This window comes from Mytilus californianus, unplaced genomic scaffold (assembly GCF_021869535.1).
Source record: "Mytilus californianus isolate M0D057914Y unplaced genomic scaffold, xbMytCali1.0.p SCAF_2, whole genome shotgun sequence".
In the NCBI taxonomy this organism is placed as follows: domain Eukaryota; kingdom Metazoa; phylum Mollusca; class Bivalvia; order Mytilida; family Mytilidae; genus Mytilus; species Mytilus californianus.
The window spans coordinates 84546595-84618683 of NW_026262668.1; the positions used below are offsets into that span (position 1 = coordinate 84546595).

At 32.2% G+C, this 72089-nt stretch overlaps 2 protein-coding genes across 2 annotated transcripts; both read right to left on the reverse strand.

Annotated features, from left to right (window-relative positions):
- Nucleotides 1-315: 315 nt before the first annotated feature.
- On the reverse strand, nucleotides 316-55406 carry LOC127730316 (uncharacterized). Its single transcript, XM_052238648.1, has 22 exons — nucleotides 55338-55406; nucleotides 49343-49411; nucleotides 43638-43726; nucleotides 35417-35512; nucleotides 34569-34670; nucleotides 33647-33943; nucleotides 32217-32346; nucleotides 27113-27323; nucleotides 21565-22421; nucleotides 21048-21162; nucleotides 18664-18858; nucleotides 18349-18385; nucleotides 16391-16681; nucleotides 11536-11577; nucleotides 10695-10843; nucleotides 10270-10471; nucleotides 8872-8988; nucleotides 7882-8036; nucleotides 6405-6521; nucleotides 5218-5332; nucleotides 4599-4692; nucleotides 316-774 (listed from the first exon to the last, which is right to left on the reverse strand). The coding sequence occupies exons 1-22, from the start codon at nucleotides 55403-55405 to the stop codon at nucleotides 636-638; spliced, it is 3687 nt and encodes a 1228-aa protein (XP_052094608.1). The 5' UTR covers nucleotide 55406; the 3' UTR covers nucleotides 316-635.
- Nucleotides 55407-63305: 7899 nt separating this feature from the next.
- Nucleotides 63306-68140, reverse strand: LOC127727703 (retinoid isomerohydrolase-like). Its single transcript, XM_052234819.1, has 4 exons — nucleotides 67961-68140; nucleotides 64390-64685; nucleotides 64013-64203; nucleotides 63306-63739 (listed from the first exon to the last, which is right to left on the reverse strand). Exons 1-4 carry the CDS (start codon nucleotides 68138-68140, stop codon nucleotides 63306-63308), a joined length of 1101 nt encoding a protein of 366 aa, XP_052090779.1.
- Nucleotides 68141-72089: the final 3949 nt, after the last annotated feature.

The following is a 72089-nucleotide window of genomic DNA, read 5'->3' on the forward strand; positions in this document are numbered from 1 at the left end:
TATAACGGTATAAAGAGTTAAAGGTACTATTCAACACAATCAAAGGGGTGTTTAAATATTTTACAATTCAAAGAAAGTCATAATTGAATTTCATATCTTTCTAACGATTATTCTTAAAAAAATAACTTTTATGCAAAAAGCTTAATATGGGAGTATATACAAAGTTGAAGATCATCGTTTGTCCTATTTCAACACGACTTGACTCATGCAATGGAAACATCTAAATAACAACAGTCAATTAAAAAAAAAACGAGTACAATGATGTACACGGAAACAAATTTCATAAAATGGTCTTTTCTCTAACAAATACTACACTAAAGTAGAAAATATTTTATTTAAGCAATTATACTTCAAGCAAAACAATACTATTTAAATTCAGTTTTTTGGACACTGAAAAAAGAAAATTATAAAAGCTATTGAATAAAGAAATAATATCGCAGTCCATGGTCAAAATGGGGAAAGGTAAATCCTCAGTAAGATTACTAGTTACGGACTTTCACCTTGCATAAGCAATACAAAAATGGGAAAATAATATGTAAAATTTTTGTTTTTGTTAATAAGGGTCATATCTTGTCTACTAATTTAAAGTTTGGATTTAAAGCTATATAGTGTATTAAACGCAAAGCAACATCAAATCATAATTCATTTGTTCTGTAGTAGTAGTCATCACCAGGCGCTTCTGTAAATAGGTTATTCAATTCCTCCTTGATCTGAGAAAATCCAGCTCGCTTACGAGGATCATAGTGCCAACACTTCAGCATGATTTTGTAGAACCTATTTATAAATAAATAAATTATATATTTTATTATTAAAGACTACTTGGTTTTACAGCAACTGCAACACTTATTATAAACGATAGAAGCCTGATAAGTTATTTCTGGATCACAGGTGTATCAATTCGAAACAACCATATCATTGCATCAACTGGATGGTAAATATTGAGTATACTCAAAAAGACGTAAATTATTGATCCTACTTTTAAAACATAGGTGCTACCAAATGTGTTCAAAGAATGTTTTAGTTGTAGTTTTGGATCCTGCGTTACCATTCGAATACATAGTTGAATATGTTTTTGTACTTAGAAAAATGGATAATAATTTGATTTCAAAATAACATAAACAGTACCAATCTTTTGCACTATATGTGCATTTAGACAATTAATGTCTCTTCAGTGTTGTTTAAAAGCCAAATTTTAAGTACTTCATAAATGATAATATAGTTTACATATAGTGGTATAAACCTAACCTCAGACCACTAGTGAATAAAGGATTTTCGAGCTAATTTTTTATCAACATTTATATGGAAAATGGTATGTAATAGTATGTTCATATTCTATATTAAGTGGTAATAGTACGCTCTGTAAGAAAACTTACGTGTTAAAAGAATTATCAATTTCACGTCGTGATACATAGTGATTACCGAGCTTTATAATACGTAGAAATAATTTAATTTTGGATGTAACGCGTATTCTGATTGGCTGACGTTGTTTTGTTTATCAGCTAATAGACCTAATTTTGTCACGTAACCGTGACGTCATCAACGTTTTTTCATGGTTTACAACGGTTTGAAATGGAGTTTAGAATTAAATTAAAAGAAATGACTGTAATATTTTTTTCTGTCTATTCGAAATAACATAAAAAATGTGGTGCACACTTTAAAATAACCCGCTACGCTGTTTATTCAGTGTGCACCACTTTTTTGATGTTATTTATTCATAGACAGAAAAATTATTACAGTCATTCCTTAAATAATTAAAATATGAAAAGTTAAAACAAAATGTAGATTCGAAGTACAGACACCACCTTCGGCAGTATATAAGTACGACTAAATGAGAACCAATAGCAAACGAATCACTATATTTCGCTCCTGTACGGTACAATTAAGTATACTAACAGTCGGTTTTAAGTTTCTGTTCTAATTTCAATTGATGTTGTTTACAGTGAGTACAAATTCGACAATACGTCTCATTTGGTGTCGTCACATTCGAGAAAAAGAGGACGGATTTGTGGTTGTGACAATTGTAAATATGAGTTGTCATTTAAGACTAAGATATTCGATAATAGTCAAACAAATCGTGTTTGCGAGGGCGTTCGTAGCGTCTTTGATAGGAAAACTTCAAAATTACCAATTGGAATAATGGATCAATAGCTTCCTTGAAAGCAGAACCATCATGCAAGGAAATTCAAGATAGAAACATCAAGCGTTTGAATACCGTATCATATTGGATATATAAACTCAATATGCAGGCGGTGTTGTAATAAGTTTTACAGTTGATATTTTCTTCATTAGAATTATTTATTTAACGATTGTTGATTGCTTACCGTTCAGTGACAATCGTTTCATGCAAGTTTAGAACAAGAACAAATAAACAATTAAGACCAATAGCTAGCTCCTGTAAGAGAGGCAGTTCTGGAATGGGTTAAGGTAATTTGGACTGCCACTTAAAAATGAGGATGTATTTGAGAGGTTCCGCAATTTTACTTTGCAACAGGCAATCTACGAACAACTCAAAGATGCAAAGGTTCATTATCTGCAGAGACCGTGACACTCTCCCTACAGAAGGCATCGGATTTAACCTCCCCATTTTGACCGAAAGTGGCTACGTACTTGTACATACCTCACAGCTAAAGTAAAATATCAAAAATACCAAACTCCAAGGAAAATTCAAAAGGGAAAGACTCTTATCAAATGGCAAAATTAAAAGCTCAAACACATCAAAGGAATGGAAAACAGCTGTCATATTCCTGACTTGGTACAGGCATGTCCTTATGTCGAAAACAGACGCCCACTTTGGCAAAGGTTTTACTGCCTGTCGGAAGAAAACAAAAGTGAACATATTTCTATTCTCAAGTCATCCATGGGGTGTCATGAAAATTAACAATTGGTTGAAAGGTCACTGATAAAATGTTATATCTAAAAAAAACAATAATTTATATCTCCTAAAATTCGATATTTTTTTATCTGTGTATATAATTATATTAAAGGACAATAAAAATCATTGTAAAACAAACAACACCACACCAGACCGAAAGAAGATAGACACTGAAAGAGGGACGAAAGATACCAGAGGGACAGTCAAACTCATAGATCGGAAACAAACTGACAACGCCATGGCCAAAAATAAAAAGACAAACAGACAAATAATAGTACAGATGACACAACATAGAAAACTAAAGACTAATCAAAAACTGGGGGTGATCTCAGGTGCTCCGGAAGGGTAAGCAGATCCTGCACCACATGTGACACCCTTCGTGTTGCTGTGTTATTACAAAGCCGGTAAATAGTCTAATTCGCTAGGTCACATTGGTGAAAAGGGAACGGGATTGTAGTTACGACATAAGGAACATATCCGATATCATCTGTGAAACGGATATTCCATAACGGTCAACCAACTCGTGATGGCGTCCGTAAAATTTACAAAGTGATGATTTCAACTGCACCATTTGGAAATCTTGGTTAAAAAAATGAAAAGGTCACAATTGGGAAGCTGAAATCATCTTTTGTCGTAAAGTTTTGTTTTCATCCGATCCTCATAGTCAATTTCTAGATATAAATCCTAATCAAATGGCAAACTCAAAAGCTCAAACACATCAAACGAATGGATAACAACTGTCATATTCCTGACTTGGTACAGGCATTTTCTTATGTAGAAAATGGTGGATCAAACCTGATTTTAAAGCTAGCTAAACCTCTCACTTTGTATGATAGTCGCATCAAATTCCATTATATCGACAACGATGTGTGAACAAAACAGACACAGTAGATAAAAATTTCACAAATAGGGGTACAACAGCAACATGAACCCCACCAAAAACTGGGAGTGATCTCAGGTGCTCCAGAAGGGTAAGCAGATCCTGCTCCTCATGTGGCACCCGTCGTGTTGCTCATGTTATTATAAAGCCGGTAAATAGTGTAATTCGGTAGGTCACATTCGTGAACAGGGAACGGGATTGTAGTTACGACATAAGGAACATACCCGATATCATCTGTGAAACGGATATTCCATAACGGTCAACCAACTCATGATGGCGTCCGTAAAATTTACGAAGTGATGACTTCAACTGCACCATTTGGAACTTTTGGTTTAAAAATGAAAAGGTCACATTTGGGAAGCTGAAATAATTCCTTTTGTCGTAAAGTAATGAGCTGCAAGCTCAGCCTGTTGTAGCAAACGGTTTCACTCCGTTTGATTTGTATACACTTTCAGTTCTAAATCCTTTATTCGCCAAATTTGGAAATATTACAAGCGTTCCATTCTGACTTATTGTGAAAGCTACAGTCATATTTAACTTAATACTATTTATGATGCAAAACAATCGTCATTTTAGAAATGCGTGTAATATGTTAACGTCAATAAAGGTTCTATGTGAATGGTTACACTTTTGAAATGATGTAAAACAAAATGTCTGGAAAAAAAGTGATAAGATAACAAGATGTCAACATTTGTACCAAAGATTCCAAGAAATAAATTCAAAAGGGTAAATCCATATCTAAATGATATGATAAAATTTGTTCACGTGTACTTAGTCATTTATTTTATTAACGTAACTATGAAACATTTGTTTTACAACTTAAAGTAACTTAAGGCTGATACATACACATCATCGCAATGCTCTGGTTTCTTCATTTTATAGCCACGTTTGACCATACCCGGAACATCTCTACTTTGCACACCTGGATACGGAGTCTCACCTATAAAAATATTCTATATTGATTCTTTTTTTTTTCAAAAGAGTTGCAAGTCGGTGATAGGGCAATCTTGATTTTGCTGTAATAGTTATACACCGTAGACCAATAAAAATATATCAATACGTTTGTGAAATAGATAAACGATAAACATCACTTTTCCTCTCATTTATTTTGTAATTTGCGGGTATTTCCAGAACTTGTTGTCTTATGTCACTCAAAACGTTTGATTTTTCTTCAAAGTCAGTTAAACTACGTACTAGTATATGAATCAATATGGAGTGTTTGTAAGTTTATTGTCTACCGTAAACAGTATCAGTATCAAAACTAAGGGTGAGATTTCAAGACATCGATTACAAGACAAAAATACTTCTAAAGCAGAATACATTTAACAAATATCATCACATATTGGTATGCCAGAAATGGTAAAATAAAACATTTCGCTGAAGAATTAATGTTAGTCGTAGCAGAGGTTTAGAACCACTAATTTACAGTCTGTAAATAAATTACCAAAGACCGTTGAATACGTACCGAGAGAAAATATTTCCCACATAACGATGCCAAAGGACCAAACATCACTCAATTCATTTGCGTATGCTGTGGTTTTCATACACTCTGGGGCCATCCATTTGACCGGTACTCTTTCCTGCAAACAATTGATAATAGAAAATAACATTATATACTCAGCCAAACATAAGAAATTATTTGTGCAAGTGACAATGGAGCTTTTGATAAGACGTGGTGTCTTTTTTAAGTCCAATACGGGACTCCTTTTTCAGCGTTGTTTGTGCTGTAGTGAAAACTAACATCTCTAAATGTTTTCAAAATATATAATGGTTTTGAATAATTATTATAACAATTATGCCCTAGCAATAATTCAAATTTACACAGTCATAAATATCCAATATTTTAAAAATAAGATAAAAAAAGGATATTCCATATTTAATAAAAAATAACAAGTGAATATTCGATATAATCTGAAATGTTTTAAAAGACGTATTATTTTGAAAATTATTTTGATGATTGATAACATTACAATTTATTTTTAAACTACATCACTGAATGTAAAATACATACGTAAAACATAATTGGTCACATTTCTTTCGCATTATCAATTAAGTTCTTTATATATAAATGCAGACAAAACCTTCAAACGTTGTGGCGTTAAAAGTCTTTGCAATTCACCTTTTATGATGAATACAGTCTAATATACGACGACGATTCCACAATGTAATAATAGGAGTCATATCTCATTTTCAAGGGTTTTTTTTTAAATAGAAAGTAATTACTCACTATGCGATATAATGATTGAGACTACGTTCAAGCTTTGATATTAGGTTGCATTGTTGTTTGCTGCATAAATGAAAGGATTCACCTAAGTGAAATAAGCAATCGATGATTGACTTAAGATTTGTATTAGGTACAGCTATTAACTATTTTCGGCGAAACAGGAGAGTAACCCACGTATCTGTTCTCATTTTTCAAACCAAACTTTAAGTCGCAGTCATACATTCTATGACATAGTGTGCTGGTCGCACCTGTGTCTTTAGTTGTTATTTGTTTTTATTAATACTATTATTATGTAAGAAGGTTACTGTTGAATCCTAATTTATTTCGTGTAATCAAATAAATTATTCTTCTTTTTAGATAGAACCGTTTCGAAAATTATATAGTGAACAATATCAGGTATTTAAATGTTATATCAATTGTAAATTTACAGTGTTTTTCGCATCTTCCTCTAGATTTGCTTCTGGATCAGGACCAAATCCAGTAAGTTTCGGTTCATGCAGATCATTGAGTAACACATTACGTACAGCAAGTCGTCTGTGTACTACCTATAATAACATTCAGATTAAAATTGTAGTCACAACCCTTTTTGAAATAATGACGATTGAACAAAATATATCAAACTATATCATTAAACATTTTTAACTTCAACAATAAACAAGGAACAGACGTTTTGTAAGTATTACTAACATAACATATAAAGCTTCATTTAAATTATATTATATGAATTATGATGAAAATTTCATTAAATCTACGATATATAAATTGAATTTGAACATCCTTGAGCTCTGATGTTTATTAAGTATAAAACCTTTTGAATAACTGGATAATGTTAGGTTTTTGTAATGAGTTAACGCATTTGAAACATAGATCAAGATAACGACAAAACAGACTATCGGGTTTACATAACTGAGACAGTACCTCAAGAGAGAACCAGCAAAAGATAAAAAATAAAAATACTAATACGCCCCGACAAAGTAAATCATTTTTAAATGAGAAAAAAAATACCGAGAAGCAATCACGACCAAAACGTACAATAAGCAACAACATAAAATTATACTTTGAAAACGAAAAGCAATCTTTAGAACACAACATACTACACAGAACATAAAAATAATCAGCTGAAAATAAAACCCATTAAAACCCAGGGAGAACTAAAATGCTGCGGAGGGATCAACAGTTCATTCACTACTGACAGCCGCTTTTTACTTCTGAATACGTTGATGATCATATGGCATCGTACAAAAAAGGCTCATTAATAGTCTCCTGTCTCAACATTGGACATCATCAAATAAATGAATCATTGGTAACTTGATTTCTCAGTCCTTTCGATGGTTGATAGAGTCGAGCATTGAGTATGTCAAATTTTGCGGGTTCTTGAGTTTGAAATAAAAACATTGTCTTGTAGGACAAAAATGGAACAAGAAGACTGCTTTCGCGAAAATCGACAGACACACTGAGAAATAAAATATCAAAATACACACCGCTTAAAACTGATGTAAGGTAACAAGAGGAATCAAGATAACAGGACCTAATTGTTGCAACAAGTGTAAAACAACACGGTCAACCTAAGCATGATGGCGTCACTAAACAGTTAAATGGGATGACCTGACCTATAAGTTTTGATTGTCCCACTGATATATCATGACTCATGACTTTCACTTATTTGACAGAGACTAAAATCTTTTAATTCCCGAATGTGTTGTTTTCCTCCACTGTAGTTTAACATAATTATTTTTGTTGAAACACATATAGTTTCGTTTGTTTGTTTTTAAATATCATATTGTTAGATTTTATATTATACACTGAATTAAACACTAGCATTTCTATTTTTTTTATGATAGCCTCAATCTGATTGTACTGTCTTACAATGAAAAATTCGTAATAAATCATAAAATTTATACATACTTTGTTAGAGGCCAAATAATCCATTCCGTTACAAATACCAAACGCCATTCGGAACAATCTCTCCTCTAATTCTACCGTAACATTTAATCTAGCAGACTCAAGAAATTCTTTCAACACTCCTTTCGAACAATATTCTAGAATCATCATTGGACCACCTACAAATTATATAATACAACTTTATTGTTTGTCCTTTTAGTGATGCATTCACGAAAACTCAGTCGCTGTCAAATTGCACAGCTGATGACTTGCACAAATTAAATAAAATACCAACTGATTCATTGTTAATGTGTATTATAAATTCGGTGGTATTTTGCTTCGTTAATGGCATGTTTTACTATATATTAAGTCTTTCGGAATTATTCATTCTTGGCTTTTGAATGATTTAGTTTGAAAAGTTTCTGATGAAAGTTAACTCAAAAAAGTTTTTCGGAGGCACGAAATAATCAAGTGTTATTTTCATTTACTGCACTACTTGGTTGATACCACTCCTGGTGCTTTGGAACTGACATGATTTTTAACAAACCTTTTCGTAAATATCCGATGATGAATTAAGAAATTATTAAGAAACTTAGTTTCCAACTTCACCTTCAGTTAATTTGGTTATTTGTTTGTTTGTTTGTTGTTGTTGTTAGAATTCGTCTGGTCATATAGATCTTCTGATGTTTTTTGTGTAATATATAATTCACTTTCAATGTTTGGATTTGAGAGTAAGGAAGCCTGATGAATAAATCAAGAAAAGCGCTTCAAGTGTTCCATATTGTTTTGTGTAGTGTTTTTCGTCGTTTTGTGGTAATTTTGTTTTACAATGGCGTTGTCTGTTCATTTTCATCGTATTAGTTTGAATGTCTATCTAGCATATTTTGCCTCACTTTTACAGAATATTGTCAGTCTTTGATTGACAGATTACAATTCAATGCCCTTTATCACTTATAAATCTTATGATTGCTATACCAGTTATTTGTATAAAATAATTTAATTATATTTACTCACGGACATCATCTTCAACTGATCCGATGAAATCCAAGATATTTTTGTGATGTCCCACTTTTGTCGCATAAAAATTTATCTTCGCTCTCATTTTTACCACATTTTCCTCATTCTGGTCATCTTGAATTATAATATATGATTGCATTTAGTAACAAATTTAAAATAACTTTACTCAATGCAAACCACAGGTAAGTACTGACTTTCTAGTTCTGATATTTCAAGCAATTAGTAATAAACAATGCTTACAATAATTTCATTCTAGACACACTGCTTTGTTTTATTTGAATGGAAGATGATATATGATTTAGGCCTTGTAATCGCCTTGATACATGTAATAAGATGCACTATTCGGATTATTGGTCATTCATTAAAATTCGATGTAACTATGGCGTATCATATTTTAATGATTATAACCACGTGAAGTCAGAACACTTCCCTGCCCCCTGACTGTCCCTCTGGTATCTTTCGTCCCTCTTTTCTGAATAATTTTTTGAATTTTCTAATATTTCTAACAGATAGCCAAACCTTATACATGTTTACTGAAGTAGTTAACAAAGAGACAAAAGGAGCATATCAATACTTTTTCTATGCCAATATTAGAAATTAAGTTCACACTACAGAACTATTAGTTATTATGTTTTGATCTAAATGAGAGCCGTTTGTTAGTTTATATAACATACATTATGACATGAAATGACAGCGGAATCTAGTATTGATTTCAAAGTTTCTAGTGTAATTGTTTCACATTTTTCATGTCGGGGCATTGAAAAGCCGACTTTACGGTATGGGATTTTCTCATTGTCGAAGGCCGTTGGTTGTCTGTAATTGCTTACCTCCACTTTGTTTGAACTTTGTTGGAGTGCTGTCTCATTGTCAATCATACCACATCTACCTGTTATTAAATCATGTCTTTATTTCAAATAACATTGAAACGATATCATTTTGTCTAAATATGCAATAATGCTGATTTGCTTTTACAGTCTATGACCATGAATATAATTTATGTTTAGGCACAGATGAATTGCGATTATCATCGCCAATGTATATATGTATTAGGTCAAATTAATACAGATAGATACCAGAAAACAAGTTGAACGTATATGTTGATACAAAGTTTCAGGAAGCCCATATCATTAGTTTGCTAAAACAATGCGGCGAAATTTCCATTCATGGCCATAATGTAAGAATATATAGGTATTTGGTAAACAGAATGTTGTTGAGTGATGCATCTGGAAACGTATCACAAGTATAGGATAAAGGCTAACACATCAATTCATGTATTCATTTGCAACATTAAAGCATTTGTAATGATCAAAAATTATTTGCAGAGAAATAATAATAATTTAACCTTTAGCATTTAGTTTTAATTCTGGAGTATGCGATAAGTTGATTCTACAATACCTTTCAGGGTTTTAGCAACAACTGTTTTAGCTTCTTGATGTGTATAGTATTGTGCTAAATATATGATTGCAAATCGTCCCTGTGTAAGCTCTGATTCTAAAGAAACATCCTTTCTAGACAAAACCCAAGATTTCTCTCCTTTGGTATCCATACCACCGTAGAAATATATGTCATCATCTTCTTTTGAAATAAAAGCACGGTTCTACATAATAAAATGATTTATACTTTTAAAGCTGAAATGCTATAAAAATATGAAATGACATATTAAATAACAAAATCGACGATTAAGTTCTTCATTTAATATGGATGCAATTTACGATTAACTTATAACTCGTTTTGCTTCAGTTCACAGTAGGTTTATATCTATCAAATGGAATTATAATTTAGTATGTATATACTTCAATTGAAGTAATAAGAATACTTACATTCAGCCCACTACTTGTACCACGTACTCTTATGGTATTTCGAATTGTGCGTATACCTGCAGTAACTTGTTGTTTAGCAGGCTGTAATCTACCTGTTCTTCCAAGAAAGACTAGCACGGCAATAACAGCAATCAGGATTATAAGAAAGCCTAACAAAAGACAATAGTGTTATAGAAAATCTAGCATTGCTTGTGAAAAATGAAATTAACTCTCTATTATTGTATTCCGTTCAAAACGAATTGCTTTCGAATTAGATTTCGTAATACGAAAAACATTGAAGCCGAGAAAAATAATTCATTGCTGAGCTATATTATAATAATTACTTAAATATAATTACCAGGTCAATTTGGCCCGAGGGAGCTTGGATTTGTTTTTATAAGACCTGTGATTTTTGAGAGTTTGAACATTTTTATTAGATTTATGATTTCGGATTGTCCCTTAGTACTAGTATCTGTTCTCTTTCTCTTTGTTGTTTCTTGAAGATTTTTAAATTAAACTTTTCAAATTTGTTGCCTTCAGAGCGTTTTTCTTGAATTTTTTTCCAGAAAATGTCAGATCCAAAAATGGAAAGCCGAAGATTAATTTGCCTTCTTGAAATGGAACCATAGATTCTGAATAATTCTTGTAAAAAAAGTCTACAATTTATAGGTACCTTTACATGGATTTAGTGTTAAAACACAAAGGAATTAAAAATCAAATCTATTCATTCACGTTTGTTTAAGATAAAGAAAGAAACATTCGATTTAAATGTATAATGCTGTATTGTATTTGTTTGGTTCATTTGTTTTGTGGTGAACTTAACTTTTTGCAATATATAGCTAAAACTCATTTCAAAAATTACCTGTTACTAGTCCACCAACTCCACCGCCCGATAGTCCAAGATCTAAAAACATAACAAGTCAAATTACACTACAAATTTCGATTATCAGCTAGCCAGGCCCCTATCCAGAGCATCTTGTCGAGTTTTACTATAAGAACAATGTTTTTGTTCGATCATTTCTTTTTATTTGCCTTTGATTTATTTACTAAACGCACAAAAGGAAAGGAATGCGGTAAACTGGAAAAATTTTGTTACATCAAAACAAATTAATTTCAGATTTATTGAATATTGAAAATAAATATAAGAAGATATGGTATGAGTGCCAATGAGACAACTCTCCAAATCACAATTTGTAAAAAGTAAACCATTATAGGTCAAAGTACGGTTTTTAATACGGAGCATTGGCTCACACCGAACAGCAAGCTATAAAGGGCCCCGAAATGACTAGTGTAAAACAATTCCAACAGAAAAAACCAACGGTCTAATCTATATTGATTGATTGATTGGTGATTGCTTCACGCCGTATCAGCACAAAAAGGCTATATCTAATCTATATAAAAAACTAGAAACGAGAAACACTTATGAACCACATAAAAAAACGACAACCACTGAACAACAGGTTCCTGACTAGGAGAGGTGCAAACAAATGCAGCGGGTTTAACGTTTTTTTTTTTCAGGCGCCAACCTTCACCCTAACCTGAAACAGTAGTATAGCATTTCAATATAGAAAGACACACTATAAAATATCAATTGAAATGGTCTAAATCGAATAAAAAAAAATATTAACAAAAACAAGTAAACATACAGAGAACGAATAGATTGGATCTATGAGACAATATAAATACAATATATAAAACAATGTCAAAAAGACAACTATAACAACAAAAAGGCGTTAAATAAAATAACGTACATAGGTAACCTTAAATATAAAAATTTTGTTGTTAGGAGTACGGAAATTTTTTTTTGAAAAAGCATATTTGAGATAGCGGTAGCCTTATAAGGCTTGACCAAACATAATTATAAGGGATAAAAGAAAAAGAAAAAAAAATATCCTAGAACCACCTCCCAGAATTACCAAACTTAACAGGAGCAGAACAAAAACAGTTTTATCGATAGGGCTTTCATATGTAATAGCCAACTTATTTGTTTATTTGTCTACGTGATAACAATCATAATTTCACACGGATTTTGAGTGCATATTTAATATTATTCAAACAATATATCAACTATTAAACAACGACCTCTAAAAGTTTTTGCGTCAATCGTTTGCTTATCGTTTTTCTGTCTAAGTGTAACCTATAAAATTGAGAATTGAAATGGGGAATGTGTCAAAGAGACAACAACCCGACCATAGAGCAGACAACAGCCGAAGGCCACCAATGGGTCTTCAATGCAGCGAGAAACTCCCGCACCCGGAGGCGTCCTTCAACTGGCCCCTAAACAAATATGTATACTAGTTCAGTGATAATGGACGACATACTAAACTCCAAATTATACACAAGAAACTAAAATTAAAAATGATACAAGACTAACAAAGGCCAGTGGCTCCTGACTTGGGACAGGCGCAAAAATGCGGCGTGGTTAAACATGTTTTTTGAGATCTCAACCCTCCCCCTATACCTCTAGCCAATGTAGAAAAAACAAACATACAACAGTACGCACAGTAAAATTCAGTTTAAGAGAAGTCCGAGTCCGATGTCAGAATAGGAAACAAAAGAAAATAAACAAAATGACATTAATACATGAATAACAACAGACTACTAGCAGTTACTGACATGCCAGCTCCAGACCTCAATTAAACTGATTGAAAGATTATGTCTTCATCATATGACTACCAGGCACAATCCCTCCTGTTAGGGGTTTAGTATTATACCATCATAAAATATATGAGAAGAACATAACCCGTGTCATGCAAACAACTGGTTTTAAAACAAAATATGTTTAATTCCGATGCAAAGACCCTATAAGTGAATCAATATTAAAGCCAAAATATGCAATCTTTAATGACCTGACAACAGTATCGTAACTATATCCCTTCTTAAAAGTGTTTAAAGGTTTTGTTAGCTTTTGAGGTGAATACTGACATTTTTGTGCTTTGTAAAGAATATTACCATAAAAGATTGGATGTGAAATACCCGAACGTATAAGATGTCTGCATGTTGAGTTATATTTACGAATGATGTCCTTAGACCGATGATAAAATTTAGTAAATGTTTTGACTAGTTTATGATATCGAAAACCCTGGTGTAATAATTTTTCAGTAATACATAAATTTCTCTTGCTAAAATCTAATACGTTGTTACATACACGGGCGAATCGTACAAGTTGAGATATATAAACACCATAAGATGGTGACAAGGGAACGTCACCATCTAAAAATGGATAATAAACGATAGGAAATAAAAAATCATCTCTTTTATCATAAATTTTTGTATTAAGCTTCCCGTTAATGATATAGATATCAAGATCGAGTAAAGGACAGTGGTCATTGTTAGTATTAGCTTTATTTAAAGTAAGTTCAACAGGATAAATTTCTTTAGTATGCATACTGAAGTCGTCATTATTGAGAGCCAATATATCATCCAAATATCTAAAAGTATTGTTAAATTTTTGTATCAGATGTTGTTTCGATGGGTCTTTGCTGATTTTAGTCATAAATTGTAACTCATAACAATACAAAAACAGGTCCGCAATAAGTGGTGCACAGTTAGTTCCCATTGGAATTCCGATAACTTGACGATATACGGAATCTCAAAAGCGAACAAAAATGTTATCCAGTAAAAATTCAAGGGCAGATATAGTATCATAGCATGTCCAATTGACATAGCTCTTGTTTGTTGCTACTAAAAAATGACCTAAAAGAGTTTGAACATATGTATTCGCATTCCGACTTTTTAAATGCCCATTTAATTAGGTCTGTGAATTTTTTCTTAATAAGAATATGAGGCAAAGTGGTATATAGAGTAGACAACTTTGAACAGATTCAAAATCACCAATATATGCATGCAATTTATCAAGTACTTCCAACGAGTTTTTGACACTCCAAAAGTAGTGAATTCCACTATTTTCAAAGTCCTTATTTGAACAATTTTTTATCAGGTTTTTTATTGTACCAAGTGTACTAGTAAGTAGAATAGACAATTTAGTTGTGGAACAATGATTTTTACACGAAATAAATCTATATTTGTAAGGTGATTTGTGTAGCTTCGGAAGCCAGTACATAGTTGGGACTTTCATTGTATTTGGTTCTGCTTGTAAAGAAGTAGCTAATAGTTTATGTTTGTTACAGATATCGTTTTCTGAAAATGAAGTTATTTTACCGGTAAAAGGTATAATCGTCAAGCTTTAATGCTTTGTCTGTATTGATTCGACTTCTTTAGTTCACATTTTGGTCTTCATGTCTGAATTTTAAATCAGCGGGTTTTTCTCCCTATCTAAATCTGCATCACTAGCAAGATGAACAACAAAATATAACTTAGGGTTACGATATTTAACTCAAGGTTAAAATTTAACCAAGAGATGAAAACAACCGGGTCGTGGTGTCAAACGAATATGTAAGCAGCTTCAATGTTAATAGAAAATTTCGATATTTTGTCGAGTTTAATTTTTTGGCGATTATTGTATTGTGCTCTAACTTTTAAAATAAAAAGTGTTTTGACACACTATTTTTTTTTGGCAAATTAATACTGCTTACACCATCTCCATTGCTATGAAATTCTTGCTTTTGAAATCATGCCAACAGAAAATTATATAAGAAAATTACAAAGGCTTATATGAAGTGAAGAAATAATTACACATACATTTGCAGATTAATGTGTCTGGAGCATTTACCTCTTCCACTTTAGTCTGCATGAAGGTGAAGTTTTCTTCATCTTGTAATAAGACTTGTTTTTATAAGACGAAATCTTGACAATTTAGATAATATTTTATTAAATCTGACTCGGCAGAAATCGAGCATACAACCCCTTCATAAAGTTTTTGTTGTGGTTATGATTAATTCTTACTAATAAAGTAATGTTTGTCTATTTAATTTTATACCCAATGAATCTCATAAATATGATTTAATAACACTGTTGACACAGAGATATGTCTCCCCTGTCAGCAGAAAATTCGTAAACAATCTTATGAACAGTAACATTGCTAATCAATACAAAGTCGCCGGACATTGATCTAGGGGGCAGGGACACGAAATAGTTGTTTTACCGATATGTATTGAAAATAATGCAACTTTGTACAAAATCTAGTTGATCTATCACAAGTTGTTCCAATAATACTGACCTAAGCAGACAACTTAACAATAAAAATTGCTAATTAATTCAATGTGACTGGACCATCACCTCAGGGCAGATCCTAGAAATATTTGTCAAACTGATATGTACTGAAAGCAATGCAATGTTATAGAAATATGATTGATCTATCACAAGTAGTTCCTAAGTGAAGATTTGGAAATTGCTAATCAATTCAAAGTCACTGGACCATGACAAAGGGGATAAGGCCTTGGAAACGTTGTCAAACTGATATGTACTGATAGTAATGCAACTTTAAAGAGAATATCATTGATCTTTGACAAGTAGTTCCTATCAAATTAACTTAAGCAGAAAACTAAACATTGAAAATTGCTTATCAATTGAAAGTCGACAGACAATGACCTAGGGGGCAGTACCTCGAAATAGTCATCAAACTGATATGTACTGAATGTAATGCAACTTTTAACAAAATATCATTGATCTATCACAAGTAGTTCCTATCAAACTGATAAAACTTAACAAATGTTGACTCACCGTTGCTGCCGTCTTGGCCGCCGGACAAGAAACTCCTATATCTCGTTTTACGCGACTTTCGTCGCTGGCTAGACATAAAATATAATGCGAAATACCTTCTTCGGTAGTAACAAATGAAAATTTTGTCGGAACAGAACTGCTGACAAAGTGAGTATCATTTCCGTAATTGGTTGTCATGTTAAACCAGTATGACGTTGTTGCTGATAAGCCTGTTAGGTCAAATGTTGTTGCCTCTTTATGAACCTTAAAAACCTTTGTCGAATTATCTGGACGCACAAGAATAATCGATATCCCTGCCCTTTCATAACATGTTGGGGCTTGAATCCATTGAATGCTGACACTGGTACCTGTTGCTTTTAAAACGGTTATATTCGAAGGACTGAAATCTAAATAGAATTGTTATATTGCAGCTTGTCGAATAAGAACATGTTATCTGCGTATGTTATAACATCTTGACTAACAAAACACTTTATTATATACTAAGTAGTAAATACAGATAAATTGTATGTGTAATACGGTCAACGGGAATCGTGCTGTATCAGCCATCCGTGATGATATCGGTATCCGTCACGGTTGCAAAAGCTTTATCACACCTTTAATCTGTTTGACGTCACGTCATCGATATCAGTCACTGTCGCAAAGGCTTTATTAAACGGCATGTCACATAAAAAAAACATATTCTTGAGGTATATAATAAAGTGTATATGATGGCTTTTTCAATATCTCACACCGTATCAACCCTCAACCAATACAATCCCTCGAGCAGTTGATACGAATGTGATATTGAAAAAGCCATATGATATTCTCTATTAATCGCACATGTATGACTCCAAATACAGAATCTATCAGTCTAATAAAAAATAAAACGAACAAATAAAAACATTACAGGTAATATTTTCTGCTGGTTTGATAATTTTGATCAATTCAAAAAACAAGACGTAGAGTAGATAACTGATTTTGTTTTAAGTTAGGACAGTATCAGGATGTTATATTTGAACGCAAATGCAAAATGTAAGACAATATGACATCATTCATCCCAGAAATTGCAAATCGTGTATTTTATTGTGATTAGAAATATAAAAAGAAGATGTGCTAGGATTGCCAGTGAGACCACTCTCCACAATAGACCAAATAACACAGAAATTAACAACAAAAGAGTTCATTTGACATTTACCGGTTGGATTTTGTTATTACTTCGTTTTAACACAAATTGTTTGCGTATGTCAATTGTAAATCAAAGGTTCATTATTGGACACTATGAATTTCTTACCACCCAAAGCATAATAAATTGAAAATGATATTTTAACTTATTTTAGTGAAAAAGGTCTTAAAAGTAAAATAACAAAAATACCGAACGAGGAAAATTCTTAACGGAAAGTCCCTAAGCAAATGGCAAAATCAAAAGCTCAAACACATCAAACGAATGGATAACAACTGTCATATTCCTGACTTGGTACAGGCATTTTCTTACGAGAACTTTTTTCAAATCAAAGGTGTCAACCATTGCTTTATTCCTAAGTAGCTCTGGTCAATTTCAAACTGTTTTTATCAGTCACTGCAACACATATATAAGGGCACCTATACCAATATCTCATAAAATGGAATTGGATATCAAGTTTTCCCTTAATATAAGGTTAAATAACTGACAGACCACATCATCAATTATTTAAATCAGTTATTTTGCATTAACCATAATATCTTTCGCCCTCATGTGTGTATCTCATACTAACATTCAAGCAATACGTGTATTAATGACACACAATAATACATTTGAGTCTTATAGTTATGCTAATTTGAATGACGACTACTAGACATATTTTTCAGATTTGTCTTGCCCATCGGTAGATTATATTTGGGCAAATATAACAGGTGATTTCAGTTTATGTTCAACATGCTGTATTCAATTGTTAAACGTAGACGAGATTTTGCTCGTTTACATATCCTTCACATATACAGATCAGATGTTATAAAAATGTGTGAATGTTATCATCATTTCATGAATATTATATTTTGCTAGGAAAAGTTTATGGCAGAATAATGGAAACTAACTTACAGTCTTGAACACCATTAATGTTTTTAACCATTCCAATCTATTGAAGAGAAAGATAAATGTTTGGTTATCTTTGATACTTATGCAATAGGATACTTTCTACGTTTTTCATGTATGTACTATGGGGCATAATGTCAAAATTTCAACAGAGTTCATTAATTTGAAGATGGGTGAAAATGAAATAAAAATAATCAATCTTAATCAAACAGTTTTTGTTTACGTAATATAATCTTGATAAAAGATTAGAAAAAAAACTGATTTCCATCAGCTTATCTGATTTGACTTTATCTATCGCGTAAAAAGATTAACTACACGTACCTTTTTTGTAATGCTTGATTGAAGCATTGCAGAGTTAAACACCGAAACTTCAAGTAAATAAACATCATTTGCAATGTCACCAATTGGAACTTTCATCCAACAATTGTTAATTTCAAGTTGTGTGTCTATCATGAAACAATCATCCATCCGAACACAGTAACACTCTTTTGGTAGTTTTTCGCAGTATTCTCGTGTCTAAGGTAGGGGAAAAAACAAAGGACGATGTACGATAAGTGCAGTATTTGGCCCCTTTATTTGTAAAAAAATTGAATATCAATATCTGGGGAAAAATTTACCTTAATAACATATTGAAGTTTTGTATTTTATGAAAATAAAACAAGTATTCAAGTTCATTCAGGAAATCGATTATGAAGGAAACTAAAAATAAACCATAAATTGATGTCTATACGGAAAATCCTACTTTTCCTACTCTTCTTTGAATAATTAGAATATGAACGCAAATGAGAACATGTAAGATATTTTACATACGGTATGTATGATAAAGTATCAACATTATATACATAGTTGTTCTGAACTGCGCTCATGTCAAAATATTAAAAAATTATCATGTACAGTCGTTGATTTTTGGGTGTGTTTTATTTTTGTTTGACAACTTCCGGATTTTAGTTGCCAGGGAAGCTGTATATCATCAAAAACAACATATGATACTGCTCTAATAATATATAATTATAGAATGGTAAATGTGATACTTTTGTATCCAAAAACTAGACTAGTTCCAAACAAAAGAAATCATCAATACACGAAACCACCACTCATGTTCAGAGCAGACGTCATATGTAACTTAGCTCTCCATCTCAAAGCATAAATTATAATACAATGGTAAATGTGATACTTATTTGTCCAAAAATGTGATATATTATAGGGGGATAAGGCATGGGTTCCATAAAAAGTTCCAAACCAAAGAAGTCTTTGGATAAAATACAAAAATACAAAGATGTGTTAAAGTATGAGGAAGATGAATGCGTTGTTGTACAAGGTGTTAAATTATACTAAAAGCCTATAGGTGTAGTATATTTCCAAAACAATACAATTCATACTTTAGCGTTCGCTGTCTTGATCGTATTGTTATTTTGCAATAAGACTTCCTACAAAAAGTTGCACTTCTTTAAAAATAGAAAATGCAATTTCCCATGGACACTCCTTTTACTGCTAAAACTGTGCCACTTTTACTATTAAGTTTCGAAATAAAAAAATATCCTAGAATGGAAATATTTTTTTTCAAAGGTCAAATCATAGGGCTGAGCTGCATATGTTCAACATTTATATGGCTCGAACTTCTATGAGTTTAAACCTATACTAAAACACTGTACTGACCCTCCCTTCACTTTTGGTCTTTCTCAGAATTCAATTTGGCCGCTATCCATATGTATTTATGCTAGTAACATTCCTACGTTGTTTCTCTAGGAGATGAAGCATAGAGATCATATATGGGAACCAGTAGGTAAACAAAAGTATAAATATCTATGAAAATTATATATCTTCCCCAAAAAAGGTGTGGTTTGTGAAACACTTACATTTGTTATGGCAATCACAATTGCAATAATAAAAAGAACCAATGAAAAAGAAAAATACAAGGTAAATAATACCAAATGAATCCAAGACATGGGCACATGCAAACAGCAGATCATTCGTTAAACTCTGACTTTGTATAAGTTAAATAATGTGCTCTGGAAATGGAAGCATATATTGCTGCGCATAAAAAAATAATAGCCTAAGTCTTATATTATTGATTTCTATAGCTTCATTGATTGATGTGATCGATTGATTGATACATGTTTAAATTCCAGTGACAAATTTTTAATGAATTCCAAAAAAGAAAAAATCTGCATTGAAATCCTAATCCTTGCATCAAAGGTAAAGGTTCAACCATTCATTGAACTTCTTATCGTAGACACTTCGCAAAAACCTATTTCATTGTGTAAGAATCAAAGGATATACGTGGTCGAAGTCAATGTGATAGCAACGTTACGACAATAAAAAACATACTTAGGGGTCAACGTTAGACATGTTTCTTTGCATGGTTTCCAGCTACAAATTGACATAATTCTTAAATAATTTTTCATGTATTGTACATAGACTATCAACTATCTATTTCAACAACAAAATGTTTAAATAATAAATAAAAACATTACGATATACCAAAGGACAACAACTGACGAGATTTCCGAAAAGCACATGGACACGAGGCGGGCTAGTCTCAATCAGTTTAAATTTACAGGATAGCATAAAAGAATAATGTTTTTTTTATGATGTTGATGTATAAAATATTCTCCGCCGATATGAGAATGTATAGAACAGCATGTTTTTAAATATGTAGATAAGTTATTTTAATCTTGCTTTTATCGATTTTTATGTTTTATTACCTTTGTTTGTATGTCAAACGTATGCTCGCTTCTGACCTCCTCTGTTTTGTTTACTTTGAATTTAAATGACACTTTCTTTATACCACTGTGTTCATCCTTGGCAGACACAACAACACTGAAAGAAATGTTACTTTTAATGAAAACTTCAAACACGATTAATAAGTTTAGTCATTATAATAGTAACTAGTTTATCATATTAATCAAAAAAGTAAAAGAAGACGGTTGAAAAAAAGGAATAACATTTTTTCATAACAATTACAAGTTGGTCGGTTTAGGGTGTGGGGAGTTAATTCATGTTCTTAACAGCAACTTGATGGTCTTAAGTCGGTATGAAACAACTACAGTATACACAGTTAAGAGTATTACGAAGATTAAACTCGAAAATTTGACAATAGAACTTTACAAATTACACTTTGTTTATTGGTAAAAAACTGTTGTCTCATATATTTCGCCTTTCTTATCAATTTTTAAGTCACAATTATTAAACAAAGAAAGTAGTGAAATAAAAAAAGTTTACCTGCTAGAGAAAGGATACTTTCCATCTTTTATGTTAAGATCTATCATTGGTTCGTATACAAAAGGTTCACTGCTATCAAAATGAATAACGGTAGAGTCCACTTTTGTATTACCCATGATATCAAATGCTCGAACCCAAAATTGGTGAGAATCTCCATCTTCTATATCAATTCCATCTAGCTTAAAGGTAAAATTTTCCCGAAGAGGAATAACGGGAACCCATCCGTTTTGTGGTATATCTGTGCTGACTTTTCCATGCCTGGTTTCAAATCGTACAATGGAGTTTATGTTTTTAATAGCCGTTTTATTTCTGACGCCCTCAGTGTCATCAAATATCGGTAGGATTTTCTTGTAATCGACTCTACTTATATTATCACTCAGTCTTGGTGTATAGTCTAAAATCTTGGTCAGAAAATGACCCTTTTCGTGCACGTTGTTTAAAAAATGATTAGTCCATGACACATCAATGTGTGGACTAAACTTCGTCATCCAAAAGAAATGCGTTTCATTGGATGCAGAAGTTGCATACAAGCGATGAATTTCACTGGTAATTATTTTTGACGTGTTGTCATAAATGACAAATCTTCTGGCATATTTAGAATTATTCGCTCTATCATTAACTTCTATAATAACAGAATAAACACCTGGATCTATTGGTTTGTACGTAGGAAACTTTATGGGGTTCTCAGGAAGTATTTCCTTTATATAATCCGGAACTGGATTGAAGTTTGTTGTTATATCTGGTTCTCTTAAACCTGTATAATCGATGCTATACTCCATTTTCCAAATTTCTATGACATATTTTCCTATCCCCGATAGCTTGTCAAACCATCCAGACCATTTTGGTGAAATTGGTGACTTCAAATTATAAGAAATTCAATTAAGCATATTTTATTCAATAATAAACGGTTTATTCAAATGTCACATTTGATTAATATGAGAATAATTTGAACTGTTGAAATATTACTTGCTGTCATTTACTAAGAAAAATCTCGTTCATACCTGTATAAAACAAATCGATAAAATGGTGTAACTACTATGACTATAAGCCAGATTTTCCTCTTAGTTGACATATTAGATATACTGGTATGGGATACTTCAATTATTTTGTTATTTTTGTATTTATTTACTTCTTTTTTAATGTGATGCTATTACACATTCATCTATATATATATATATACACAAGTCTAAATTAAAAACAACGTTCAACTCTATGATTGCGTTGGATAAAAACCGCAATTTTTATAAGTGTGCATGTAAAATAAATTTCTTGGTAGAGGGGTCAAAATACAGCACAGACAACATTTTCCAAAAGACCAGTAAAGTGAAAAAGTATATTTTAACAAAACGCATTTGACTAACAGGTCGAACAACAAATGTTCTTAAACCCTGCTGACTACCATTGGTGATTGCCAAATAAACGGATCATCGATCTAATAAATGGATCTTTATTATAAATTTAATACTAAATAAAAAACAATAAATTTGTGAAAAAGATGGTATACCGCAAACAAAAGGTGCAAAGGTTTTTGTACACCATATCCGGATTTCGACAATTAATGTCTATTCAGTGATGTTAGGAATAGGAACGGTATTTAGAAAGCCATACAATTTACCTCAATTTAGGATAGACTCTTGAATTTTGAGGAGTCAAAATAGGATGAACGGATCATATAAACCCGAAAGCAAATATAATACAAGCCCAAACGAAAAAATATAAACAAGTCTAAATTGAAAACAACGTTCAAACCTATGATTGCGTTGGATAAAAACCGCAATTTTTATACGTGTGCATGCAAAACAAATTTCTTGTTAGAGGGGTCTAAATACAGCACAAACAACATTTTCCAAAAGACCAAAAAAGTGAAAAAGTATATTTTAACAAAACGCATTTGACTAACAGGTCGAACAACAAATGTTCTTAAACCCTGCTGACTGCCATTGGCGATTGCATAATAAACGGATCACCGATGTAATAACAGGATCTTAATCATAAATTTAGTACTGAACAGAAAACAATCAACTTGCGGAAAAGATGGTATACTGCAATCAAAAGGTGCAAAGATTTTTGTACGCCATATCCGGATTTCGACAATTAATGTCTCTTCGGTGATGTTAGGAATCGAAACGGTATTTGGAAAGCCATACAATTTACCTCAATTTAGGATAGAGTCTTGAATTTTGAGGAGTCAAAATATAATGAACGGATTATATAAACCCGAAGGCAAATATATAATACAAGCCCAAACGAAAAAATATAAACAAGTCTAAATTGAAAACAACGTTCAATCCTATGATTGTGTTTGATAAAAAAACTGCAATTTTTATACGTGTGCATGCAAAACAAATTTCTTGTTAGAGGGGTCTAAATACAGCACAAACAACATTTTCCAAAAGACCAAAAAAGTGAAAAAGTATATTTTAACAAAACGCATTTGACTAACAGGTCGAATAACAAATGTTCTTAAACCCTGCTGACTGCCATTGACGATTGCCAAATAAACGGATCACCGATGTAATAAATGGATCTAAATTATAAATTTAATACTAAACAGAAAACAATAAACTTGCGGAAAAGATGGTATACTGTAAACAAAAGGTGCAAAGGTTTTTGTACAACATATCCGGATTTCGACAATTAATGTCTCTTCAGTGATGTTAGGAATCGAAACGGTATTTGGAAAGCCATACCATTTACCTCAATTTAGGATAGACTCTTGAATATTTTGAGGAGTCAAAATAGGATGAACGGATCATATAAACCCGAAAGCAAATATAATACAAGCCCAAACGAAAAAATATAAACAAGTCTAAATTGAAAACAACGTTCAAACCTATAATTGCGTTGGATAAAAAACCGCAATTTTTATACGTGTGCATGCAACAAAAATTTCTTGTTAGAGGGGTTTAAATACAGCACAATTAACATTTTCCAAAGGACCAAAAAAGTGAAAAAGTATATTTTTACAAAACTCATTTGACTAATAGGTCGAACAACAAATGTTCTTAAACCCTGCTGACTGCCATTGGTGATTGCCAAATAAACGGATCACCGATGAAATAAATGGATTTTAATTATAAATTTAATACGAGACAGAAAACAATAAACTTGCGGAAAAGATGGTATACTGCAAACAAAAGGTGCAAAGGTTTTTGTACATCATATCGGATTTCGACAATTAATGTCTCTTCAGTGATGTCAGGAATCGAAACGGTATTTGGAAAGCCATACAATTTACCTCAATTTAGGATAGACTCTTGAATTTTGAGAGAGTCGAACTAGGATGAACGGATCATATGAACCCGAAGGCAAATATAATACAAGCCCAAATGAAAAAATATAAACAAGTCTAAATTGAAAACAACGTTCAAACCTATGATTGCGTTGGATAAAAGAAACCGCAATTTTTATACGTGTGCATACAAAACAAATTTCTTGTTAGAGGGGTCTAAATACAGCACAAACAACATTTTCCAAAAGACCAAAAAAGTGAAAAAGTAAATTTTAACAAAACGCATTTTACCAACAGGTCGAACAACAAATGATCTTAAACCCTGCTGACTGCCTTTGGCGATTGCCAAATAAACGGATCACCGATGTAATAAATGGATCTTTATTATTAATTTGATACCAAACATAAAACAATAAACTTGCGGCAAAGATGGTATACCGCAAACGTGAGACGTTTATTTGGCAATCGCCAATGGCAGTCAGCAGGGTTTAAGGACGTCCGTTGTTCGACCTGTTAGTCAAATGCGTTTTGTTTAAATAAACTTTTTCACTTTTGTGGTCTTTTTGAAAATGTTGTTTGTGCTGTATTTAGACCCCTCTAACAAGAAATTTGTTTTGCATGCACACGTATAAAAATTGCGGTTTTTATCCAACGCAATGATAGGTTTGAGCGTTGTTTTCAATTTAGATTTGTATATATATATATATCCGAAAACAGTTTAAAGAAGCGATATTCCATGTTTTGAAATTTTTAAATGTATCAAAAACTCATTTTTAATAGAGTAAATTAATACAAACTCCTACGCACTGTTTGTTGGGGTTTCTTTTTTAAAGCATCAACTGCAAGTTATAATTTCAAAATGTGAACCTCAATGGTTGCGGATCATTTAACGGCATGTTGAATGTCAATTATCTTTTTTTAATATTTTTCGGCGACTTCTGATTTTTTATTTATTTATACTGGCAGGTAAAAGTATAAGTGTGTTCATTAATTTGACACCATTTTCCGGTGCTGGGGGATAGTCTTGCCCCTTCCCTTTTTCTTTCGCAAGTAGTCAAACCATAGAATCACACTAAAATTAACAATACAACCGTCTTAATCAATTGATTCATCTAAATTATTCTTGACGAAGAATAGCACTAGGGAAAAATATTCCTGAATATAAGAGTTAATTATGATTATATGAAGTAAAATAATACATTCGTAGAAATATTAATAAAAATCTGCCATTCACTTATTTTTGTTTTCCATAACATGAATGACCCTTTTGTATCTTACGCCTCTCGACTCAATTGGTAAACCTTCTAAACCAATATATCTTGATCGCTGGTGTGCAATGATGCAACTTTCAAATTTTACATTTAAGTCGTCTTTATATTTTGATATTTTTCTAAATATAAACACAGATGGACGACTAAAAACTAGAATATATGATAAACGTGATGAAATTAAATTTTTTATAGTCAACCTCTTGTTTTATTACCACTGGGTTGATACCTGTACTGGTGGACTGTTAGTCCCCAGGGGTATTACCAGCACAGTAGCCGGTACTTTAGTACTGGTATTGTTTGATTTAAATTTGCTGTAATAAAATTTTGAACATCATTTTAAATTAGGGAATATATCTCCCTCATAAAAAGCTATGTTTCCTTGTTAGGATTTGGCCATAATTAATGTCCTTTTTGGTTTGATAAGTTCTTTGACGTTTGTTTATATTTTGGTTTTTCAAATATTTGGCATCGAGCCCAACTGAAGATACATTTATTGTCGAAATGCGCAATGTGTGCAGTAAAATTGATACCGTTAATGTTATTCTCATTTCTCAGCAGTAACAGAGTATTACCCCCTGCATCCAATTGAAACGGTACGCTCTTGCATCTTAACACTGTATGGATTTCATAAGCAGGGGTATGGTAGTTACACAAAACTGTTCCAACATAGTAATGTGAAGGGCAACTGAAATCGACAATAAGATTAACATTGGCCATCAAGAATTGGTTGAAAGATAAGATATGTTTGAGTCACAACTCACTCGCGACGATTGCATTCTTAGATCTTTAGTTTCTATAATACTGAGTCTTCTAATCCATTGTTTTATCGATTGTTTCTAATTCCCGATTGTGACATTTTGACCGAGTGTAGATTTGCATGGCGGGTAATACATGCATAGCAGTAGACGCTTCCTAGTCGAAGAACCCGATATCAACCATTTTGGAGTTCATATGCTCCCATCAGTTTTTGTTTCTCATCTTGATTTGTCTTCTTAATCAATTTATGACATTTATAAATCGATAATCTACTGTTGGCCTAATTTACCTTAGTTATATCTTGCAACTGCAATGGAATTTCATTTGAAGTACAATTGTCCTTTTCTATGCAATGGTTTGGTTCATCATAGTCAAACCAGAATTCCATGGAGTTTTCTTCGCTTATACCAGAGTACGTTTCCGTTCTCAAATAACTCCCATAATTGGTGTTTCTAAGCTTCCTATATCCACCAGTTGTTATTGAATATTTTAATTTATACCTGCAATAATATGACAAACAACGATGAATCATATATCGCAACCACAGCGCAAACACCATCCTTTGTTTTAGCAATGGCACAATTCTGATTTAAAATATCAGTTCATTATTTCGAATTCATTAGAATTATTGGATATGTGTCATTTTTCAAAAATCAATTCAAAAGGTCTCAATGTTATTTAGATCTGCGCACATTTTAAAACCAAATGAATATTTCCGAACGAATACCCCAGGCCCGCTTTTCTTTTAGTATATTGAAGTAAATTAATTCGGTTATCTTCATTTTTGAGTGTTAAGTTACACGCATATTCCTCAATTTACACCATCGGTTAGTGTTCTATAACTGCATAAAGTCTCATAAATATCCGCCTAGATGTTTAGGAGGAGATTCGTGTACAAGGAAACTGGACAAACAGACGACAGCAGACAAACGAACAGATAGAAAGACGGACGGATAGACAGGGTCATCCATAAGTTCTTCGGAAATTGTTTGCTGTGGTATAATAAAAGAAGATATGGTGCATAAGTTCAAAATGCAGAAATCAAATAATGAATTAAAACCAAGTAAACTAGTAGTGTACCAGCAGCGTAACCTACCTAGTGGTTATAACAAATACATCCCAACCAGAAGTAAAGCAGATAACTTGTGTTTCTATTTGAAGTATTTGATAGATTAAAACGATTATTCATGCTAAATGTACAAAACGGAGTTAACTACGAAAGTCAAACTTTTAATTTAAATACTTTATACCACTTGGTTGATGAGAAAATTATGAAGTACCTTGTTCAAATTCCCTGTACAATTGAAAGGATAAAAATAATTACTTAAATCATAGCAGAACACCCTGATGAAAACTATTTCAGTTATATGGACTGTTAAACTTAAATCAGTGCACTTATTAATTAAATGTCAACTCTTTTTTTTTTTTATGTATAAAGTGATTCTGACCAAACTATAAACAAGAGTTAGATTCTCTTGGTGATATATACGCTGACCAATTACTGCAGGACTATTATTTCTGGTTAATTTTATTTCATTTGAATGTATAAACAAACATTTACTGGATACAAACACGATGAAATCAAAAGAGATGCAATAATTTATGAATAAACACCTTATTTGTCATCCATTTGCTGACACTTTCCACCCAAAAAGAGTAAACATTACGGATGAAAACAATATATTGATAGACATTGCTATAGTCACACAATTAAGACGGTATAAAATCCTAAACAAATGATCGTTCAGCTCAACGTCATATTTATAACGGTGATCCGGAAAAAAACCTCTCATGTTGAATTGAAAATTCTTTCTTTTTTATTATACAGTTAAAATATTACCTATCAAGATAAATTGCGGGATCCTTTACATAAATTGATACATGAGATGCAAAAGTATGACATTGACATAAAGTTTTTTATTCTGCCTGACGATTACTTTAATAAATGCTACAAGAGTGACAATTTTAGTAAAGTATTGGAAAGAACAGGCCAAGAGGAACATCATTACTTTTATCAAGTAAAACGCAACATTACGGTTCGGGTTTTGCGTATTATTTCGAAGATGGTTCTAACCAACCGACACTTAAACGTTTATGATACGACATTTAAAGAAGCGAAGCTAACAACAAATTAAAACGAGTCTAGAAGTTCAATAGTATTGACAATTCTCTACCAGTTTGTGCTATCTCTGAAGATGGTTGCAGTTTTTGCTCTTCAAAAGAGGAAAGGCTTGTCGAAGTGATGATTCAAAACGAGCATTTAATATACGATTGTTTTAAAGTTGTTAAATGTCTTCTTTTGTTTAATTTTTCATAGATAAACAGCAAGTTTCTTGTAAGGAAGATGCTTTATGTTCCCTTGTTAAAATTGGTTATTACCTGAATTATATCCTGCCAGTGATCGGCCTGTAGGATAAAAAATATTTGAACAGACATTGTGTACACGACTCCAACCATTTTTACTCAAAACAATTTTCCTTACCATTGAGCCTGGTCACTTATTAAGTTATTGTAATTCACAATGTGCAGTTATTATTAAATAGCGTAAATCGAACAACTACTTTGAGGTTAATATAGGTGAACGACAGGGAAGGATATTTTCTGCTTATTGTATATTAAGTGTTAATTAATCAACGAACTGGTTAATTAATTGAAAAGATGCAATAAAACTTCTATTAAAGCACAATGACTTGAGTGTGTAGGTAAAGGTAATATCTTTGGGTGGCTTGCTTGCTAGTTGAACAATGAAATCATTATCATACTACCTTCCTTTTAGCGGAGTCAATTATTATAGTTAAGCAGAGAACCAATCAAAATTAAGGACAGTGCTTAAACATTGTGAAACCAGTTTAGAAATATGTTATCAATCTAAATTTATAGTGGAGTCACTTTAACCATAAAATCAAATTTTCAATATACTCACGTAACACACGGCTAAATAATTTATCACTCGACAGCTCAACATCTGTATTTTCTGTTTTGCCCGGTCGTAAAAAAATTGTACGGTGCAATTTCCGTCAAATCATGATCAAAGGTCATGGACGAACAGGTGCAAAAATTCCAAGATGTGAGCTTTATTGCATATTCTGTCTTCTTTGTGATAAAATTATTATCGAAAATAAACTGACAACGCCATGGTTAAAAAAGAAAAAGACAAATAGACAAACAATAGTACACAAAACACTACATAGAAAACCAAAGACTAAGCAACACGAACCCTACCAAAAACTGGGGGTGATCTCAGGTGCTAAAAGAACTAGAAAATGGCATTCTGTTTAATGATTGCAAACATTTGAAATGTTTATTCTTGACATTTGACCTTGATTTTACTATAATTGCACCGTACGTTTTTTTTCGACCGGGCAAAACAGAAAAAACAGATAATTAGCTTTCGAATGATATAAAATACAGCTGTGTGTTAGGTTGGTGCATTTAAGTCCTTAACTAAGCGTCTTTTTTGAAAAATGTCACTCGACTATTAGAATATAGTGGCAATAATTAGCTAATTCACAAGCATGTGGTATTGTCCATTTGACTTCTATATATTTGCAGAAAATAGTTCCTAAAAATCCATTTTTTCAAATATTTTTTTTTTTCGCTTGATGTATGTTAATATATGATATATATGACTATTAATTAAATAACTTTTGGTTTATAATATAAAAAGTTTCTCATTAGGTCTCTATGTTAATTTTATTTTTTGAAGTGTTGATCACCTGATGGAGTAAGTATAAATAGTGCAAGGGCCTTTCAATCAAAACAAAAACATGTGCTTTGAATGTTTGTTTCTATAAACCATGTGACTTTACCTCTTTAAATATTAAAGGACACCAGTGAAAATGATCATCACTTTATAGTTTTGATTATTGATCTTATATCATTTTATAAGTAAACTTACTTCTATTCATAGATGATTTTGGAAATAAAAGCTATTATTACTAGATCTTTTCGGATATTTTGGAATCCTTAAAAACATTTTATTTTTTTTTATTTTGTCTTTGAATGATTAAATATTTCTATAACTTTTAAAGGGTTATAAGCAAGCTTTTCACGCTTTTAGCATAGTGAGTTTCATAACAAGACAAAGAGGCTTTAAAAAAACAGAATAAAAATTGTATACATTTAGTTATTCATTTATTTGAAAAATGCACATCTTGGAAGCAAACAAGTCAGGAAAGTAAATATTTTTTTTTTTAAAGTTGCAATAATAAAGACCTATAACATAACATATGAAGGTATACATATAAAACCAAATGATATATTCATTTTCATAGCATTTGCCTATAAAGTACTTTTTTACTAGTTTATACTTTTCTAAATAGAAAATGGACAATGGAGAATATTATCATATATAGAACAATTGAAACAATCACATGATATGAAACCTTATTTAATTTGCTGGTCAGTTAAGGTCATCTCAATATTTAAATATACAAAGTCACATGGTACAAAGAAACAATTATTCAAAGCACATGTATGTTGTTTTTGTTTTGATTGGAAGGCTGTTACACTATTTATATTTACTCCATAAGGTAATCAACACTTAAAATAAGAAAAATTAACATAGAGACCTAATGAGAAATATTATTAATTATAGACCAAAAATTATGAAATTAATAGTCAGAGTTCGTATACATTATATAATAACATACATCAAGGAAAAAAATGTTTTTTTCTGCAAATATATAGAAGTCAAATGGGCAATAGGTATGTTTGATTTGTCAATTCAACTTCAATCGAAACAATACAATACCATTTTTACAATAGCATGGTGAGAGGAACATCTTAAAGATTTGACCCGACTAAGTTTATTTTTAATGATATGCTTATTACATATATAAACATATATAATAGTTATATGAATAGTTGTTTTTTAAATCGATTAAATCATAATGTTATAAAGAATAACACATGTAAGCAATCTAGTTATAATTGAACAAAGGTAATTGATTGAAATGAAATTGACAAATCAAACACACATACAACCTGACAACATATGTTTGAACTATCTTGTAAAACTTGTTTCACTGTTTCACAATATTTATATACTGTTCCTACTTTTGATTGGTTCCCTGCTTTATTGTTGCCTCCACCCAAAAGAAGTTATTAGCTTAGCTAAGAATGATTTTATTGTTCAGCTAACAAGCACGCTAACGAAATATACTACCTTTACCTACACACTCAAGTAAATGTGCTGTAAATTGTTAAACTACATCCTGACTTGCGCGACAGATATTTCTAGAATAAATTTCATCAGGTACGGTCATAAACCTAAATTAATGGACAGTGTTTTCATTGTATTTCCAGCTATATGTTGTCTCAATCCTGGACAAATTGTATATGAATGTAAAATAGAGTAACATTATAGACTTTTTTATATTTAAGTGACCCACCTGTCTCCAGAGTCAAACTGAATTATATATGATTCTTTTTTGTAGCACTTCAAACGATTGTCACTGATGGGTTTCCCAGTTGATACACCTGGACAAGAAAAGGTCTCTTCCTTTGCTGTATATATCCCACCTACAAAATAATAGTACAATCAATACGAATGATTTATACATACAATACGCCTCAATATAGTCTTTTTGTTTAAGGGTACATAAAAAGATTAAAATTCACCAACATTTGTATAAGAGTACTTAAAAGATTCACCAACACTATATTGACCATAAAAATAGGACAGGGATTACTAAAACTGAAGGCAGACTATATTTTTCATTGCAAAGGTCAGGCAAAATCAATATTAAATGTGCACCATTGATGCGTGAGAAGATAATTATTTGATAATTTTAAGTCATTAAACGCTTCTTCAACCATACATTACTTGTGAATTAGACACGCCTAAAGGCGTTTTACTTTTAACTCTGTTTTCGTATTAGGATTATCATATCTCTTGTATTTTCATTTTTGAAACAAGCAACAATAGTCTACCAAAGTTCTTTTTTGATACATTTTATAGTTTTATAGGAGTGATCAAATAAAATGAGAACAAAATGAGGGAACTTCGTGAATCCCAAAAACAGCGAGACCTGGAACTTTGGTCGGTAGGAGACTGATGCTGTTATGCATCACCCTCCATGCGAATTTAGACTCATTCAAAATATCATAATATCACCATGAAAACATCTCTATGTTAAGTTTAAATACAGATACGTCTTACAATCAGCCAATTTGTGATGTAGATCATAAAATCTTTAAATCGTTGATCTCAGTCGTTTTTCCTCGTTTTTGTGATAAAATACGGCAGAAATCAACTCAATTTTTAAGTAAACATAAAGCAATGAATTTAAATTTCAGTAAGAAATAAGGTAGGAAAATAACCCTGGTGTGAAACAAGTCCAGTAGGAAAGTACCGTAAAATAATAACTGTGAAATGTATATTGAAAAAGAGAGGCAAAGGATACCAAAGGGACACTCAAAATCACAAGTCGAAAACAAACTGACAACGACATAGACAAAAATCATAAAGACAAACAGACAAACAACAGTACACAAAACAACATAGAAAACCAAAGACTGAGCAACACGAATCCCCACCAAAAACTTGGGGTGATCCCAGGTGCTCCGGAAGGGTAAGCGGTTGAATCAATAAACAACTTTCTTTTCACAGAAATTGAAAATAGATTATTAAAAATCTGTTTATATTTTGTTATATTGAAGATGCTAGACAAACTCTTGAATAGCTTCATATATTTGTCTTGTTTGATCATGTTGGTTAATCATTTATCTTGCATACAGACATTAATAAATGTTTGATAGTTTCATTAATCAAAAATGTAATTTCTGAATTTACATTTATTTTATAGAACATTGATTTTACCTCTTCTCAGTTTTTCATGAATGATTTTAACACTTGCAGCTACAATACCCAATTTGGTTTCTATTATGTATGTAGGTACAGGTGGATTGTCAGGAAAAACAGTTTTAGTATCTACGTAGGCTTCCAGATCAAATTCTAATTGGTTGAATTTATTTTGATTTGTCCACACAACATCACCATCAGTTCTATTTGTCGCATCGGCCATGTAGTCGTAAACATCTTTATTGTTTGTAAAACTGTGGTAAGTGAAAGTTGAATTAATCCTCTCAATTAGTGGTTTAAACTTTTTGCTCTTTACTGGAAAGAAAGAATACATAATATAAAGAAACGGAGTGTGGAAATTTAGTATTAAACATCGTTTTTGATAATTTGAACTCATATTTTGAATTCATGGAATGTAAAATGATTCAGTTTATTATAATAATTAATTAATCTGATTCTAAGTTATAAGCAAATAACAACGATTGATTATATTTTTTTTTTGCATTATGACCAGTGACAGATATTTCAAGCATATTACAAATGTAAAGCCAAATAAATAAGATATAAAAAAGTCTGAAAACAGAAAGAGATGGCAATTGGAAGGAGTATATTTTTTCTGTCCCTTTTTCCGAATAATTATTCAAGATGCAAGATGATTTACCTTTATTCAAGTGAAGTAAGCCTTAAAGGAAAACATTGCAGATCGAAATTGTGAAATTATTTTTTTCTGAAACAATTTCAGAATTTTTCAACGTCGAGGCCTTTTAAGTGGATCACTGTCACCAAGTGTTTCTGTTAATTGTATGAATAAACCCATCATAGATACGATACCATAATTAAAATATATAAACAGATATTTGGTATATGTCATTTTGATAACAGAAACAGAAATAAAGCGAATACATATTTATTCATTTGCCTCTATACCATAATGACTTACGTTCTAAACAACTTCTGCCACCGAATCCATTAGTGCAACTACACCCACTACCGCCATAACACCTTCCTGGATAACAAGGTTTGTTGTAAGAGCAATCAGATACTGTAAAGATAAGTATCAATATTAAAATGTCCTTTTCGCATATGGTATTAATCCATCTGTACCTTAGTGGATGTTATTTAAAAAACCATCATTTAAATCGTTCAATTAATGAAGCACCTGAACCGGTACATACATATATACGATGTTATTTGTATTATCTGGTTCTGTCCTGGCCTTATGTAACAGGTATTGTAAAATGGTGTTGTTTCCTTCTATGTTTCTCAATTAATGTATAATCTAATATATTTGTATGCAATGTGATAAAAGCTCTTTATAGGGCCCTTTAATTGGGAAAATAAAATATTCTTATTTTTATTAATATTCTTATATACGTATTAGTAATGCCTTACCGTCAAATTGAAGCTACCTGTATATAAAACGTATGTACATTTTTTGTAGAACAATTTAGTGACGTTTATTTTATATAATACGCACTCACAAACGCCGCTACTAACACACAAATACATGTATGTCTACCAAGTACTAATTATACGTTATCGTTACGATAATGGTCAATTTTGTAGTTTGTGCATACATTATTTACTAGTGGCTACTACCGGATAAACAGTAATTATATTAACATCCAGTCATTGATAACTGTAGGCAAGTTATTTTAAAATTGTACGTCTGCCACATGTACAACCGTTCAAGAACAGTAAACGTAAAACAAACAGTATGTACATCCGATGCACATATCGCCTGTTTAACTATCATAAGATGATCAAGCAAAACCAAATAGTACTTACAGCCTGAACATATATCTCCTGTATAACCACTAGGACAAGAACATTTAAACGGGCTGGTACATCTACCGCCATTCCGACACGACGGGCTACAAATAGCTGAAACATAGAGAAATGTATTCAATTGACCAAGATTTCACAAAAAAAGTTATACAGACCTTTCTCCAAGTATATCTTCAATTATGTTCGAAAACAATCAAACTAAGCCAAACATAACATAAGTATCAAATAAAACTCAGCACTTGTTTATAGGAACAGCTAGACAGTTTATGTGCAACAAGTTTTATTTTATTAAATAAAAAAAAAGAACAATAAATGTTGTCCATCAAAAAGCACACTGACCGCGGCGGATCATGATTTTGAACATACATGAAGACGATCTATAAAATACAAAAAATCGTCATGTAACAATATGTTTTTATAAAATATGTACAGTACTCAAATGTATAAAAAATATTCTGTATATAATAGCTGGGGGGGGGGGGGGATGGAAATCAAGTGCGTACTTTTTTGACCGGGTCCAAGTTGGTGGTGTTACATCTTACATTAAATTATTAACATCTATTTTATCAGCAATCAAAGCCGGTCTCCAAAGTTATTGTGAAACTGCCTATTCTAGACGTGGCGTGAATCAGATGTGGATACTAAAAAATTCCAAAGATCTTTTAGAGTACATACAATCTAAGACTCTCTCATCTTGCAAGGGCATATGCTACAGTTCTGATCCTACGGTGATTATTTTATGAAAATGTGCATACAAACTATATGAAATGATTATATTCACCTTGTTAATTTAAATGAGTTATAAAATGTACCGTCAGGTGACAGAGATAAACGGCGCAGAAATTTTTACACATTTACTCAAAATTTCGGTTTCCTCGACATTTTTATCCTTGGACTGACATACCTTTTTTTTTGTTTCAAAAGATAAACACACGCGTATTTTTGTAAAAACATTTGGAATATCTTTCTTACATAATTTTGTAACATTTCTTCGGAAATAATTGAAAATTTTTTCATGATTTTGGAAATAAAACGTCATTTGTTTATGTATATTAATGTATTTAAAATATAATTAATCAGTAATTTGTTCGGAAAAAATGGTACAAATAATCTTTATATATTATGAAACCAAATATCATTTTAAAAAGGGGGGTTTATGACTATCTTACTTTCATTTAAGAAGATATGGACATTATACAAATTATTACCATCGTTTGTTTGTGTTTTCATGTTTTGACGACTTTCAGTTTACCATTCGTGCATTTTCCCGTAAAATCCTTACATTCTTACGTCATCGTTTAATGACGTTATTTACACCATCTGACGTGAGGTAAATCATTCATTAACGGCATACAACGTGGAAGTTGGATTGGAACAGCCCAAATAAATCATGACGTTGCCTATCAGCTAGCATAAATATATTCGAATTTTACCACGGGTGTGTACTCAAGCGTTTGAATACCTTCAAACAATTAAGGTTTTCTATAAGCCACGTTGTGGCAAACTATTTTTTCGGGTAAGGTTTTTGCTTATAAAAAGTATTATTTAGATCTCTCAAATCTACATTGGCTAGAGGTATAGGGGGAGGGTTGAGATCTCACAAAACATGTTTAACCCCGCCGCATTTTTGCGCCTGTCCCAAGTCAGGAGCCTCTGGCCTTTGTTAGTCTTGTATGTTTTTTAATTTAAGTTCATTTATATGTTTTGGAGTTTAGTGTGACGTCCATTTTCACTGCACTAGTACACAATTTTATTTAGGGGCCAGCTGAGGACCACCTCCGGATGCGGGATTTTCTCGCTGCGTTGAAGACCCATTGGTGGACTTCGGTTGTTGTCTGCTCTTTGGTCGGGTTGTTGTCTCTTTGAAATATTCCCCATTTCCATTCTCAATTTTATTTGAGGAACTGTAACATCTCTTCTTAAATCCTAGAAATTTAATGACTTGACAAAATATGAAATTAGTTATCAAAGGTACCAGGATTATAATTTAATACGCCAGACGCGCGTTTCATCTTCATAAGACTCATCAGTGACGCTCAGATCTAAATAAAGCCAAACAAGTACAAAGTTGGGGACCCAAAATTCCAAAAAGTTGTGCCAAATACGGCTAAGGTAATCTATTCCTGGGATAAGAAAATCCTTAGTTTTACGAAATTTACTAAAATGACCATATAATTGATATTAGTATCGATGTATATTATTATTGCTATCTAACTTACAAATATCGTGCAAAAAGTAATACCGAGACTGTTTACTTTTGAAAACATACTTAATTCTCGAATTGGGGTGGGGTAAAATGATCTTACAATCTTCTTTGTTATGAAAAAAACAAACAAAAATCATCTCGAGTTATACATGGAAAATACATATCAACTGATGTCGGAAAAAATTTAAAATTGTTTTCTATTTATTAATGTTATTCTTGTTAAAATAACATTACGGTACCAATTTTCGACACCAGATGCGAATTTCGATAATCAATCTCTCCTCAGTAATGCTCAAGGCCAAAATATTAGAAAATCCAACGATTATTCAAAAGATGAAGAGCTGTAATCCAAAAAGGTAAAAAAAAAGTATAGCCGCAGCCGGGCAAGGAATCAGAGCTTTGCATGAGGGAGATATATTCCTTAATATAAAATAGTTTCTAAAATTTTGTAACAGCAAACTTCAATAACAAAAAATCTGTATTTTCATGCCAATACCGGAATACTGTCTACTGGGGACAAACAAATATTTTGTTCATCAATTAAATCAGTTAATGTATTTATTTGATTATTTATTTATGTATTGATTTTTTATCTATTCAATCATTCATTCATTTGTTTATGTAATACGATAAGACATCGATGTAAACAACATACAACTCTTAAGCCTATATGAAATATTTGTTCTGATATAAGTACACTCATCATAAGTACCAGGATTTAAATTTTGGACACCTGACGCGTTTTTAGTCAAGGAAAGAATAATCAGTGACAATCGAATTAATAAAGTTAAAACGGCTAAATAAAGTACATGTACGATGTAAGAGAGTATTGAGGACCCAAGAGAGAATTTTGTTTATCAGCTCATAGACATAATTTTATCATGTGACCGTGACGTCAGCAACGTTTTGCTCATGATTTACTCAAAAAAATGGAATTTATAACTAAATTATAAGGAATGATTGTAATATTTTTTTTCTGTTTATTCGAAATAACATTAAAAATCAGGCAGGAATTGTACACGTGAAATCGCCAACAAGACCGGACGGAAGGACCCACGGACCCACGGACGGATGGACGGACGCCTAGTATTTCTATGTGCCCTGCAACGCATCGCGCGGAGGACAAAAAGCGTACAGGTCTGGTTTAGACTTGTCATCAGAACCAGTCAAAGGTAGACCTATCCTGAGGTCAAGTCTATAGCAGACCTGTCCATAGGTCTTGTCAATAGCAGACCTGTCTATAGGTCATGTCTATAGCAGAATTGTCCGTAGGTCTTGTCTATTGCAGACCTGTCCATAGGTCATATCTATAGGAGACCTGTTCATATGTCTTGTCTATAGGAGACCTGTCCATAGGTCTTGTCTATAACTCTATAGCATTTCTCCATAGACAGAAAAAATATCACAGTCATACCTACTCTTTATTCGTTACTTATCCCTTATTCCTTATCCGTCACTTATTCCTTATTCCTTATTCCTTATTTCATAATTGTTTTACTTTTATGACATTCTTCACTTCGATCATTCTTTTCTTAACTTTAACGACTTTTTGAGGTACCTTGAAATGATGCAAGTGTGCAAATCACAAATTAACCTGTTTCTATGCGAAATCAATCTGTGAAACAAGTTTACCATTTTAACGATAGAATATCGGGTTTTCACAACTAGTCATTCTTTTCCTTTTTTCAGTAAGTTCTAAGTTCTTCGATGCAAATCTATTGTGTTAGCGCGTATGTAACCGTATCTGCGCTGGACCGATACCTGTTACGTATTCGCTTCTTATTCGTGCCTTATTTTTATTTATATGCTTTTTATATGTTACCCCTTTTTAAAGATTTCTTTTTTCTTCCTTTTTCTTCTCTTTGATGTTAGTCCAAGATGGTTTTCAAATATACTTAATTAAAGGTGGATCATCACTATAATTTTCCTCAAATTAGTTTTCTTTGCCATGGAAATTTTGCAAAGATTATTCAAGAAAAAAATTATTTCTGAATAAAAAGAAATCTATGAAAAAGAATTTTACAATAATATATGAGAAGATAGATTTTATAATGTGCTTTAAGAAAATAAAAAAAAATGGTGTCACCGAATTTGTTTTCTTGATACAAGTAAAATCTGAAAATTTCACTATCTTTCAAGCATAAAAAAATCGCATAAGAGTTATATCCCCTTACATGACTAAGTTGAAAATTTGAATCGAACAAAACCAAATATTTAGTATTTTTTAAAACAAAATAATGCAATAAATCACTCATTTTCCTTATTTAACGAACATTCTTACACATTAATTGCCAATCTGTCTAAACATTTACAGATTTGGGCAAAGAACTAGACCGATTGCGTACTGCTACTTTAAAATCCAAGATGGTGGCATAAATGTATATACCTTATAGAACTTCATCAAGAGTTGTTGAACAGAGAAGAAAAATGCCCATTACTGTCTTTATATGATCTAGCCATTTTCATTCTGTACTTTAAATACCTCCTGACAAAGTAATTAGTTGCATGATTTTGGTACTACTGCCTTATATTTCTAGCGATCACAGACAGGACGTGATACTAGAAATTACTCGGCAATGACGATACGATAATTGCAGAAAAGTCAGTTTTTGTAAGTCAATCAGATCAATTAAAAGCGCGCAACCTCATTCATACAACAGAACAACTTTTGCAAAGTTTTGTACGCATGAAAGATTTTTTTTTCAATATTTCGTGTAATTTCAAATTCTTCCGCAAGAAGCATATAGTTAAATCAAATTGCCGAAAAAGAATAATGGCATATCATTTGTGTTACTGACTTTACTCGTTCAAATAAATTGCTTTATATTCTTTATGATGAACTCATTACGAAAACGCAAATGCCCTATTCTATATAAATTGAGCTAAAATGAAAAAGGAATGATTATGTATTCCATGTTCCTACTTTAGAGGTTTGTTCGCTTAATTTTAGCTATTTTTTTTTTGTGTTTCATATTTTTAACAACACTTGTAAATATTTGATATTATTCCTTACCAAAATTTTACCTTTAATCGTTTACCATTGTAAGGGGATATTAATGCAAAAATTGCTGCATGTAGCCTCCAAATAAACGTAAAATAGCTTTTATATTACCTAGCGCTATGCCTGCAATCAAAACGCTATTTCCATTATTAATTCTGTAATGATAAATGAAAATTATCTATTGGTAAGTGCAAGTAAATTACTAAACCTGTCATAACGCTATTCTTTTGATATTCAGCAGGAATTCAAATATGGATAAAATAAAATGAGAAGTGGTATATGTGTCTAATAAACAGTTAAAAAGTAACTTTTTTATAAAACAAAAAGTACAAATATAAAAGTGAATTTACATATATTGTTCTAAAATGGCTATCAGGCATTTTTCATTGTTAGATTTTCTAATTATCTCCATTAATATCTTCATAGATGACACTACATTGTAATATATTTGTCCTTACTTTCCGTTTTAGGGATGACTGTTGTTGTTCAAATACAACACTGACTATATCCAAACGGGAAGTAATGTTTCGGACTTTGGAATAAACTATGCATCGGGTATTTTTTTTTTTTTTTTTTGGCATTTGCTTTTTGCACCTATACAAAGGTTCGCTCTGAACACAAATTTTGACTGCTTTCAAAGATAACTTAATATATTTGATGCAGATCCAGACAAACAAATTAATTTAATCTGTGGTAAAGTCTGGTTTTTAGGTCTGCTCCGGCTCTTTTGACAAGTCCGCTTTTGTTGTCGTTTTGGTGTTGTGTTTGACGTTGCCATTAAAGCGGGAGGTTTGACAAGCCGCAAAACCAGGTTCAACCCACCATTTTTTTTCTTAAAATGACTTGTACCAAGTCAGGAAAATGGCCATTGTTATATTATAGTTCGTTTCTGTGTGTGTTACATTTTTAATGTTGTGTTTTTGTTGTGTCGTTGTTCTCCTCTTATATTTGATGCATTTTCCTCAATTTTAATTTGTAACCCGGATTTGTTTTTATCTCTATCGATTTATGAGTTTCGGACAGCGGTATACTACTGTTGCCTTTATTTGAGCAGACGTATGCATATGTCTGATGTTGACCAGTCCTAAGGACAAGTATTATAAAGTATTATTGGACAGGTCGGTTAACGACAAGTCCCATGGACAGGTCTGCTATAGATCAGACCAATAGACAGGTATGCTATAGACATGACATATGGACAGGTCTGCTATCGAACAGACCTATGGACAGGTCTGCTATCGACAAGACCTATGGAATGGTCTGCTATAGACAAGACCTATGGACAGGTCTGCTATAGACATGACCTATGGACAGGTCTACTATAGACAAGACCAATGGACAGGTCTGCTATAGATAAGACATATGGACAGGTCTGCTATAGACAAGACCTATGAACAGGTCTGCTATAGACAAGACCTATGGACATGTCTGCTATAGACAAGACCTATGGACAATTCTGCTATAGACAAGACCTATGGACAGGTCTGCTATAGACAAGACCTATGGACAGGTCTGCTATTGACATGACCTATGGACATGTCTGCTATAGACAAGACCTACGGACAATTCTGCTATAGAGAAGACCTATAGACAGGTCTGCTATAGACAAGACCTATGGACAGGTCTGCTATAGACTTGACCTCAGGATAGGTCTACCTTTGACTGGTCCTGATGACAAGTCTAAACCAGACCTTAACGCTTTTTGTCTCCCGCGCGATGCGTTGCAGGGCACATAGAAATACCAGGCGTCCGTCCATCCGTCCGTGTGTCCCTGGGTCCTTCCGTCCGGTCTTGTTGGCGCTATCACGTGTACAATTCCTGCCTGATTTTTAGAAAACTTGTATTATAGTTTTATCTCGGCAATGCCTCGTACAAGTTCGAAAATCAGTGCTTATTAATTATTTTTAAAAGAGTGCCCCTTGGAAATATTGATTATATGAAAATTGCATTGTAAGCGCTCTCATGTGTACCATTTTTGCCTGATTTTTATCAAATTCATATCAAAGTTTTATATGAGCAATGTCTCGGACAAGTTACAAAATCTGTGCCGATCAAATAATTTTAAAAGAGTTATGCCTATTAGAAATATTGATTATGTTGGGAATTGAGTTCTATTTGATATCAAGCCACCATTTTTATAAGATATTTTTAAAAAGGTTTTTGAGTTATTGCCCTTGGATAGATAAAATATGTGCAACGTTGGGATCATTGGATCTCTGTTCTTTTATTAGATTAACTTGACAATGGTTTATAGGTCCGTTCGGAGTAGGCAAAAAACTGTTGCAAATATAATTTTGATCGCTCAAAATGTGTAGTCATCAAGTTAACTTGCTGAATAGGTTCTCACCCCGCTCATCTGTGATAATTTTTAAAAGAAATCAGTACTGTTTCCATTCGCTATTTGGAAACTTTTAAGAATCCCTTTTATGCTTCTTGTGAAAGAACAGAAATACATTTTTGACTGATTCCCAACAAAGGATTAAGAAGACGATGTATACAAAGAACCAATTTAGTTTCTAAGTATAGTCAGAAAAATTCCTTGCAAACAATATGTAATGACCTAGTTCAAATTGTATATGTTAAAAATTAATATGTAACAAAAATGAAAATGTTTTGCAATATATTTCAATTTAATAGGAGCTCCAGGTTTCCAGTTCTGTATATCAGAGACATATATTCTGCGTAGCTGTGAAGAAAATCATATAAAGATAATTCAAGTTTTAGTCCGTCAGATAAAAACCAAACAAAATATTGCATTTTGATTTATCATAACACCATAAATTTCTCGGACAGAAAAAATATTCCAACAGCATTAAATTTTAACAATTTTTTATTTTTCTATTGGCTTGAAAGATAACTTGTTGACCATTTTTAGAGATAAAAATTTAATCAAAATGTTGTTTAACTGGTTTATTATAAATAAGTATTATTCAACATGCTCTTGTAATAATTACATGAGTGAATTGTTTGGAGAATTAGAACAAACAAGTAAAACGAGTCCATAATTAACTTACGTGTGTTACAATAATATCCCTTCCATCCAGGACAGCAGTAACTTTCATATGTATAGTAAACTCTCCAAACATTTCTACGCCCGCAACACCTTTAATAAATTTAAAAACAAAATATTTCATTACATGGTATAAATCCTAATGCATATTTTTTTTGTTTTGTTTGTTTATATATTTTAGAAAGGAAGGAAGATGGAATGCTCCTGTGCTATTTATTGGAACTTGAACTATAATTAGGCGTCAGCTCTGACACATTACAAGGTAAAATATATGATTGGAACAGATTGTTTTTTTAATGAAAGAAGAATTTTAAGATGAATGATAAAGATATTGTATGAATCGGACCCCTACACCACTTTTAAAAATCTTTAAATCGTAGTAATTATAGTTTTTTTGTTACCTTTTAAGAGAAAAAATCAACTTATACACTTGATAACTTTAGTTCAAAACTATAATTTGTACAAACAACACAAAAAATGTTGCTTGTACAATTCCAGTGTTCACAAATTGATCTCTCCCTGCGAAAGGTACACTGAACATTTAAAGCCAAAAACATACGACAATTTCAATTTCAACTTAAATGATCTATAGCTATTTAGGGTAAAATTTTGTATTGATACCCATAAGTCAAGCAAACTTTGTTGAATCAGCATGCTCAACTTCGAGGTAGACTTTCAAGTGAATCTCTATTTCAAGTTAACAAAATTCAAATTGTTTTTATAAGTTGGCTGATAACATTTTATAGAACAGTTAAACCTTACTTTGTCACCTTAGTTCAACACAAGGGTTTTCGATGTTCAATCTTTAGTTTTCTGTGTAGTGGATTGTAAACGAGAGGCGAAAGGTACCAAAGGGACATTCAAACTCATAAGTCGAAAATAAATTGACAACGCCATGGCTAGAAAAGGAAACGATTAACAGACAAGCAACAGTACCCAAAACATAGCATAGAAAGCTATAGACTGAGCAACACGAACCATACAAAAACTTGGGAAGGTTAAGCAGATACTGCTCCACATGTGGCACCCGTCGTGTTGATCATGTAAGTCCAACCCAAGTGTTAAGTCGAATTAGGGAGGTAACATTCGGGGAAAAGGGGATGGGATTGTATTTACGACAATTGTTACATATTCGTCGTCATCTTTGAAACAGATATTCATAACGGTCAACCAACTCGTGAAGGCGTCCGTAAAATTTACGAAGAGATGATTTCAACTTCGCCACTTGGAACTCTTTGTTTACTAGCTACATTGTGAGCAGCAACCCTTTATCAAGGAAATCATGATAGGAAATACAAGCTCTGGAATATCGTATCAACTGTGAGATGTATACTCTGTATGCAGCGCTGCTGAAATGTTGCTACATAGAAATGGAAAGTTCACAATTGGGAAGCTGAAATCATCTCTTTTGTCGTAAAGTTTTGTTTTCAACTGACCCTCATTGTCAATTTCTAGATGTAAGTCAGGAAATGATACAGACTTAACTGTATATGTGGTTTTCTTTATGGTGTTGTCTTTTCTATTAATATTTTTGACTTCGCCATTGGTATATCTTCTTTCATTTTTTTATGAAACATGATATAATTATAATTGTGTAAACAATATGTATAGTTCTAAAAGTTAACGGTAGTATTTTTCTGAGCTACAGGGCTAATTGTTTTTCTTTTTATATTTTCCGCCACTTACTAATAAAAACTAGCAACATTGTTTTTAATTTTCAGTTTACATTATTCTTCAATTTTGATTTGACCTTCCAATTGTTTGAATCGATTGCCGCTGATGAGCCCTAAGTTGACGAAACGCGCTTATAAGATAAACCCAGCACTACTACAACAACCTGTACTTTCATTTTAATATTTGAAAAAGACGTAAATATGCATGCTGACCGTCATCATAATGGCTACAAAAACTTTGGATTTTTTTTTAAAGCAGTGAATAAAAAAGTTAAAATCTCAAAAGTGTAGTTTCACTTAAATGAAATAATGTGATATATTATTCTACTACTGCTGTATCCTTAAACTTGGAAAGATATGTATGTTTAGAAATAAATAACAATTATTAAGGGTTGCCTGTTCTGATTATTGTCCCCGTATTTCTCAAAAATCAGATTAAATAGATAATATTGCAACCTTACAGATTGAAAAACGCTAAAGATAATGTAATATATGAAAATAAAACAATAGACATTGCAATTAATATTGGACAGACCACAACAACTCCGAACACCTCAGACAATAGACGTACCAAAAAAAGACATACAAAACATGGACCAGAAAGCCTGAACCAACACAAAATCTTGTGTGATCATACAAGCTTTCCCTTAGCCTATAGATGCCATAGATTATAAACTAAAAACACCAAATAAAAGTATGCACACTTTTGCTTTCGAAGAGAGCTGAAATGTACTTTAGGCGTGTTTCTTCAAAGAAAAATTTTATTGTAATAAAATTGAGAATGGGGAATGTGTCAAAGAGACAACAACTCGACCAAAGAGCAGAAAACAGCCGAAGGCCACCAATGGGTCTTCAACACAGCGAGAAAATCCCGCACCCGGAGGCGTGCTTCAGCTGGCCCCTTAACTAAAATGTATACTAGTTCAATGATAATGGACGTCATACTAAACTCCAAAACATATAAATGAACTAAAATTAAAAATCATACAAACCTAACAAAGGCCAGAGGCTCCTAATTTGGGACAGGCGCAAAAATGCGGCGGGATTAAACATGTTTTCGTAGGCAATCTTATTACTTTATTTTCCATTTCAACAAAACCGCTAACAGCTAGTTTATCAACTCAAACTTAAGCGTATTTGCATCATTTTAAATATCATTTGGATTCATCTGTCTACTTGAAAGTCAGACAATGCACTATAATCGATTTAAAAGGAATTTCAACGAACAAAATGTATTCGAGATAAACAAATGTGAATATGAAACATACGTTGTTTTTTTAAAGATAAAATATCACAATTTAATTTTCAGAGAAGAAAAATAAAGAGATGAGGAATGGTTTCCAGTGAAACAGCCATCCCCTTTGAAAGCAGACTTGTTCCTGTACTGTTATGAATCACAGTTTATGGCCAAACTCCCGTCTAAATTCCATTTAATTGATACATTCAACAACACTTATCGTTAACTTCATGATATTTTTTCGTTAAATAATCATGAATTCCCTAAATATACTGCCGCAAATTTACCTAAAGGTTTACCCAAAGGAACTTACCTTTAATACATCAAATGTTTACAGCAATAACAATCCTTTCCAAGATTTAAATATTTCAGTTTTACACGAGACTCTCTACGAAAAAAATTACGACAAAAGGGACGGTTTTTCTTTCCTTATTATCAATTTTCCTTTTTTGGACAGTGATGTTCCTTTGTCACCGTCTTACGGTATTTATATATCACAACTCGTTCGCTATGCCCGTGTCTGTAGTGACGTCTATGTATTACTAGTAAAAGTCAGGAATTTCGGTACCACAAATTACTTACAACCTTTACTTAATTCTTCCAAAGATACAACTACTAGTATTTGGTTTGGAAATTTGGCTGAACCTGTATTATTTTTCAAACGGAGTAGCACATCCTAATTTTTACGGTAATGTTGTTTACCGAGCCCGGAAATTTAGATACGATCTGGCTATTTATCAATCCTTAAAATAAACTTATTCTAAGAAGTTACCAATTCAAAATTGTAATTAGATCTTTGAATATTGCCGGTTTTTATTGGTATAAATATTGATTTTGTGTTATCAGTAAATTAAAACCATACTAAATACCATTGTTATACACAATTCACGGTACTACAATATGTCGATACCTATATTTTGGCATTGCACAAAGTAATATTTTTCTCTGATGTCTTTTCACTAAATCCATGGGATGTTGGATGCGTACTGATTGATATTTTAGTCTTATTACATGATTTTTTTGTATGTTGTTATTGGCTTTGAACTAGATGTAGCAACCAGTACTCTAAGATCTGTACTTTGTGTCTTTTTGGTATTGACGGATGTATAAATGATCATAAATACTCTATCACGCCCAGTCTGTGTCTTTGCTAGATGTGTTTCTGCTTGTATCGATCTGATGAGTTAAGCCCTTTTCAAGTGATTTGTATCGTTTGTTCTTATGTTATACTGTTACACCATTGTCCCATATTAGGGGAGAGTTGACGCCTTAAAACATGTGTAACCCCGCCACATTATATATGCGTCAGTCCCAAGTCAAGAGCCTGTAATTGAGTGGTTGTCGTTTTCTGCTGTTTCTCATATTTTTTTTTTTTTTTTTTTTTTTTTTTTTCTTTATTGTTTTGCATAGTTTGTTCTTGTGTGGTGCCGTCCCACCACTGTCATTGGTTAGAGTAAGAGTTGGCGTCTTCAAACATGTTTAACCCCGCCACATTCTTTATGTGTCTTTCTCAAATCAGGAGCCGGTAGTTCAGTGGTTATCGTTGGTTTATGTCTGTCATATTTGTATTTTGTTAATTGTTTTTTTTTTAATGAAGTCATTAGTTTTCACATACTAGTATCTGGGCATTTTATAGCCGACTACACGGTATGATATTTTTTTTCTCATTGTTGATGGCCGTACGGTTGCCTATAGTTGCTTACATCCACTTCATTTGAATGTTGGTGGATAGTTGTTCCATTGACAATCATACCACATCTCCTCATTTTATATTGGCACAGGCTTTTTCCGAAGAAAATGATAGGCTAAACCTGGTTTTGTAGCTAGCTAAACCTCTCACTCGTATGACAGTTGTTTATAGTTCCATTATATTAAAAAATATGGGTGAACAACCAAAATAGACATGAAAGATTAATGGGACAATAATTGGGATCCAGCTGCCAAAACTGTGTAAATAATATTTATAACAGACATACAACACAACTGACTTTTCAAGAGAGACTTTAAATATTAGCCAGATCCATCTAAGGTCAACTTTTCCTTTGAAATTGTATTTCGCTAACTTTACGTTTTAATGATTGTAATAGAAAAGAAAAGATATGGGTATCCATCCATGACAACAAATCAGTATATGGCACAGTAAATCAACAGATAAAACAAAGGAACAGCGCTTTTATTACAGTTCTTCATTTAGATCTTAAAGTCACAGTGAGGCCTTCATCACAGGACAAACAAACTCTCATCTTATTGCAAGTTTAAGACTGCTGAATTATTTGCAATTCTTATCTATATTGATAAATCTTTTAGTAAAAACTTTTTCACAAAATATACAGAAAAAAATTGATTATTTCAAACAATTCAAACTATTTTAAAACAACATTTGATTTGTTATGATACTGTATATGTTTTTATAGGGAAAAAATCCAGTTCCAAAATTCAGTACAAAAAAAATCAATTGTAGTGTAAGGATCAAATGTGTCTATAACTTCTTCACTATATTGGAATATTGCAGCTTTAAGGAAATCAATATTCAATATAAATTTCTCAGTACAAGATTTTCATTCCAAAACGAGTCAAACTTTTAAATTACATAGATTTGCATTTATTTCAAATGAAAACAATAAAAAATTTGAAATCGATATTCATATTTACCCTTGTCTATATCCTTAAAACAAACTGCCGATAATAAACTGTATTTGTGAGTAAAGTCAATAAGAATGATTAAAATCTGTGTTAAAGACTGACATAAATTAGTATGGTAGGTCTCGTTCGTCTTTGAGAATAATTTATAGTACATACCACCACCAACAACTATGAGTGCACACGCTTACTGTATACCATACGGCTTTCCGTCTTGAACAGGTACCACTGAAATCAAAGTAAGGAAATATCTAATATACGAATGAGTATGATTTTGACATTTTGACTAGACAGCTTTCTCTAACTCAAAAGCAAAATAGCAAGGATTTTTATGTTGGTCCGATTTGATGATTTTAATCAAATGTATGATATGTTTTTCGTGCGCACAAGACGTGTTGTGTTTTTGGAATATATTTTGACTTGATACAGCACATTTGAATATTTAAGAGTGCCAAAATTCCTCAAACGTTCATAACTCTGTTTTAAATAAAACAATCATAATCGTCTTCGGTCATTTTCCCTAAAGGAGTTGCGACTTAAGTTGTCTAACAAAAACAAAACAATCATATTCGTCTTAGGACAACTTTTCCTAATAAAATTGAGAATGGAAATGGGAAATGTGTCAAAGAGACAACAACCCTACCAAAGAGCAGAAAACATCCGAAGGCCACCAATGGGTCTTCAACACAGCGAGAAAATCCCACACCCGGAGGCGTGCTTCAGCTGGCCCCTAAACAAAAATGTTTAAGCAAACAATTTTGGAAGTTCGATGCCATACAGTGTTAATTGAAATAGAAAAATCAATACCGTAACAATTATCAATCAAAGTACTAAAGTACTGAACATCGGATGACCGCAAGTTCTTGTAGATGGTCACATGCACTTGTCGCAGAAAAAAATCAAACTCTATACCTGAAAGTTAGGTTTAGGTACATAGATATATTTTTTTCCGATGCAAGTTCCTGTGTGGATGATGAATAAATGACAGGGAATTTAATAATAATTATTATATTGTAGTGATATAATCATTTGTTATCAGTATAATCTGGTTTGTTATTATATGTTATATTAATATTTGTATAACAGTTATATATATATAGCAGATCATCTTAATAACTGGAACGGGGACCCAATTATTTCCCCCATTGAAACGCATTGAAAATCATAGTAAATAAATGGGGTGCTGTCCAATAAATAATTTTGATAGCCACCTTGGGACTTCTGTTTCACGTTAGGCATTTGTTTCGAAGTTTCTGAGTGCAATCTCAGTGCCTCATGACCGGCATTCCGTTGCACAATTTTGTTTTGATTGACAACAGGGTAGGTCGGTCTACTTCCGGGGAAGAATAAAGGCTAGAATTTAGGCAATTTACTCTATGTACCGACGCCAGATTACATTTAAATCAATCAAAATTTTTACAGAAATTCAAGCTAGAAAGCCTACCCATTCAAATAAATCTACATTCAGTTACAGAACTTGTGTAATAATAAAACTACACAATTTTAAATAAAAGTTATATATATTTTTTTAAGAACTACATTCGTGTGTACCGGACTGGTTGCCGTAACTGGGATCCTATTCCAACTCTACAGGCTTTTCATCCTTGTTGCAAAACGTCCTCTAGATATTCTTCCGCATGCGTTAACACAAATTTTCGGTATTCATGATTTGTTACTGATAAATATATTTCTCACGACAAAACATTTTCATATCATTTATCTATGTTCTTAATGAATATTTTCATGAATATTTATTGATGAAATTAATATATAACAAGCGATAAGGAATGTTATTTTGCACTCGATAATGTCCGCGTTTTTATACGATTTTAACGAATTGATGGGTGCTTAAAAACGCAAGGGTCATCCGCTGTAAAAAGAAATGACCGTAACATAATGCTATTATAAAGTATCCCAATCTAAAACCTCTATTTATTACTCAAATCATCTTGATATGACAAGCAAGAAAGGGTATGCTCTCAACCATTTATAAGATATTCAAACATTTTTAAATGGAAGCTGGGGGGTGATGACAACTTGGGACTTGCCCTTTATTTCACTGTATTCTTCTGTACGTGGCAAACAATATTATATGGTTGAGGGGTGGGGATCGTGTTATGGGGTTCAGATCTCATGAATTTTGAAGATGTTTGAACATTTTCAAATTTTCAAATTGCAGGGATGCTGATGACCTCCGGCGACTACTCGCAATCAAATTCTATTTAATCAACATTAAAGGGTAGTAAATAAAATTTGAAATATGCTTTCAACTTCAGAAATTTTAAGATTTAATGATTTATAACTGTGATGGATGAATGTAAAAATTTAGAAGGAAAACACTGAGTTCATTCTATATTTTTATAGCGGTTGCTTAATCTCCTTGGGTATCTGTCAAGTGCAAAACGGAACGAAATAACACGAAACAAAACGAAATTTGCCAAAGTTAACAAAACAACATATGATGAAACGAGACGAAAAGAACATTTTAAAAAGTTATTTTAAAATAAAACAAGAGGCAGACGGATCTATGCGGAGAAACAAATATATATGTTTCTCAAAAGCGTATAATTATTATTTACATACATTAGTAGTAATAAAAAGAACGAAACGATTTTTTTTTTCATTTTAATCCAAAAAAAATTATTTTAAAGAAGAGTCTTATATATAATTTTAAATATAAACTCTGTCCCACGATCCTTCTTCGTTGTCTTTCGTGAAAATTTGTTTTTAACAACAAATATGTCCCAACATTTTACTGTGCTTTAATTTCTGCCAAGTTGTTCAAATTTCTTCCCTTTAACTGTATATTTATTTCTGGAATTCTATTTTTATTATTTGTATTCAGAATTTGTAGATTTTTTGGACATCACACCAATACAAAATGTCGGTTTTGCATTTATATAGAAATAGACACAATGTCTGAACTTAATCAAAATTGCATAAATAAAACTGGAGACAGTGCAGGCGGTGTTGTCTCGATATCCCAATAGCATGAGTTCGAATCCTGCAGAGGGAAGAACAAAAATTTGCTGCTGCAAATTTGCAGATTTAACATTGTTGTGCTGATATTTAGAGTAATTATGGATATAATATGTGTTTTCAGCCGTGTATCACCTTCACTGGTGATCCAATGGATGGATCCGTCGTAGAATTGTCACTTGTTTAGACGTACTTATCAAAATAATTATTTCTGTGACTGTATCGTACCATCCTTTATGATAGATATTAGCTAATCTGCAATCAATTCCATCTTCATGCCTAATATATCATGTTCTGTGTTACAACTCTAGATTCTACTGACGAGGAAAGGTAATACTAGGCCACCGAAAGCTGAATTATTAGTTCAGTCTAGGTGGTTGTGTGGTCTAGAGCGCTGGACACAGTGCCGGCGGTGTTGTCTCAATATCCCTATAGCATGAGTTCGAATCCCGGCGAGGGAAGAACAAAAATTTGAAGATTTAACATTGTTGTGCTGATATTTAGAGTAATTGTGAATATAATATATGTTTCAGCCGTGTATCACCTTCACTTGTGATCCAATGGATGGATACATCGTTGAGTTGTCACTTGTTTAGACGTACTTATATATATTTATAACATTTGATAAAACAAAATTAAATATCTCTTACAGAAGCTAAGCGATTCAACTTTGTGGATTTTTTCATAATTAAACAGCGATTTTCGAAATTTATTGGTTGTTATTGACCAAAGAAAATTCTAGACTGTATGGTGTCCTCCCGTTTCATTATTGATTTTCTACAACACTTTCGCCCCCACATTTTGCTAATATAGCAGCGCCCGGCATATAGGAGTACCAGTGAAAACTGACCGACTTGCAGTAAGCCGAAAAATTTGGTAGGATGGAGTGACATGTCTTTCGAACACTACAAAATTGTGAACTTCTATGTGGAAAAAAATGACACAATGTGTCGTTCTAATACAAATCAAGTGCATATTCATATCACTTTACTTGGTTTCCTTTATAAGTATGGAAATATTTGCTACTGGACGTTAAACAATAATCAACCAAGTGGTATTCCCATGACGATCATATATTTTCTTTTATAGATTGCACGACGATCATGTATTGCCTTTTATTATTGATTGATTTAAAGTTTTAAGTATTAGTACGGGCGGTGAAATACTGAATCAATATGGAAGGTTATGGATTCGATTCCAGTCGGATCAAATCAAACTTTTTGATATTGGTATCTGCTTTTGACTACTTTTCCGATATACATGCAGCATTTAAGGGTAAGACCAAAGATGTCAAGTGATGATATAGTTTCGATAATGAAATGTGTTTTGTGTTGTCAGTATGTTTGTGTGTGCGTTGTCTTATCACTCCTCTTGAATAGGGCTTATATATTCTTAGCCTGATGCCAAATCCAATTTAATGTATTTTGAAGAAAAATAAACAATGTTTACACTAAATCTTGATAAAACCCGAAATTTCATCCTTTTTTAATCTGATATCATCGTTGAATACTTAGTATATGTACAATGTACTGAGTCGATATGACAAAACGTAATGGTAAACTACTTGGGTTGTTTTTTGTCATATTAATTGTTTTTCGTTTATTGTTTTAACATAAACTTCAGGCCTTTGGGTTTTCTCATTTTATCCTGTCGTGTCAGCTCATTTATTACATGCGTTTCGCTATGAGTTTATTGTCCTACGATAAGTCACTAGGTGCAAATAACAAATACTGAGCTCTATAGATATAAGAAGATGTGGTATGAGTGCCAATGAGTCAACTCTCCATCCAAGTCACAATTTGTAAAAGTAAACCATTATAGGTCAAAGTACGGCCTTCAATACGGAAACTTGGCTCACACCGAACAGCAAGCTATAAAGGGCCCCAAAAATGATTAGTGTAAAACCATTCAAACAGGAAAACCAGCGGTCTAATCTATATAAAAAAAAAGGAGAAACGAGAAACACTTATGAACCACATCAACAAACGACAACCACTGAACATCAGGTTCCTGACTTAGGACAGGTGCAAACAAATGCAGCGGGTTTAAACGTTTTAATAGGCGCCAACCTTTACCCTACCTGAAACAATAGTGTAACATCACAACATAGAGAGACACATTATAAAATACCAATTGAAATGGCTTAACTCAATCAAAAGACATATTAACAAAAATAAGTGAACATACACTGAAAGAATAAATTTGATCTATGACACAATGTAAATACAAAATTAATAAAACAAGGGGGTTAGATGTAAAACAATATCAGAAAGACGACCATAACCTTGGACAAAATGCCGCCAAATAAAATAACGTACACAAGTAAATAAAATTAATTTTGTTGTAAGGTATACTTCTTGTCTCCGTATATGCCTCCTTTAATTAGGAGCACCACCATGAGTTATGGCGTATAAAGGAGGACATTTGGAGTCTGTATCGTACAGGTTAATGTGAGCATGAAGTACGGAAATAATTTTTACAAAAGAAATATTTTTTGTTCCTAGTACGAGAACAAAAGTGAAAATTTATCGTCATACTAAACACTTATCAAAGGTGGTATATATTAAAAATAGTGAGACGAGATATAACACTAAATAAGTAAACATTAAATAACAAAAATACATTACAAATTGTATCAACAAGTCAAATCAACACAAAAGTACGATTTGAGAGTACTCGCAGTTACTGAGAGCTAGTTAAAAGTCAAAAACAATTGATAATAAAAAAAATCATGCATCAGAGACTAAAATCAACTAAAACACATCCCAGGGATTTAGTGTATTAACGTCATGGACAGTCAAAGAAGACATGACTTGTGCAATGCCAAAATAAAAGTATCGACAGGCAGTAGGATAGTTAGGAGTTAACCTGCTAATAAATATGTATAATGAAATATATAGATAGAGTCATCTCTATATAGAAAATGAACGTGGATTTGTATTTCTTGGGTATTTCTAATGTAGTATTATATAGAAATATTTACTTCTGAGTTTGAATGTCCCTTTGGTATGTTTCGCCTCTCTTTCAACAGCGTATACATCGTACAAAACATTTAATTTTGGTATCTTTTTTGGAGAATATGTGACTTTTGTGAATATTTGGGACAAAGTCATCGACTACAAGTTCAAAAATGTTAAAATTAAAGTAATGAAAGTTATGTTTCAAATTGGCTTACCCATAAGAAACGTAACATAAAGATGAAAAGAATAAAATTCCTATAAACCAGCTGCTTATCTGTGCCATATCAAATTACTGAATGAAGACAGGGAAGACAGTCGTCAAGTTTATACTTATTGCCAATTAAAACACTTAAAAGAGGGAAGTTCCTAAGATGGTCATTCAAATGTACCTAAAGTTACAGTAAAAACTATTTACTGTAAAAACTGAAAATATATTGCTGCACATATATTCTACAAGACAAAGGAAAGCTACTCTTTATACCTCAGGAATAACAACATCTATCACACAGCACTGCTGCTCTTTAAAATATCATATGATAGACATACAGTGAAGTTACAAAATGCTAAGTTTCAGAGTAAGATGGAGGAAGATACAAAGTTCAAGTAGCCGGGAAGCTGCTTTAGTTTTATAAGATTCAGTACACATTATCAAGCAAAAACACCCCAAAGATCAAGCAACCGGGAAGCTGCTTTAGTTTTATAAACTTCCGTACACATTAACAAGCAAAAAAAACCCCAAGTTTTGCCAATACAGAAATAAAGTATATATAACATTGAGAATGGAAACGGGGAATGTGTCAAAGAGACAACAACCCGACCAAGAGCAGAAAACAGCACAAGGCCATCAATGGGTCTTCAACACAGCGAGAAAATCCCGCCCCGGTGTTTATCCTAATACCGTTATGGATCCCTATTACCGATATACTCCTGTCTGAATTAATGAAACTACAGTCTTTGTTATTTAATAGTGGACTAAGTTCGCTTGCATAGAAATAATAGAATGTTTTAAGGGTCTTTATCATTGTGTAATTTATGATGCACAAGACCAACAGAAAAGCAAAGGAACGGCCCCATTCATTATTTAAATAATACACATTGATCGTGTATTTGGGTGGTCCATGTATTCATTTATGATCTCTTAAATAACAATCATTGATCTTGTAGTTAGGTGGTTCGTGTATTCGTTTATGATCCGTTGAATAGTACAAATTGATCTTGTTTTTGCGTGTTTCATGTATTCATTTATGATCCTTTGAAAAGTACACATTGATCTTGTTTTTATAGGTGGTTTATTTTTTTCAAATTAATGGTCCTTTGAATAATACACACTGATCTTGTATTTAGGTGGTTCATTTATTCATTTATGATCCGTTGAAAAATACACATTGATCTTGTATTTAGGTGGTTCATTTTTTTATTAATGGTTCTTTGAATAAAACACATTGATCTTGTATTTGCGTGTTTCGTGTATTTACTAATGGTCCTTTGAAAAGTACACATTGATCTTTTGTATTTAGGTGGTTCATGTATTAATTTATGATCCGTTAAATAGTGCACATTTATCTTGTATTTTGGTGGTTCATTTTTTATTAATGGTCCTTTGAATAATACACATTGATCTTGTATTTAGGTGGTTAATTTTTTGTATTAATGGTCCTTTGAATAATACACTTTGATCTTGTATTAAGGTGGTTCATCTATTCATTTATGATCCTTGGGATAGGACACACTGATCTTGTATTTATGTGGTTCATGTATTCATTTATGATCTATGCAGCTAAACAGTTGTAAAATTTACTTGACCCTTTTCCCAGTCTATTTTATGCTTTTCAAAACATTCTCCCATTGTAATATTTGTCTTAATTGTTAAGCGAGCTGCTGTCTTCGAAATCGTCCATATTCATAATTTCATTGGTTGCAGATAATCAAATAAAAAAAATCGGTAGAAATCCTCCAAACCATTCTATACGGTGACAGAAAATTTTACAAGTTATCAAATAAACACGTAATGAAATGAATTTTCTAAAAGAAAATAAGTTTTATTTATCAATATTATAGTTTAATTTCTAGCAAAACTTCCTATAAAAAAACCACGCTTTAGCTCCTTAATATGCCAAAAATTCATCTTCATAACTGATAACGCCCAGTTTAAAGTCCTTTCTCTATTAAAAATCTACGAAATGGTTAGAGCTTTATAATTTTTTAGAAATTTTCCAAGAAAATAGTTGATTATATTTATTTAAAGAAATAAGAAATAACCGAAGACATTTCATTTATTGAAAGAAAAAAACCTGTCAAGGGAAGCTTTTTTCCAGCAATTTTATTTCCACTTTGCAAATTGCCAACAAAAATAAATAAATTTTAAATCTATTTTGAGATAAGTAGTTTATAAGTTTTGTTGATTAACTATCATATTAATTAATAATGTCCTATTTTTCGGTCAAAATATAGTTTTTGCGCAGTTTTATGGATTTAATAAAGGCAAAAGTAGTATACCGCTGTTCGAAACTCATAAATCGATAGAGATAAAAACAAATCCGGGTTACAAACTAAAACTGAGGGAAACGCATCAAATATAAGAGGAGAACAACGACACAACAAAAACACAACATTAAAATGTAACACACACAGAAACGAACTATAATTGTTTACAGTTGCTTTTAAAATTATGCAACCAAATAAAAATTTATCGGAAGTGTTATACAAGTACTATCATATGAGTACATACGTCTATTTATCTATTTAGTGCACACTTGGTAGTTCAACTTTTATTATCGTTTTCAGGCAAAGCCATATTCCGGCTCGTATATGGAACGAGGACTCAATTATTTCTTCCATGACTTCAATGTAATTTTTATCATAATTGGAGGACAGATTTTTTAATTCCTTCATTTGACTGCCAAATTTCATTTACTTTCTCTTACTAGTAGCCCCCTTCGTGGTTTCATGGAAAATTCTTGAAGGGTCATGACCGGCATTTAAGAGAAAAATACTGTTTTGAGTATTAACAGGGTCATTTTATTCTCTTCCTTGTTAAAATGGAAAATAAAATTTGGACCATTTACTCAGACAACCATCCACCCTATACATTTCAGAACCACATAAAATTAAACAGAAGTTGAAAATTTAATGAATATCCTTTGAATAAATCACAAATTTAAGCATTTTTATATAATTTTCATCTCGGTACAATATCCCATTTAAAAGATGGTAGATTTATTAAGGGACTTCATTTACCGGACTGGTATTAAGGGACTTCATTTACCGGACTGGTATCCTGTAACTGGGATCCTATTCCTATCAGACCAGATGATGTCTGTGGTTTTTTTTTGGTTTTTTTTTGCTGAAAGACATCTTTAAAATAAAAGGATTTATGCCTAAGTCTTTGATTTGTGCATTTTATAGCCAGAAACAAGAGGCCACCCCTTCCACCAAGAAGAGCATATTTTCAGCTATATTTGACAAAATAAAGTTTTAAAAATGATTTTTCTTCAACCCTTACAATTTGTCAGCTCTAAAAGAACTTGGTGGTGGAAGGGAATGTTATATAAAAGCATTTCCTTTGTATTATAAGCACCAAAAACTTAATTTTAGTTTGAGATATACCATAAATATATAAAATGAGATATCTTTGATGCATGTTTACAGTGGCGTAAAGCTCTATTTTTCTTAAATTTTAACCAAGGAAAAAGAAAATCAGGCATAAATATGCAAAGAATACAAGTAAAATGCATATCTGTTCAGTGGCAGAATTCAATATCTACATGAAAACCTTATGAAAGAGTGTTTTGTTCATGTTACAATTGGATCAAAGTATGGCATAAATATGAAGAAGAAGAAAACAATCTAATGATTAAACACATTTCTTCGAGTTTGTTATATTTCTTTTTTTTTTGAGTGGTGCGAGTTTGATAGAGTGATGCCAGTTGAAATAATTAGTGAGATGTTTGAGTGGTGCGAGTTGGCCGTGGGCCGAGTTGTTGGACAGTACGTCGACTGAGCATGCGCGAAAGCGTATAAGACACGGATCGATAACGGTCTCCGAATTTTGATATTTTCTCAAAAAATTGCGTTTTCTGTGGAGAAAAGATTGTTTCAAAGACAAATTTAGGAAGTACAAAACACTACATTTATACGTCATATCACAAATATTTCCAACTTTGTATGATTTAAGAGGAGTTGCGGCTTAATGAAATTGGTCTCTTCCTTTAGTAGTATAGATATGTGATTATCAAAATTATAGTGTCAACTAGATATCATTGAGATGGGAGCCATCTCTGTGGGCCCCGCTGTGAATAATGTGTGGTAAAAAATTTGTATCTTTATCATTGGACATGGGGTTGTCAACTAAGACCAAGGGTTTTGACCTTGACCTTTGACCTAGGAAGTTGTACATAAGTTATGACACACCCTCTGGTGTTGGTTGATATACATGTCAAGTATAAATTTTGAAATCATAACGGTTCTCAAGATATAGAGCGGACACGATCTTTACCATAGGACATGGGGTTGTCAACTCAAACCAAAGTTTTTGACCTTGACCTTTGACCTAGAAAGATTTACATACATTATGACACACCCTCTGGTGTTGGTTGATATACATGTCAAGTATAAACTTTGAAATCATAACGGTTTTCTAGATATAGAGCGGACACAATTTGTTACGAACGGACGGACGGACAGACGGACGGACAGACTGATCACTCTAGGGCGTCTGCCATTCGGCGGGGCCCTAATTATTAAAATCATTGTAATAAATTACTTTGCTCTTCATGGGGCCTTTAATAGGAATAAAATCTTATCTTATCTTATAAACTGCACAATACAGACAGACTATGACTCCCAAGTTCAAAACTAGGACTGTTTGATGCTAACCATATACAAAGCTTACTACAGAAATGATCAGTTTTATTGATGGTTATATTTCTTAGTCCAAAAATGCCTTTTTGCATCATTTTGTTAGTCGGTATCAAATTACGCACACTTTATACAGTGAAAATGATAACAAATGAAGGTTAAACTGTACTTGTAATGAAAAAAGGGGAATAAAGCAGCACAATATAACACTGTCTGTCATATAAAACAGTTTTGAAACCAATATTATAATGTTAAAACTAAATATCTACTGGAAAACCATGTATTTATTTAATCAAATTACATAATAGCCTGTAATATTTATCCAACATGATAATAAAAAAATATCTTCTTTAGCCTTGACAGGAACGGGGAGCCAATTATTTCCTCCATCATTTCAATGCAATTTTATTTGAAGGGCAGATGTTTTATTCCCTATATTTGACATCCAAATTTCATTTACCTTCTCATACTATTAGCCCTCTTCATGGTTTCTTGGAGAATTCTTGAAGAGTCATGACCGGTATCGTGTAACTGGGGTCCTATCCTATATGTTATGATAACTCTAAAATAGTATTAAACACAACTCGACATCGATTACCTATCTCAAAGGCAATCTTTTTTTTTAATTTTAGGCCATCTTTATTTTGTCTATAGAAGGAATTTATCCTAAATTCTGGCATCAGACTTCTGTGAAATTATGTGTTTATTCATTAGCATACAATGATCTAATATATCCATTGAGACCGTCATTACTTAATCGCCTTAAACATTCCATAAAAATGTCTTATATGTAAAGCAAAGGAGACATGTGTCCTTTACCTGGCTCAACCATGTGATGCAAATATCTAACATGTAAAGCAAAGGAGACATGTGTCCCTTATCTGACTCAACCATGCGATACAAATGTCTAACATTTAAAGCAAAGGAGACATGTGTCCTTTACCTGGCTCAAGCATGCAATACATGTCTAACATGTAAAGCAAATGGGACATGTGTCCCTTTCCTGGCTCAACCATACGATACAAATGTCCAACATGTAAAACAAAGGAGACATGTGTCCCTTACATTTATCAACCATGCGATACAAATATTTAACATGTAAAGCAAAGGAGACATATGTCACTTACCAGTCTCAACAATGCGATAATAACATTAACATGTAATGCAAAGGAGATATGTGTCCCTTACCTGGCTCAACCATGCGATACAAATATCAAACATATAAAGCAAAGGAGACATGTGTCACTTACCTGTCTTATCCATGCGATACAAATGTCCAACATGTAAAGCAAAAGAGACCTGCGTACTTTCACTGGCTTTACCATGTGAAACAAACGTTTAATGAATGAAAATAACACTGTATTAATTGTTTTTTTCTGGGTTAACCTTCATCAGAGGCGCTCAAACTAAACATTTGAAAGACAAGGATCTATAAGACCAAAACACATGAAGATCTATATGACCAAAAGGATCAACTTTGTCTGAGAGATTTGGAACATAAGTTTCTTAATAATTCCTTAATTTATGAACGGAGAATGTAAAAAAGGTGTAATTTATAATCATGTCAGTACAGATGCACTGACTACTGAGATGAAGACAATCCTTTGGGACTAGCAGTCCACCAGTTGAGTTACTGACCCATAACTAGTCCTAGTATAATAAAAAAAAATAACACTTGATAAATAAGTTGCTTTTATGAAGTTACAAACAACTTAAGCCCAAAAATATTTTCATACAAGATGTCTTGATATTCAGATCTACAAAGATGTAAATATTTGTAAACTATATCTTTTGGTAAGACTTTAATTTTTGTAAATTATAACTTAAATCAAAAACTGTGTATAAAATGTCTATGTTATTTCAATGTCGAAATGTGCTTGACATAAAAGTGACATCCCAAAGTTCTGTGTATATGTTCTACGGTGTCCTTATATCACAGTATTCATTTTTCAACAACTTTAACGTAATATTTAAAGAAATGTATGGATTGAAGAAATGTTTTATATCAGGTGTCAGGAAATGGATCTACATGTAAGCTCTTCCTTTAGAAAACATAATTGTTGGAATCGTGTAACAAAAAGGTATGTAGCTCTTGTATGTCTTCCTCACAGTTATTACGAGCATTGTTTGGTACATTTTTATCTACTATAGGTCTGCCCTCTGTCTGCATCACCCTGCTCAGCTCTTTATAAAATTGCATCCTTCTTCTTACATTGACACAACATTATCACCGACGTCACAATGATTAAATCGACGTTGAGAAGTTTTCAAGTCATCTTCCGCTATGAATTATATCACTGACATTGTTAATGATAAATTCTTAAATAGCGATTTACATTACTGCTTTGAATGAAGCTGTGGTCAGACTAGTCCAATAACATATGACCTCGGGGTAATATTTTCTATTTATGTGTGATTTCTATTATTTCCTTTTTTATTTATTGTGATTTTTGTTATTTTTCATTTTCTATGTGCTGGTTTTACTATCAGTGTGTCGCTTCGCATTCCAAAAATGAAAATATCACCATGAAAACGATTAAAATGGGTAATAATGCAAAGTCATATAATGTTATGGGACTATCGTCAGACATGCCGGTATGTGTTGGTAATGGTGACTTTAACTGCATTCTTTAATCCAATAAAATAATATGTACACAACAAGGGGAATTGAGTGTTCGGGGAAGTGGGAAGACGTTATTTTCAGTAAAGGTAAAAGTGAGGCCGAGCATAGCGGATCGATTTTTTTGTAGGCTATTTCATGCCAAGAAATGGTATTTTTCTGTCAAAGTAGGGGCGTACACCCTCTACGCCTGGACAAGCCTAACTATTATGAATATATTTTTATATGTTCATTTATTATTATTTTCATTATTTCTTGTTTGGTTTATTCCGTAGAAATATACTCAGTGTATGTATCACCTTAAGCATTGTTTATTTCCATCTCTGAACCTCTGTCAATTAGTTGTAACGAAAAAAAAGTATCTATAATATATCATAATTATTTTATTGTTATAGATAAAAGCAACAACAAAACAAAGCTACGGGATAGTTACACATGTCCAACTAAATACACTAGGATGAATCTCAGTTGTTTTTACAGTAAAATGAAAAAAAAAAACAACAGTAAATTCGATAATACGAGAAACATTCAATGGGTATATGTTTTTGATAATGACGTTTCAAAATTTCATTTCCTTGCATAACATGAAATAAACAAAAAAATCGAAGTCATGCCTCACTTATATAAGTAAAGTTATAAACAGCAATATTTATTTTAATAATAAAAAAAAAAAAACACTAGTTTCTTGAAAAATGGCACGTTGTGTTTAATTGTCTTGAAAGAATCTACCATGAAAACTGAAAGGCATGGTGGTAGGTAAAATGGCTTTATTCATTGTTTCCATGGTTGTAGCATTAATGAGTACAAGATAACTTTCTTTCTTGATGCCATCAAAAACATGTGTCATTAAAACACCGTCATCTTCTCTGGAACTATTAGGTGTAGGTTCAAACCAAGCTTCAGATGGATAATGGTTATCAATTACCCATGATAAATCGCCGTCTACTCTACATACATCTTTTTTTACTAATGCCCATTTATTAAAATTTTTGTTGTCTGCTTTTAAGACTAATCCATATGCGTAACAGTATTTAACGTGTCTGAAATTCTCATTAATGGTCGGCATATCTAAATTGTTTGCAAATGAATTATTTTTTGATGGTTTGAAAGATTCTGCAGAAACCGATGTTGTAATTAGATCTATTGTAAATCTTTTTATACCATTATAGAGAGTGATGTTATTGCGCAATGTTATAGAACGAATATAGTTCAAATCCATGGAAAACATATTGGATGAATTTTGTGTACAAATGTCAACAATGATCCTGTTATTATCTTCGTAAGCATTAATATGATGGAAATAGGACACAAATTTATCATATTTCACAGTAGTCACCTTATTTGTTCTTAAATCAACAACGTAGATAAAGGTAGGGTCGTTGTATCGATATTCCATTGCATCTGCTATGTCACCATATTCTGCTACCTTCATTATATCTATTGAAACTGGCTGACCAATGAAAATCACATAGTTCTTTGTGACAGAAAATGAGTGCATGTAAGTTTGTGCTTCAATATCCCACGGGACAATTTCCTCTCGATCTCCAACTGATGTCATTCGATACAAAGTTATGATACTTTTAATGTAAGGAACTATGCTTACACTCATCAGATACGTCAATTAAGTTTCTTTACCGAATTCTTTGATTGGGTGAGCTGATGAAAAGCCGGGGATATAGACATGTGATCTTACTTTCATTGGTGGTGCAATAAATTTCACTGTTTTTAATGACTCTTCCTTAATTTGGTAAACGTTCCAAATATCATTTACGGACATGTATTCATATTGCCCAGTCTTTGAATCACGTATCCTATATACATTTACGTTCAAGTTTTCCATTTGGTTTTTCAGCGATTCTATTTTTTCCATTTCATTATATGGGGGAACTAGCTTACCAAACTGAAAATAGGGTGCAATTGTATTAGTAGCTAGAGATTGTTTATAGTATTCTGTCTGTAGAAATCTTGCAGACATTGACACCGTCCCGTTGCTATAAAACGTAAAACTGTGAAGTTTGCCAAAACCATCAAATGCATTTGTGAATGACCTTTGTCCCATTTCGTACCTGGCACGACCATTTCGAATCTAAAAAAGGAATAATATTCATAATTCTATACAAACTGAAACGGAAAAAACGTTGGCTTAAATGATAGGAAGAAGTGAGATTATTCAACAGCATTTGTTCAAATGATTATCAAAATGATTCCAATCTCTATAAAGATTATAAAAGGGAAGTCACCTTGACGAGTCATTATAAGTTAATACTGTATTAATTGAAATTACGTTTTACTTCATGTTATGATCTTCGTTTAAGGCATTTCAATAATAGATTGACTATTGTAATCTAAATAAATGGAAAAACAGGTCAAGATCAGGTGTCCGACTGAGACAATCTATCCTCAGGTTACAATGAATGCATATCATATAAATATTAATATGTAAGAAATACAGGGTTTACGCCAATGGGACTGCAAACCAAAGCCACAGCAAACCGAAAGACATCCAGAAATCCACATACGGTCTCCAAAATAGACAGGTGTCTCAACCATATGCCAAAATCTAATATGACAGTTGTTTTCTATTCGTTTGATGTGTTTGAGCTTTTAATTTTCCCATTTGATAAGGGAGCTACCATTTGATTTTTATGGGGGGGCTAGGATGAAAAATTTTGTCCAGCCTATTTATTTTTCCCTCTATTCGGTCCTGCCTTTTTATTTTTCACTCTATTCGGTCCTGCCTTTTTTTTTTAGTTTATCCTGACTTTTTTTTTAAAATAAATTGTCATCCTGCCTTTTTTTTTTTTGCAAATAATCTCATCCTGCCTTTTTTTTTACTTAAAACTCCTGTCCTGCCTATTTTTTTCAAATTTCATCCTAGCCATCATGTGCTTTGTGCCTATCTGACCAGTCAAGCTTTTTCCAAATGATATTTATTTGGTTTTTTCTCTTGTGTTGTTACAACACTGTCCCAAATTAAGGGGATGGATGAGCGCTCACAAACATGTTATCATCGCCATATTCTATATGCTCCTGTATCAAGGAAGAAGACTGTAATTCTGTGGTCGTCTTGGTTTTCACGTTTTGTCATGTCGAAGCCTTTCTTACCGGTCAATATGGTATGGATTTGTGCTCATTGTTGAAGACTGTGCGGTGACCTATAATAGTTGCTTAAACCCGCATCATTTTGGATTCTAATTGATAGTTAGTTGGCTCATTAGAAATAATTCCACATATCCTTTTTCATAATTAATACCGTAAAACAAAACCCGCATCTAATAAAAACAAGTTCTCAGTACAAATCTGCTGACAGAAAATCATGCTGTCCTAAAAGTTCAAATGTTACTCATATTAACTGCAAAGATCGACATCTCACGAAAATTAAACGTTTCAAGAAAATGAGACAAATATTAGGTGAAATACCTTACAATGATCCAATATTTAAAAACAAAATCAATTAAGATACCAGCATGAATTTTAAGTTATAACTATATACGTCAGCGTTTCGTCTACAAAGACTTATCAGTGATGCTCAAATAAAAAAAAATTAAAAGGCCGAATCAAGAACGAAATTGAAGACCTGTTACTTATAGTTACTGTGAAATTCACCATAACAAGAAAACTTATTGCATAATGTAGAATAATAACGATGAAAATTAAGTCAATGTCAGATATGTCCTACCAGACATAAAAGTTCATCTTATAAACCCTATTTATAGCACCCAAACAGATTTTGCCAGGTAAACGGATATGGTTTAAAATGATCAAAATTAACGCTCTTACATAATGATGTTTTACATTGCTTTTCGTCATAATGACACCTTGCCAAAAGAACGATAACACATTACGTTTAACGTTTCTTTATTTTCTATAAAACGAGTTTTAAAATAGTTGGTAAAAAACTATAAACGTTAAAGTTGAACCATCTTACTTATTATCTCATTAAATTGACTCGTCCAGAGTACGTATTCACTGTTAAGAAAATAACTTAAACGGAAAATGTGTTAATACTTTTCTTTGTTTTCTATGTACATTGGGCATAGTGTTAACAATGGGGGGATAGGGAGTTATGGAAAAGATGCCACAAGTGAACATATATGCAATCTTCAGTTTACTGTTATAACCAGGAGTTAAAAAAACAATTTTGGTACCAATGCCAACTATGTCTGTTTTAAAAAATTTTAATGAAAATTATTGATTCTATCGAAGAAAAAAAGCAGGAAAGATTTCCTATTATTCCTATTTTGATGGAATTATCATAGAAATATATGAAGAGTATTCTAAAGGTAGTCTTGCTAAAAACCGAATGCATATACTTACTTTTTACATTACTTGGAAAAAAATGATTATGAATAATTCACAAATGATGAAAATATTTTATAACTTATTATATGACTTTCACTATAAAAATGTCAAAGGTAATTTTGATAGAATTTAGCAAAATTTGCGTAATTATCAAAAAAAAAGAAGTAACAAAGACATTGTTAACTAAAACCAAATTCTGTAGGAAGTAATTCTATTGTCTTTCAGATACAAATTAATTCGATTTTGTTATCGATGTCCTTTGTTACAAAATTTTACAAAAACGTGTGCAATATTGTCTTCAATAGCAAAATATGGCACTCAAAATTATTTTGATACTATGGAAATATATAGAAAGGTGCATCTTTTTTAAGTATATCAAAACACTCCTCAATATTAAAATTTCAGTAGGTTTTAGCAACTGTTTGATTGCAAGTGAAACAAAAACAGGGGGAATTGGTTCTACTCCTTTTCTGACATGCACGGAGAATTTCAGCAAGTTAAGGGTTAAACAATCATTATATAATTCAATCTAATTGCTTAAGATTCTGTAAAAGTTACGTGTCCACTTAATATTGCGTATTAAGGTCTGTCACTTGGATATATTAAGGAGAATATGATCGATTCCTAAAAATCATGTCTTGTAACACAAACGATCAGTAGTTAATGTTTTTGTCATAACTATAAAAAAAAACCTATGTGTTTCTATTTGCACCGTTTCCCGATCTTTAACTGGCATTATTTTCACAAAGGAATAACAGTTTCAGCAGAACATTTTCTAATTAGCTTAAGATCAATAACAGCATAGGGAGTACGTGAAAAACAACGGGAAGTTCCGTTTTGAAGAAAGTGAAATCAGAGGATTTTTTTGTCACCAGACTTCCAAACGTTCGACAAAGTTTGTTGCTAGCAGTTCAAATATGTTTAATATAGAAAAAAGACAAATGGACCAGACACAAATTTCACAGGTAAATTTAGTCTTCTCCAAAATGAACACATACTATATATGGCATTAGACTTTAGCATAAAAGCATATTACCCTCTTATCTTATATTTACTTACCAATGTTCCTTTGAGCCATCTTGGAACAGGATATGAAAATGTTATTGGTTTGTTATTAAATTCATTTACGTTTGTTCTGGAAAAGTCGGCAAAGCCAGAAGAATCATCTTCTACCAATTTTGCCTCAGCACAGAAAGACAAAGACAAAATAAAGACAATTAAACGTGAAGGACACTTCATTATGTTGTATATTTGGCTGAGTTATGTTGGGATAACGGACTTTATATACCATCGTCAGTGTTAAAAGAGTTGACCACCAGATGAACCAAGGTCAGTCAATACGGAGGTGATCACACTTTCGACTTAGTGACGTACACTTCATTATGTTGTATATTTGGCTGAGGAGTTATCTTGGGTTAACGGAGTTTCTAAACCATTGTCAGTGTTAAAGAATTGACCACTGGATGAACCAAGGTCCGTCAATATGGAGGTAATCACGTTTTCAATTGAGTGACCATTATTATTGTCATGATAAATAGTTTATATCAGTATTTAGATACAGCGTGTCTACCTGAAGCAATGATCCTCACAAAATAAGAGTATTCAAAAGTGTATAGCTGAGTTCACGTATTTGTTTTGTATGAAACAGTATTGCATCGTACCGATTTTCATTCTGCGTTTGTATATTATTAAATAGTCTATTTTCATATAACCTACTTTTATATCCGGAGTTTATCATTTTTCGACATGTTACCAAATCTGTAGTAGGAAATTCTGGTACTCGGTCAAGTAAGAACAACTAAAAGAAGTAAAATCGAGCTTACAATCGGTGCAATTTTGGATAAAAATAATTGTTTTATTTTTTTTTATACTCGACAAAATCATCGTAAAACTTAATTTTCCCCCAAATTACACCTACTGTAAGCTTTATTTTACTTTAGTGTGTTGAATTTATTCTCAAATTGTCTTTGTATATGCTTTCCTAATTTGAATTTGAATTTGCAAGTATGGTTGTAACAGCACGAGTGTTGTGTTTGGAAAAGAAAACTTATAATCATTCAATAACACCTTAATTCCCTCTGTTACTAAGTCGTTCATTCTATTTATTCATATCATAAAAAGAAACGATATTTGATAATTTATATATGGTATGCGATTAAAACGTCGTATAAAAAGACTGTAAGATTGTACTGCATATAATGAGCGAGTTTGAACTCTAGTTTATTGATTTTCCAGAGGAAAAAGTTATGGTACATCAATTGATAAATGCATCGATTGTATAAAACCAATAAATCATTATTCCTCTATAAATCAAAGAAATTTTTCAACTATCTTCGAAAACAAAGAAAAATATAAATAAAGTTGTAAACTATGCGTTGTTTACTCTCCTCTTATCAGACCGTTATAATATATTTGTTTTACTTTCGTCTCTTAAAGAAACTTTGAATGGTTTTACACTAGGCATTTTTGGGACCCTTTATAGCTTGCTGTTCGGTGTGAGCCAAGGCTCCGTGACGAAGGCCGTACTTTGACCTATCATAATGGTTTACTTTTACAAATTATGACTTGGATGGATAGTTGTCTCATTGGCACTCATACCATATCTTCTTATATCTATCAAACTATCAGATATTTTTTTCTCCTAATTTTTCTCTCATAATAATAATGTTGAAAACATGTCTCCGTACTCTTACCAAACTGAATATAACCTATTCTGTCTTATTAGTAGGAAAAGTCCTGAAGAAATAATTAATTACACAATCATCACTTTGGACGTTTGTATTGAAAGCAACTCTTCTAGTTCTGTGAAAATTCGAGGTCTTGTAACCATGTTGTTATTAGAGACCATAACCTCTCCAAGATGGAGAGGTTTTGAGTTATCATAAAAAGGGACTAAAATATTGTACACCTAAATGGCTTGGAAGGATGTCGTAAAGTAATTAGCTCTTAATTTTCTTCTTACTGCTAATCGTGATCAGTATTCATAGAAATAAAGCTGATAAAAAATCATATGATTCATTCTTCAAACAAAATCATGAATCGAATTGATTATTCAAGTTGTATTTAACATTATTAAAAATTATTGCAATAGGTCGATACCTTTGCTGTTGGGCTGTTAGTGCCCAAGGGTATCACCAGTCCAGTATTACTGGCATTTTAAAACGGATATTGTATTATTCAAATTTGATGTTACAAATTTTTGGAAATTATTCTAAATTCAGGAATTAATCTCCCGCATACAAAGCTCTTGTTTCTTTGTCAGGCTTTAGCTATACTTTTGGTCCTTTATGTTTCATCATCTCTTAAACTTTTGAATAAGTTTTGAATTTAAAATATTTTGGCGGCGATCATCACTGAAGAGACATGTATTGTTGAAATCCGCATCTGGTCAGCAAAATTAGTACCATTAATGTTATTCTAAAAGTTAGTTTCCACACAAAAAATATCGATCTATGTAAACAATATCTAGACAGGAAAACAAATCATATACATTTTAAGGCGTCCATTTGCAAATCCAGAAAGATTAGGAACTAAGTAATACATTTCTGCATATTTTTTTTCAATGAAAAATCCAAAAAAAAATATATTGGAACATCCCTTTCCCAGAAACCCCCGTCTATAAATCCCTGATACGTACCTGCGTTTTGGCGTATCTACCAGCTGAAAAAGCAGTTTACAACGTTGTCGACCTATAAGGATTTATCGTACTTCCCTGTGCCTGTGAAAGAACTTATCAAGAATACTTCCAGCAGAACAATCGAGTGTAAAACAATTGTTTACAGGGGAAACTAATTACCAAAACAAGACGAATTAGCTCACTCGTCAAAAAGGTCCACAGAGTGACTAGCGTTTGATATCATACGATATTAATGTTCAGAAAAGCCGATAACCTATACGTACTATACCAAGATACCCAAAAACTGAGATTACATATTAAAGTAAATTCACACTTTAAGTTACTTCTTCTACTGACGTAGTATAATATTTTACAATTTCTGGAATCCTAAAAAGTCTTTGGAAGTCTTGGAGAAACTACATCCCTTAGGTACCAGTTTGTCATTATTGATAGAAATGATTTCTCTACTCTGTATACTACAACATTACATTATATTTATCGTACAGATAATTTCCCTTTTTGATAAGATGAACTTCCAAAACATCTGGTTGAAATTATTTCTTTTTTATTCTTTACTATTTTTTTTTTTTAGTATAAAACATACACAAAATACACGCAGTTGGTTTAATATGCGAATGTCTGCAGTGCTATATCAGATTTTAATAACATTTTACTTTCATCACTTAGTCTTATCAAAAGAAGTAGTGTCAATTAACCCTGCACATGTAAATGTTTCTCTCACAGGGTCAAAATCACAAAAGTTTAGATTTTATTTTATTTTTTCTGCATTGAAAAACCATTCAAAATGTACACCGTGTATTGCACAGATAATGTCTTCATGTACCGTAAAAACATATGGAGATGAGGTATCATTGCCAATGAGACAACTATCCACCAAAGTTCAAATAAAGTGGTTGTAAGCAATTATAGGCAACCGTACAACAACGAGAAAAACTCATACCGTATAGTCGGCTATAAAAGGTCCCGACATGAAAAATATGAAACAACTGTGTATGGCTAGGTTGTATCAAATATATCCCGAGTAAGAACCGACAATATCCAAGGGAAGTACGACAATACCTCATTTCAGCAGATTAAGAACTTTGAGCCTGCTTTTGTTACTGTGAGCATACTTAGATACGATACCATTTATTATTGTTTTAACTTAAATTGTATTTTTTCGCTGTTGTCTTTTATACCAGTAATATAGAGTAACGTGGTTTATATTTAACGATCTTGTTTATGTACCAGTATCAGTATTGTCTATCGTCAGTGGTCTTAATATATATGGTTTATGTCCTTTTTTGAGACACGGGGTGATTACCATATTGTATTAGCATTGGTCTATGGTTGAGGGTCATACATTTGTAGTATGTCGACGTTTAGATGTCTTTTGATATTTGGTCTTTTTTTTTTATCATTATTTAACTTTTAATATACTGCGAAAATTAAATCGATATTGACCGAATTCTATTAACCAGTTCAAATCATAGTCTCTTATGATAAAGTAAATATAACTGTCTGGCAATGAACTATCTGTACATACGGCCGTGTGGTGCCTTATAGTTGTTT

Bases quoted from the DNA above. Each gene is read 5' to 3' on its own strand.
- LOC127730316 (XM_052238648.1), bottom strand. From the start codon at position 55,405: ATGGCACAGATAAGCAGCTGGTTTATAGGAATTTTATTCTTTTCATCT. The intron at 18,386-18,663 runs GTACGTGTAGTT...TCTCTTCAATAG, and splicing joins AATCAAGCATTACAAAAAAG to ATTGGAATGGTTAAAAACAT. The intron at 775-4,598 runs GTATGTATCAGC...ATTTATAAATAG, and splicing joins CCAGAGCATTGCGATGATGT to GTTCTACAAAATCATGCTGA.
- LOC127727703 (XM_052234819.1), bottom strand. From the start codon at position 68,140: ATGAAGTGTCCTTCACGTTTAATTGTCTTTATTTTGTCTTTGTCTTTC. The intron at 64,204-64,389 runs GCAATATGAATA...GTATCTGATGAG, and splicing joins ATACGTGATTCAAAGACTGG to TGTAAGCATAGTTCCTTACA. The intron at 63,740-64,012 runs GTGACATAGCAG...GATTTACAATAG, and splicing joins AATGAAGGTAGCAGAATATG to ATCTAATTACAACATCGGTT.